The 72,089-nt window shown below is 39.6% G+C and overlaps 1 protein-coding gene across 1 annotated transcript; it reads right to left on the bottom strand.

The window, feature by feature from the left end:
- Positions 1–13,219: 13,219 nt before the first annotated feature.
- LOC149845542 (CLIP-associated protein-like) lies at positions 13,220–70,271 on the bottom strand. Its single transcript, XM_089995814.1, has 21 exons — positions 69,732–70,271; positions 68,046–68,201; positions 67,859–67,921; positions 66,965–67,033; positions 66,516–66,690; positions 65,882–66,043; positions 33,464–33,561; positions 21,950–22,024; positions 21,708–21,776; positions 21,543–21,628; positions 21,337–21,454; positions 20,985–21,083; positions 20,528–20,888; positions 18,505–20,315; positions 18,305–18,406; positions 17,241–17,345; positions 17,088–17,162; positions 16,936–17,004; positions 16,761–16,829; positions 14,310–14,411; positions 13,220–13,620 (listed from the first exon to the last, which is right to left on the bottom strand). Exons 1-21 carry the CDS (start codon positions 70,062–70,064, stop codon positions 13,459–13,461), a joined length of 4,359 nt encoding a protein of 1,452 aa, XP_089851940.1. The 5' UTR covers positions 70,065–70,271; the 3' UTR covers positions 13,220–13,458.
- Positions 70,272–72,089: the final 1,818 nt, after the last annotated feature.

Here is a 72,089-nt window from a genome sequence, read left to right as displayed (position 1 = left end):
AAGGGAAATTTTTAAATACCTACCAAACTTTTGTCTAATTCATATGCACCCACAAAGTTGGGGAGTTTACAATTTCTTACACATTCATAAACTGAGTTTGAGTTGACCTTGATTTAATACTAACTCATGTTGTGAAGTTAGCATGTTACCTTTGTAATAGTTGAGGTGTATGTCCTGAACTGAAATATAAATTCTGGTAACTGTTTGATAGTTATCATACCTCAATAGTCTAACCTTCCCCATAGATCTTACCTATTTCCAACGGATCTAGTACCACATGGATTCATATTATAACTGGATCTGGGACTGCACTATGATATTCAGCCAGATCTGGACCAATAACAGGGCTCATTCTTCAAAGTTGGATACACTCTTGGGACAAGCATGATCTGACTCGAACAGTTTTCAACTGATCTATTATAAAACTCTCATGCAAACTGTTGATCAGGAAACTGTTCCTAACTTGTGCTAACAACCATGAAATTGACTGGGACCCACCCGACTTGGTCTCTCCAAATCAGTCAATATTCTGCTTCTGTCATCTGAATTTTGCTGCTTCTCTGGTCTTCATCTGTAAACTTGGTCCTATGTCACACAGACTCGGCTAAGGAGGTGCCGCACCCAAGTCGACACGCCCCGACACGGGTGCGAACTCGGGTGCGGCTTCGGACTTGGCCCGAACTCGATCAACGCCGAGTCGGACTCAGTCAACGAGTCTAGGCCGAGTCTGTCCACATTTTGGACTCGGTCAACTTTGACCGAGTCCAAAAATGTCCCTAAAAAACCAAATTTTTATATTTTTTATTTAAAAAAATATATATATAAAAAGGCACAGTGTTGTGACAGTGCTGCAGTCACAGACTGTGACTGTGCTGCAGTCACAGACTGTGCACAGTCTGTGCAGTGTGCACAGTCTGTGACTGTGCACAGTTTGTGACTGTGCACAGACACACAGACTATGCTGTCAGCTGTGACATTTTAAAAATAAAACAAAATTATATATATATATATATATATATATATATATATATATATATATATATATTTGTCGAGTCCCCGTGTCCAAAAAATTTAAAATTGTGCCGCACCCGCACCCATGTGACATAGACTTGGTCTCTCCAAATCAATTGATATTCTGCTTCTGTCATCTGAATTCTGTTGCTTCTCTGGTCTTCATCTGTAAACTTGGTCTCTCCAAATCAGTGGATATTATGCTTCTGTCATATGAATTCTATTGCTTCTTTGTTCTCCATCTGTAAACTTGGTCCAATATGTCAAAATGTCCTATTTGCCTACTAAGCTTGCCTTGCATCTTAAGAGTTTAATCTAAACCATTTTTCTCACCTTGTTATAAGTTTACTCTTACACTAGAAGTGATGTAGAGCATCCTGAAGATATCAGCTTTGAAAACGAATTGGATCCAAATTCAAATCTCAAGATCCGATACAGGATGTGATCCATGGCAGATCCAATCGAGCAGGATTATCTAGGTCCAATTGGATCTCTGCATACCCAGATTTATTTTTAATATCGTGCTGCAATATCTGAGATATTTTGTATCTTTCTCAGAGGTTGTAATTTTATGTTTCGATTCCATTTTGTCCAGTTACGAAATCACAATAAATTTATTATTATTTTTTTTAGGTGCCGGATTCTACGGATTCGGATAGTTCTGGTGCTCTGTAGGATTCTTTTGTGACACTGGAGGGTGTATGAGAAATGCGGGTAGTTTTTGTTTTTTTTTAATTGCATTATTTCTAATGCATTTTTGTGCAGGATCCAATTGTATGCGTATTTTGGATCTGAATCAAGATCCATACCAAAGAAACACTTGTTGGCGCCATTGAGAGTGGACCATCTTAGCCTTCATTCAAATTCAGCCTTAACTATTTCAAGTCAATATGCATGTTGGACCTCTTAATGGTCCTTAACCAAAATTAGCTTAGTCAAAATTGTGGGTTGTGCTATGCTTGGGAAGGCCATTTTCCTCTTTAATGTGTCTCTTTCCCAAGCTCATTAATCAAGGGAGGTCAACTAAGGGAAGGCAGCTTTGGTAATGAAAATTTTGATTTTTTTTTGGTGGAGAAGAAGTGTTTGAAGGGTGAAAGCAGTCTCAGTATTTTGATCGTATCTCCCTCGATACCGATCCAAATTGCATGATCTTTAGCTTGTTAGAAAACTAAGATCTTGCCCTACAAGTTTGTTGTTTATCATTTTTAGTGACTCAGTTTGGTTAATCTGCTAAAATCTCTGACAAGTTTTCTGCTCACAACATCGAGCCCTTTTGCTGGTGGAAAGCTCGAGTTTGTGAGTTTTTTTTTAGAATATCTTTGGTGAAGATCGACCTTGGCATGTTGGCACTTGGGTTCGTGGTTGCTGTTTGTTCAAGCTTCAGTTCGTGGTGTTTCATTTGGTGTCGGCTGCTTCCCAACGACATCCATTACCATCTTCTTCTAAATATTATTCACCGGTTCATGTGTTTTCATTTGTGTTATTTTTATCTTATGTGTTTCGTCTCCTTTGTTACAAATTGCTTGAAAGTTGTAAGTAAACTATTTGTTGTTTGATTGAAATGAATGTTTGAAGCATTTTTATTAAGAAGCAATTCTAGTATTCATAAAATATCCAGTTCTATTGGTTATTATATAACTCAGATTTTCTATCAAAAACCCGATTCTCGAATCCTGAGTTGTCAAAAATATTTCCAAAGAAATGATTGTATTGGCCTCGATACAAATTCGTTTTCAACGTTCTTTAGCTTGCTGAAAAGCTAAGACAATTATTTACAACTTTGTAGTTGAGGTCATTTCATGAGTTGACCGTTTGAGTCCTTGGAAAGTGTTGTCAAAGTCATGGTCTGACAGGAATCTACTGTCACCAGTTTGGTTCAAAACACTCTTAGTGGTGTTCGGTGATTTTTTATTATCTAGAGATTCACTGCATGAAAATTTGTTTTGTTTGATTCTGTGGAAAGCTAGAACATAGATCTAAAACTTTCATGTTTAAAGTCTTAACTAAATTTTCGTTTAACTGTCTCAAAAATGTCAGTCTTTTATTATTGTCAAATAGTTGGAAATTTAGTTCATTTGATAATATCTTACACAATTTCTAGAATTCAAAAATTTGTAAAGCCTTGTAAAAAGCTTAAAAAAATCTGAATTTTAATTCGTTGGAAAGGTCTAAATCTGACCTTCGACTTTTCAGTTAGGAGTTTTCACAAACTTTATTGTTTTCAGGGTAAAAAAACTCCTTCGAATAGACTATCTGCAGAATCCAGAAGTCTGTCATAGCCTTGTTTGTCCGTTCGAGTCCCGAGTTCGTAGAACAAACACCGTTGATCCGAATTCAGTGTTTTTAGATTCGTTGAAAAGTTGTGCGAGTTCCACACAACTTTTATTTGGACCACATCTGTCGAAACATAGTGTACAGATCTCTATTTCTCAGAGTTTTGTTCAAACTCATTGTCGTATAAGCTTCTGCGCGTGATAAGATCCGTTTGGATCTTGGATCGGTGTATATCGCGTCCACATCGTATTATTGCACCATTTTGGTATTAGTGCGAGGGTTGCCGGATTTCTTAATCCGACACGATTCTTGGTGTTGTAGAAGGTAAAAAAAAAATTAGAATCCATGCACCATGTTTGGACAAACCGGATATAGGAGTCGAAGTGAGTATATCCCTCAAAAGCACATTCGTGACCTTAGGGATGGAACTCAAACCTTGCGGCATCAAATCAATGATCTTCATCATAAAATAGAAGGTTTTACCAAGGAGCAGGAGAAGTCATTCGAGCAAAGTCAACACGTTTCTCGAAGAATGCGTAGAACACTTCCTTATAACTCCAATTATGAATTTGAGTCAGAACAGGATAAGAAAATGAGTTTTTTGCAAAGTCAATTGCTCGCTGAACAAACTCGGATGGCAATGATAAAATCTAGACTTTGTGAACTGAAATTATTGGAAGAGCTTCGTCACAGATCGGATCTGCTTCGATCCTTGAGGGTGTATGGATGGTCCGACTCCGTTCGTGGGTCTGACCCATATCAGTACTCGTATGCGGGTAGAAAGATGGATCCGCCTAGGAGATTCAGTGGAGAGTCTAATGCTCCAAATCTGAAGGTCCATTATGTAATTTTTTTGCAGAGGGAATCGAGGCAGAGCCCTCGTACGTTCATCTCATCCTTTAGTCCTCAACTCAACCCCACCTCATTTAAATCTGATAATTCTAGGGTTAGGATTGAGGAAATCTCATGTGTGAGTTGAGACGACGAAGAAAATTATGTTTCTTTTGACTTAGGATCTCAACAATTTGAAGAAGTCATATTGGAAAATGAGGATTGGGATATCGAAGAAGAGTCCGAGTGCAAAGAAATTAATCACACTCTTGTTATTTTCACAAAAGAGCCTTTTCGTGAAATGATTGGTGAATCGATATTCGATGAGGAAATCGAGAAGGAAACCTCACATAAAATTGAGAATGTTCCTATGTGCAAAATTCTCGATGAACCAATTTTTGAGAAAATGTATGAGGAGATGTCCCACATTTCCTCATTTTGGGAAATCGAACCTATAGAAGACCAGTCTGGTGTCAATCTTGACGATCTGATCTTCGAGAAATTTTATGAGTGCATAGAAGAAATGATTTTCCCTCAAGATGCGACTGACATTATTGTCAACAATGATCTCTTAATCCTTATTAGTGAATTCATCTTTAACAAGAATGTCAAAATTGAAAAGCCCTATCATAGTATTGAAAATTCGATCGAGATGAGTGATAAGGAGCTTTTAGGAATTGAAAATTTAGAAGTTCAAAGTGAAATGTCTCTTGTTGAGTTGTTCAAAAATTCTAAGACGAATACATTGAAAATGGCAAACATGAAAACTTTAAATTTATTTTGTAACCATCAGGATTTTGTTGATTATCGTGCTTTTGTATCTTTGATAAATTTAGATAGTAATTTTGCTCTATTATTATATTATGTTGCTTATTTTCAAAATGAATTGTCTTATGATTGCAAAACTCTGTGTGCAAAGTTTGATACTATGATTAGCATGATACATATGCAATTTTTATCTGTGACTGATCTGAATTTTATTGCAATTGTTAGAGCCCTGATACATGGTCAAATTATTAAATATCAAGTCTTGGGAAATTTTGTGTTTCAATCTAATTCATCTGAATTAGATTACGCAAAGAATGTTAATTTGCATGTTTTTAGTCAAACCATAAATAATTGTAAGAATCCATGTGAATATTTGAGTAAAAACCCAAGTATGTTTGCCTTGCATGATAAAAATGTTAATATGTTAATATCTGATAGTAATTTATAATATTTGCCGAGCATGCATAATGGTTTAAGTATATATCTGATGTTGTCTACATTGCATAGTACATTTATTTTTCCTGTGGACAGACTCTGCGTTGATTTTATTTTAAATGTTTGCAGGAATTATGGAGTTTCACATGAGAAGAACAAGGCTTTAAGGACGAAGCCTTTCGACCCAGGGGGAATGATGCAGAGCATCTTGAAGATTCGAGCTTTGAAGATGAATTGGATCCAAATCCAATTCTCAAGATCCGATCCAGGATGCGATCCATGGCAGATCCAATCGAGCAGGATCATCTGGGTCCAATTGGATCTCGGCGTACCCAGATCCATTTTTAATATCATGCTGCAATATCTGAGATATTTTGTATCTTTCTCAGAGGTTGTAATTTTATGTTTCGATTCCATTTTGTCATGTTATGGAATCACATTAAATTTATTTTTATTTTTATTTTTATTTTTATTTTTTAGGTGACGGATTCTACGAATCCAGATAATTCTGGTGCCCTCTAGGATTCTTTTGTGGCACTAGAGGGTTTATGGGGAATACAGGTAGTTTTTATTTTTATTTTTATTTTAATTACATTATTTCTAATGCATTTTTGTGTAGGATTCAGTTTGATGCATGTTTTGGATCTGGATCTGGATCAAGATCCATACCCAAGGGACACTTGTTGGCGCCATTGGGAGTGGACCATCTTAGCCTTCATTCAAATCTAGCCTTGACTATTTTAAGTCAATATGACTGTTGGACCTCTTAATGATTTTTAGCCAAAATTAGCTTAGTCAAAATTATGGGTTGTGCTATGCTTGGGAAGACCATTTTACTCTTTAATATGGTTCTTTCCCAAGCTCATTAATCAAGGGAGGTTGACTGAGTGAAGGTGGCTTTGGTGATGGAAATTTCAAAAAAAAATTGGTGGAGAAGAAGTGTTTTAAGGGTGAAAGCAGTCTCAGTATTTTGACTGTGTCTCCCTCGATACCAGTCCAAATTGCATGATCTTTAGTTTGTTGGAAAGCTAAGATCTTGCCATACAAGTTTGTTGTTTATCATTTTAGGTGATTCAGCTCGATTAAACCGCTAAAATCTCTGGCAAGTTTCCTTCTGACAACATCGAGCCCTTTTGTTGGTGGAAAGCTCGAGTTTATGAGTTTTTTGTTAGAATCCCTTTGGTGAAGTCGACCTTGGCGTGTTGGCACTTGGATTCGTGGTTGCTATTTGTTCAAGCTGCAGTTTATGGTGTTTCATTTGGTGTCGATTGCTTCCTAGCAACATCCATTACCATCTTCTTCCGGATATTATTCACTGGTTCATGTGTTTTCATTTGTGTTATTTTTATCTTATGTGTTTCGTCTTCTTCGTTACAAATTGCTTAAAAGTTGCAAGTAAACTATTTGTTGTTTGATTGGAATGAATGTTTGAAGCATTTTTATTAAGTAACTCTAGTATTCATAAAATATCAAGTCCTATTGGTTATTATATAACTCAGATTTTCTTTCAAAAATCGGATTCCTGAATCCTGAGTTGTAAGAAATGTTTTCAAAGAAATGATCGTATCGGTCTTGATACAGATCTGTTAACAACGTTATTTAGCTTTCCAAAAATCTAAGACGATTATTTACAACTTTATAGTTGAGCTTATTTCGTGAATCGGCCATTTGAGTCCCCAAAAAGTGTTGCCAAAGTCTCGGTCTGACAGAAATCCACTGTCACTAGTTTGGTTCAGAACACTCCTAGTGGTGTTCGGTAATTTTCAATTATCTGGAGAATCCCTGCATGAAAATTTATTTTGTTTGATTCTATGGAAAGCTAGAATATAGATCTAAAACTTTCATGTTTAAAGTCCTAACTAAATCTTTGTTTAACTGTCTAAAAAATATTAGTCTTTTACTGTTGACAAATAGTTGGAAATTTAGTTCATTTGATAATATCTCACACAATTTCCAAAATTCAAAAATTCGTAGAGCATTATAGAAAGCTCAGAAAAATTTGAATTTTAGTTTGTTAGAAAGGTCGAGATCTGACCTTAGACTTCACACTTGGGAGTTTTTGCAAACTTCATTGTTTTCAGTGTCAAAACCTCCTTTGAATAGACTGTCTGCAGAATCCAGAAGTCTGTCATAGCATTGTTCGTTTGTCCTAGTCCGGAGTCCGTACAACAAACACGGTTGATTCAAATCCAGTGTTTTTAGATTCGTTGGAAAACTGTGTGAGTTGCGCACAACTTTTATTTGGATCGCATCTATCGAAACTGTAATGCCCCAGAAGTTTGATTTGAGAGAAAAAGATTTGAATAAAAATACCTTCGAAAATCAGAGTTTGCAGCAAAGAGTTTTAAAGATGCCAAAGGTTTTAAATAAAAGCACAAGTCGATTCTTCTGAGTACATTAGCAAAAAGACTCAGCACAAACACAAGCCCATTTTCTAAGCCAAAATAGTGAGCAAAAGATAGAAAAGAGTATATTCATAAAAAGGGTTTAGTTTATACAAGGCAGAAGGATATCCACCCAAAACAACAAAAAATACAAAACCAAATAGCCAGCGTGTCGACGAGAGAGGCGAGGCTTTGACCACGTAGCAATTGCACCGCCGCTAGTAAGAAGAGTTACCTGTCACCTACACCCATAAAAAATGGGGTCAGTCCTGAAAACTGGTAGGTACGCAAAAAGAATAAGATGAACTAATCTAAAGCATGCTCAAATATAAGCAAATAGAAATTGATACAACATACGCAGGTGAATAGCAAAGCTAACCAAGATATCATGAGCTCAATCAAGCTAACATTACAGTGATAACAATCTAACTGTAAGCAATCACAACTAGACTTATCATGCATACCTTCTAACTATTGCAAATAACAAACTGATAGCAAGGTAAAAGCATGTAGTCTGAAGAAAGAACAAACAACAGCTGTGAGTATGTCATAATGTGATCTGATTATTATCTGAACATTGTGGGTACGCACAATGTGTAAAACGTAGAAACAACCGAGATTTGTTCGAGGGTTCATTATGCTATGTATTTTATTATTCCTCGAAGGACCAACTGAGTCTGCTCCTAAGGGAACGACTAGTGGTCGAGAGAGTAAGTCCCCAAAGGCTAAAAAGGGCCCAAGGATGCATCCAACTTCTACAGAAGTGTCGGGCGACTACCACCTAGGATACTTATGGTAACGCCATTTCTCCGACCTCCGATGACTAGGGAAGCCGGATCTTTGCCCGTAATAGCCATGAATGACCTGTCCATCAGAGGTTTTGTACAATCCATCCTCTCTCTTAATGAACCAGCCCGAACAAGTACGATGAGGGGTTTTTCATCATCATTGCCTTGCTCTATATGCCCTGGTCTATTCGACCCACTCGAGCATCTTGCCTGTGAAGGCGCATGATTAACATTTAATGAGATATCTAAATTATGATATTTTTAGAACACGAAGCATGTTCACTTCGTGCTACACATCATAGCATCGCATAGCACTGCCAAGAGATTTGGCTAGGTTTATAGCCACAAGCCACCAAGAAGCACTCAAAACGAGCACAAATATTGACAACAATTTCTAGAGGGTACCTGCAAGGTAGAACAATAGCATAATCGTAATTTACATGGCGCAGGCAAAAAGTGAGTCAGTAAAAGCATAAGCAAGCAGGGCAACAAGAAGTAAGGTGATGAAACGTAAATAGCCAAGGCGCATAAAACGCGAGGCAACAGAAAGTGAAGTGCTGAAACGTAAATAGCCAAGGTGCATAAAGCGCGAGGCAACAGAAAGTAAAGTGCCGAAAGGTAAACAGGACAAGGATCGCGAAACCGCGTCCTTGAGTTAAAAAGACAGAAAGTAAAGCCTGGGCACATATAGCGCGGCGACAACAGAAAGTAAAGTGCCAGAAAGTAAATAGGACAAGGATCACAAAACCGCGTCCTTGAGTTAAAAAGACAGAAAGTAAAGCCTAGGAACATATAGCTCGGCGGCAGTAGAAAGTAAAGTGCTGGAAAGGTAAACAGGACAAGGATCGCGAAACCGCGTCCTTGAATCAATGAACGTACATATAGCTTATATGTATACGTATATATGTATATTGTTTAATTATCTTCTCTTTAGTTGAGTTTAGTTCATTCAAAGTTCTTTCGCGCAACTTTCCTCTACCTTGGGGAGTTGCGAGTTCCTGCACGCCTGCGGGCGTAAGTGCGAAGAGTCTCAGGCCACGAGGCACGTGTACACTTCGTCGTGCAACCTGCAAACACAAAGAGGTTAGCATAAGAAAAAAGTGAAACAAGGGCTTGGCTGCCAAGGAAAGACAGACAAACATAATCCCAGACAAACAACCCAGGTGGTAGGCGGCAACCAAAAGGCGATAAGGGGCGGAGCCCCCTGTCGGCAAACAGAGCAACAATAATGATAGGGGGGCAGAGCCCCCTGCCGGCTAACAGAAGCGACAGGAGGCGGAGCCCCCTGTCGGTACACAGAACGACGACAGGGCCCCCCGCCCCCTGTCGGCAAACAGAACAACCACAGGGGCGTGAAGCCCCCTGCTGGCAAGCCGAAAAGCAACAAGGGGCTCCACCCTCTCTCGGCAGACAGAACGACGACAGGGGGGCCCGCCCTCTGCCAGCAAACAAAATGACAGAAGGCAAAAAACCCTGCCGGCAAGCCGACGGTGACAGGGGGCCAAGCCCCCTGTCGGCAAACCAACGACGACAGGGGGCCAAGCCCCCTGCCGACAGACATGACAACGACAGGGGGCGAAGCGAACAACGACAGAGGACTTCGCCCCTTGCTGGCAAGCAAAAGCGACAGGGGGCGAAGCCCCCTGCCGGCAGACAAAACGACGACAAGGGGCCCCGCCCCCTGCCAACAAACAGAACGATAGGGGGGCAAGCCCCCTGTCGGCAAACCGACGGCGACAGGGGGGCCAAGCCCCCTGCTGATGAGTCGTCGGTGACAGAGGGCCAAGCCCCCTACCGACAAACCGACAGTCGACAGGGGGCCAAGCCCCCTGCCGGCGAACCGACGGCCGACAGGGGGGCCAAACCCTCTGCCGACGAGCCGACGACGACAGGGGCCAAACCCCCTGCCGACACCCCGTCGGTGACAGGGGGTCAAACCCCCTGTCGACGAGCCAACGACGACAGGGGGCTAAACCCCCTGCCGACACCCTGTCGGTGACAAGGGGGCAAGCCCCCTGTTGACGAGCCGATGACGACAGGGGGTTTCCTACACCCCGTCGGTGACAGAGGGCCAAACCCCCTGCTGCTGAGCTGACGGCGACAGGGGGCCAAACCCCCTACCGACACTCCGTCGGTGACAGAGGGCCAAACCATATGCCGACAACCCGAGCTCCGGGAGGAGAGGAGGGGGGGAAACCTACCTGCGGTAACCGACGACGAGTTGTCAGAGAAGGAGGTGAACACGGCGGGTCTCCGACGCTTGCACGGAGCAGGGGAGTCAACTGCCACCAAGATGGATGCCGGAAGGCCCTTCGCACGGCCGTCGGTCGGCGGGTGGAAGCGATGGCGACGGAGAGAGAGAGAGAGAGAGAGAGAGAGAGAAGAGAGAGAAGAGAGAGAATCGGGCGAGACACCCAAACCCTTTAAAAAGGGGGGTGTACCGACTTCTTGAAAATTTGAGAAGCCGGATCTGGGCTGGGCTCGGATCCGGTATCGTCGGTGGATCGAGACACGTGTCTGACACGTGCCTGGTGCGTGTCCGACACGTGTCAGACTCAGATTTTTTTTCTCGGACATTACAGAAACAGAGTGTACAGATCCCAAAATTTCATTTCTTAGAGTCATGTTCAGACTCATTATCGTATAAGCTTCTGCGCGTGACAAGATCCATTTGGATCTTGGATCGGTGTGTAACGAGTCCACATCATGTTATTGCATCAAGAAGTGCAAAGATTGCTCTGTAAAGCATATTTTTGCCCTTATAAATTCATTTGTGTTTTTGTGTATAGTTATAACTTGCATTAAAAAAGAAAACAATGAGGCTATTCATGTCCTTTGTTAAGGCAGAATGCACAACCATTAGACTTGCAACAGCTTGATGACTTGTACTTAGGAAATAATATATGCACACTACTTAAATGAAATTTAGCTTGACCAAACCCATCACCGATCCAATCTGTTTGATAATGATAATGACGAGTTTGAGAATTGAAAAATGAAATCAGATCAGGTATGGAATCTTTATTTTCAACCTTGATGACTACCCGCATCTGCTTATTGTTTATTTGAGTGGATCAGAGTCGACCCTAATCCAGCCATGATCAGGCCCGTTGACAGCCCTATCAATGGTATTCTTAAAAATGAGTCTGGATTTGGATTTAAGTCAAACTCCTCTACCATAAAAAGTTATGGATTTTTGTATGTTGAATCTTTTAGATCAAGACAGCTCACGTGTGTGGGTTAATATAAAGTTAAACTAGTTGTATTTAACATTAGATTGATTCAATCATATTTAAATGACTAAAATACACTTAAAATAATGACATTTTTTCAAAATACAATGTTATTTTTTGATGTAAAAAAGGTAACTTTGATAGCTTCATAAAGTTATTTATTTGGAAAAGGTGTATGACTTCTTGATTCTCTCTAAGTTCGAAAGACCTATAATGCCTAAAACAATAATCATGTATTTTTTAAAATATCATTATTTTAAAAGTATTTGAATTATTTTAATAAGATTGAGTCCATCTAATGTTAGACACATCTAGTTTAATATTATATATATATATATAGTTAATCTAAAGAGAGGGTTAAGAAGATGATAAATCATAGATTGGTGCATTAAATAAATGTAGAGAAAGTTCCTAAAAACAAGGTCCTGTTATTTGGGAAAGGTGTCCAGGTAGCATGCTCATTTTAATCAATAAATAAAAGAATTTACTGGATGTAACTATACTCGGTGTCATTTGATTAACCCCCGAGCAGAACTTTGGTTGAAAATTGCAAACTCCCAAACTTTTGGCCTAAATAATTTTGTATACTTAGTGACCAACATCGGTTTCATAATATCGTGAAAAATACATTGGTCACCATTTTAACAGCCCAAAGATCGCAATATTATTGTTTAAATAACAATGTCATGATTTTATCACAATATGTAGATGTGTATCAGCTATTTCCAGGAAAAAATGGTACATTTTATTTGTATGTACCTTTCCTTTTACATATTATTATTCAGAATTTTCCTTTATTTAATTTTCTTGATAAAAATCCAAGATAAACCGTAAATTCTAGTGAGGAACTGCGATTTCTTCCCCATTTAAACTTTTGCCACTATGCTCACATATTAAAGGAGTACACTTACTTTCTGAATTAAAAATAAAACAATAACTTTTATTTACAGAATCTCTTTACCTATCTCTTATGTGATGTGTCTTTCTCTACACATTTGTACCAAGCTGATAGCTTTTGTTTTTTTCCTAGGAAAGTTCGTTTGAATTTTTAACCAATGCTAATCCCTTCCGCAGGGTACATTGGGCTCCCCCGACCCTTTGTTTACATCATAATGATACCCAATATCACAAATCTTGATATAAACTAAAAAAATTTGTTTTTTCAGAAAACCTCTACTACATATCAAATTTTACAAGTTTTTTTTAATTCTAAAAATATCTCAAACACAACTAAATTTAAAAGTGGTAATTCATGATGATATCACAATAAACCCACTATCTAAAAAATAAACAATAATTTTATTGACTCAATGTCATCATAATTTTATCGGTCTGAATAAATACATCACAATATTTTCAATATGTTGCTGATATTTGTGACTATGATAGCACGTCCATGATTTGGCCATAACAGTAGGACTTTCGTTTATAATCGGATGGGAAAGGAAGAAAAAAGATCTCCAATCTTGCCCTTGATGGAATGAAAATGCTATAGCTAGAATCAACTTAAATTATTCACACTCAAGAAAACCATCTCGCTATAGGTACAATTTCACATCCACAATAATTCCTCGAAGGGCCACCCACCCAAATGAAAACCAAAACCACCACACAAAACCAACACCTGCTTTCGCGTGAAAATGAACAATGACTATACAAATACACAACCAACAACAGCCATCACTTCATACAGTCCCCGAGTACAATGATGAATCCGCTCAACCAACCTGTCACTCACCCCTGGTTAACGTCGATCACAGCTCCTGACCTCGCCTGTGAAATGCGATTGGCGTAAATCGTCACCAACCGGAGCTGGGTGCTACTAAGACCTCCAAGGTACGGCAAGAAGGCTTTCCCGAGCACGATGTAGATATCAACCAAACAAAAAACAACAGTCTGCAAATCCAACAGGAAGAAATGTGCAATGGATCAACCCCAAGTCCCAGGCTCCAGCCTTACACATGCAAGCAAATAACACTTCAGGGAACTGAGAAAGAAGAATCAACGACAGACTGACTGACTGTCTTTTGGTTGTTCAAGAGTCACTAGCCATAGGAAGAGATTTTCACAATATATATTTCACGCTGAAAGTGATAGCCCGTGATGTAGAAAACAAGGTGAATCTATCAAGGTGGCAGTAAGTTCAGTTAAAAGTACTTCATAAATATTTTAGTTATAGAACAAAAGCATTGCTCAGAATATCTCCCTAAAAGAAATTGCACAATTATGACTGATCGGATAAGTATTAGAAAGGCAGAGTCTCTCAAGACCTGGATAGAGTTCAAATCAAATCAGCTCCTCCATCAAGTTAGGTAAAGGCCACTGCCTAAGAAACATCATTTTCATTTTCTTGCTTTGTGATCACGTTATCAAAACCAAGGTAACTAGAGACACTGACTCAAATGATGGATTGAGAATAAATCAAAACTCAACAAATGCACATTGCATACATCTTTGAAATCAGTGTCTTTTTTTATTTGGAAATTTGCGTCCATGCTTTGCAAAACCTTCATTTAAATAATCATCATTCACATTGTGTAAGTAAATAGGAAACTCCACAGTGAACAAGCATCATAAAGGCTCACCTTACGAACATCTGCACTCTGATTCCCGAAAGCATAAAAAAGAGCAGGCAAGAATGAAGGTAACTGAGACATTAACTCCTCTTGTGAAAGCCGCCCAACAAGCTGAATGGCAAAGGATCAATTCACAGATGAGCATATCAAAGACCAATAATCATACCAAAATAATTCAGTCAGCAATAAAAGATCATAGAAGAGAACTGATCAAGCCCTATATAGACAATGTGCATGTACAACATAATTCACATGATAATAATATCATACAATGCTAATCAGTTTGAAGCAGAGTTACCGGAAGCTTCTTATATAGGTGGGAAGCACGCTTCCCATAAACTAGCTTCGGAAGCGCGATACTCCTCGCTTCCGAAACTTGATGGGAATCTCGATTCTCCCGTGTTTCTATTATGCTTCCCATACGCTTCATTCATGTTTCTTACATGCTTCTTATATGTCCTCTCACACTTCTTTTTCATGTTTTCTATGTGTCACGTCTCAAGCTTCTACTCACTTCCCATGTGCTTTCTCTAAATAGGTAAACATCATTTTTATATTTTGACAAAAGTTTAATTCTTACACTAAAAAATCATGAAACTTAAGAATAGTCATTTTTATTCGCTTCCCATTTGATTCCCGTTTCACTTCCTATTCGATTCTAATATTGTTTTCTGTTTGGTTCTCATTTTGTTTTCAAATTGATTCCTTGCTTCCCACTTCATATAAATTTCAAAATGCCTCGCTTCCGCTTCCCGTATCGTTTCCCGCTTCCTAGTCTGGCAACTTTGGTTTGAAGTAAATTTACATTGTCAAACAAGTAGAACAAGTGTCAAGAAACGAATGCTTTTCTCAAACAATGCATCTTCATCCATATAAAGAAAGTTTGTGCATCTGATCTAGCTAAGTCAATGATCACACTGAAAGGCTCCACTGTTTGAGCTCTCTAATGGCCACAAACCACCCTAAATGCATGGTCAGAAAAAAGTCAGCAAATATTAGTGTTGATCTGCCTCATTGTCGGGACAAGTAACTCAGCAGGCAGGCCTTGCCTGCACCAAATTCCTTTCTCCAAATTGTGATAAAGCGATGATACTAAAGCTCACCAAGAATGTACAAATGATGTTTTCTGAACCTTCAAGAGAGCATGAAACTATGCATGTTAGAAATGAGATGAATTCCATAAGTGATTATATGAGTTTCAGGATACAGAGACCCCACCCAAAACTAACTGTTTAAGACAAAAGGAAAGAATTATCACAATTGAAAAAGGAGGTGCAACAAGATCCAAACTCCAAACTAATGCAAGAGCAAAGAAAAAGGGGACGGAAAAGAGGGAAGGAAAAGGAGATGATAACAACATTTTAAAAGTCCAAGTTTTTTCTACATGAACCCATCGAGAAGAATTAACCCCTACACACTTTGGCAAGAAATACTACGGGCACTTTTGCTTGGCCCCAGATGTCAATTGGATTCTCACAATTGTGAGAGTCAGATTCACACTTGGTCATTTTCACATTTTCTTTGCAACATGCAAAAGTTGTGTAAATGACTCCACTTCGCACAGATTTGATTCAGTTACACATATCTGTGTGAATCCATTTCACGTGGGCAACCCTCTGAATTGGAATCACAGTCTCATTTTCAGATGTGTAAATGACTCATTTGCACACAAGAAAAGTGCAAGCAAATGTGTAAATAACCATTAAACCAACCCGAAAGCCACTCCTTCCCTCAAATAAATCTAGCTAGTATAAGGAATCTATAATTCAAGAACCTAGAGAGAATTCCAATTCTTCTGGTCATGCTAAACCATAAAGTCAGATAGAAAAGGGCAATGTGAGCATAATGAATAACGTTTTGCAAGATGATGACCCCTATGATGCAATTTGTCAACGATAAGTGCTCTGAAGTGGGATAATATTCCATGGGAAGGCGGCAGACAGCAGCCTTAGACAAAAGGCCTTTGCTAAAAGTCACATTTTATGACAAAAGATACCATGACATGCAGCCAGATTTAACTGAGAAGTATCCATCTTATTTGACATTTCGAGATGATATTTTACCTACCTTGTTTGTGATTAAGACAAAACCTTTTAAAATTTATTTCCTTCTCAATCAATAAATTTCTGCCCGGTAAACTAATTAACAATGACCTCCAGGAAAACAACCCCACAGGTCTGCCAAAAGATCTAAAAGTTTCCATTTCTGTATACTCAATATTTTCATTCAGTTCCAATACTTAGAAACTTGTGCTGGACCTCCCAATGATCAGAAGTATGCTATCCAAAAAACTGACGCCCATAACAAGAAGCGCTTCAAAGAGAAAAGGTCTACAATGGTCATTGACAGCCATAGAAGTTACACTCGGCAACAAGATGCAACATATATCAGATAAGAAGCAGGGGCTGCACAATAGCAAGAAACCAGGTGGAATATGAAGTAGAAGGCATAAGAAGATACCTTTGTCAAACAGTTAATGCAAGAGACAAGCATCTTCTCATCTTCACTAACCAACAATGGTACTATAACCTGCAAAATCATAAAAAGGGTAAATTAGTTATCCACAAGAATCACACCTATTGTTACAATAATTCTTTCTTAATCTCTGCAATTGAAACACTCAAGATGCACTTACAGAAAGACATCTGTACGGATCATACTGAGATAATACAATTGACAAACAGTGGTCAGCCTCATTTGAAACCTGAATGTAAAAGGAACATTGTATTACAAGCAAAAAATAAAAGGTTAAAAAAACAACATTTTTTTAAATAATATCAATAATACCTTGGGAACTGAATCCCTGGAGGCATTAAGAAATTTTTCAATGACAATTTCAACAGAATCCTCCATCAAATCTTTCTGAAAGCAATCACACAGAAGTTGGTAGACATCTTTGAAATGGCCAATTGAACATCAGTACAGATGCTAAACACCAACCTGGTAGTTAAGCATTTCAAGAATCAGAGAAAGTGCAAGCTCCCTGATGGAAGGATCAGAATCATCAATCACCTCAAGTACTGCTGTTAGAATTTGGTTAAAATACTGCAGAGACATCAGGGATGTCAGAAATATTGTAAAGAACTCCAGCCATGTCAAACTAACAGAATCATGAATCATTTGTCATCGCTCTCACATCATTATGAAAAGTACAACGAGGAAATTAATTTCAGAACAATAGGACACACCAAGACTGAACCTAAATATTCAGAGTATTTTGTCACTCTTTCCTGGTTAGTGACCAACAAGATCAACGTGAGCCATTCAGGTCAGACAAGAACCGACTTGGATTGTAACAGCATTGTGGAGAACCAAATAAATAGAAAATCTCTCGTTTTCAGGTTATTCAAGAGATTGGGCAATTTGAATGGCCTTTATTTTGAAAGCTGTCACAAACATGGAAAAGAAAAACACGGAAAGAGTGCAATTTTATTCACAAAATTTATTAAATTCAAAATAAAATACTGTAACATTTGACAACCTTAAGTCAGAAAATAGAACAAGAACTGAAATTCTTAAAAATCAGTGTTACAAATGGTACTGCCATATTTTCCAAAGTTCCACATTCATGGTACATATACAAGGGCATACAGTTGCTTTCTGGCTGATCAGATTTGATGTCCTTTTAAGAGTTTCTCACAGCATTTTTCCAGCCAGTGTCCACATTGAAACATGGTCACCACAGGCACCACGTTTGTTCATCCATACAATTTTAAGGATTTTTTTTCACTTCTTTCCAGACAGAAAGGACTGTTACTAGCCAGGAAAGAGCAGCAAACAGAACATTATCAGAGTCACTCTCACAGTACATAAGACTTACTCTCTTAACAATTACTTAAAATAGCTACATTGTAATGCTCTCCATAAGAGATAAAAACAATTGGCAACCCAAAAGAAAACTCATTGAATGATATTTTAACTGCCTATAGATTCCATTTCAAAAGCTATATCAAGTAATCATTTGAAAATGGCACATCACACAAAAGCTACTGTATCAGTCAAACCTTGGTCCATATGGAAGGATCCTTTTCCATGGAAGCATGAGCCAACTTCTGAAGTGCTTCCCTCTTTCTTTTAGTTGAATTTTCATCATTCTCATTACATATCTGCATACAATTCCATAATCGTTTCAGATATGAATTTTGATTCATCAAACACTTCAGAAAAATTATGCCATCAATAATAAACAACTTCAAGAAAATACCTGGTGAAGAAGTTGAGGAATGCTAGGACCAGAGTCCAACAAAGAGGTGTTCCTAAGTGCCATAGATTTATCCAGATTTACCTCTGTACCAGTACGTCCTTCGCTCTTAAGTCCTGTCCCTTGGCGTTCTGAGTTCAGGAGTCCATGAACTTCTAAACGAGTTACAACAGAACTTTCAAACACTGTTTCACGAGCTGCTCTATCAGGATTCAATGGGTCACTCCAGGAACCCTTGTTTTCTATAGTAGCGCCAGCTTTTGAAACTTTATTGGAGGTGTTAAGATGCAATTCAGACTTCGAACCAGGTTCATAATTCCAGTAGTTCTCTTGCAGCTCATCAGAAGATGCATGACCAATAGAAGATCCCATCAACATGGATTCATGCATGGAAGTCCATTTCCTCCCTCCATCACTATCAATAGAACCAGCAGAGTACCTTCCAAAGAAATGACTTTTCTTTGTTGTTCCCACATAACCTTCCTCAGAAGATGTACCAACAACATCTGACTGGTCATAGAAAGATTTTGGCCGCAAACGCTCTTTCTTACTTTGTAGAAAGTTCATAAGATCTACCTCTATCCGAGGAGTGTACTGCTTGAGTGCTCTCCTCATTGCATTTTGTTCCTCCACAGATAAGCCAACAATAAAATTTAAGACAGAAGCATAATCAAAATGGGTATAAACTGATATAATACCAGCGATAGCTGTCTCTTTAAGCTTCGAGTTCTTGTCATTAACCAGAGGTGCCAACTTAGCAAGCCACAATTTTAATAATCCACCACCACTAGAACCATCAGGATTTGTTGCATGTGCATTGAAGGAATTAATAGCAAATTCAATTACGGCAATTTTGGCTTTTGGTGACCTCTGCTCATCCAGTGAACGAAGAAAAGCAGGAAGCAATGAATCTATACCATATGTGTTACCAACTATTTCTAAGGTTGTTGAACAAGACTGCCTAACAAGCTCCTTTGGATCTATTAACCGTGAGAAAACATGAGGCAAGATCCTCTCAAGATAACTTTCAAAAGGTTTTCTGAAAGCTGGAATCATCTCGGTCAGTGTTGTAAAAGCTGCCTGAGCTACTTTATGATGTGGATCATCTAAGTGCTGAAAAAATAGCTTCATAATTTTCTCAAAATTCTGGGTAATTTCTTGCATTCCTTTAGGACCTTGTTGTACTAAACTGTGGATAAAATTAAAAGCAGAAACCCTTGCTGACCAATTGGAATTAGGACTCAGTCCCTCGGTTAAAGCTTCATTTAATGATGTAGGACCATCTGAGTAGCTAGACATTTCTCCAATTTGAAGATGACTTTCCTCAAAACTATTTCTACCACTTAAAGAGACCCTTCCAGGAGCATGCTTTCTCAAAAGTGGTCTCTGGAAATTCGGGATATAATTATTCTGGGGGTCTTTGTAAGCTGGATCTTTATAAGGTGTATCCAGGTACTGCCTATCAGATTGCACATACGGAAACCGCCTGGTTGATTTAATATCAGCAATATCTTCAATGCCCTCCTGTGGTTGTTCAGAGGACATAAGAACCCTTTTGGCCATGTGAGTGAGATACAGGGTTGACAATGGATCTGTAACCATATTATTTGTATACAACAATTTACTAGCATCTTTAGAAGCTGAAACCTGAGGCATCACAAGTTCTGGTAACATGGGTCCACCATTTCGAAGACTACCTTTAGTGATATTGGCAGCAGTTGAGCTGAACAGTGCAGAACTCTGTGCTGACATGTGATTAGATGCAGGAACAGCCAATGGAAACGGAGGTTCGCGAGCTGATGGAGGGTCCACTCCTGCACTAGGGACAAGAAAAAAGATGGTTTAGCCGTTCATATAGTCATTATGTATGATGACTTTCAGTAATTTTAGCCATATGATAGTTAAGATCCCTCTTTTTAAAGAGAGAGAGAGAGAGAGAGAGAGAGAGAGAGAGAGAGAGAGAGAGAGAGAGAGAGAGAGAGATGACTCTTGTATTCACTATTTTGTTTGGCGTTTCCTTGAATACCTAGATCAAGGCTAGCTGAACGCGTTGTTAAGGTATGATTCTCCGAGATATCCAAACCCTTCAACATACTTTCAATAGCCGTTACTTGCTGCTTGCTGGCCTGCAGAACACTTTCAAGACTCCTTTCTGTACCTCTTCCAACTGCCTTTGTTTGTGATAAAAGCTGACTTCCAGAGAAGAGAGACGTCCCTGAAGCCAAACCTGTGCTCCGGTCCATTGCAACAATAGATGAACTTCCAAAACCAGGTACACTTGATTGGGCAGTTGTTTGTGGTGGGCCACGTGGTTGTTGTGCACCCCGCTCATGAAGAGAGGGTGATGCATATCTTCTATGGATGCCTCCATCTTCTTCATTGATTAACTGTGCACGAGTTCAACCATCAGGCAACAGCTTTGCAATCCCAGAACTCACACGAGGAAACCACTTAAAACGTATTAAAACTAGTAACAAGCTCACTCTCTGAATCACAGGATCAAAACTCAAAAACAAGCGCCGGGAACGTCCAGGCCATGTCTTGGTGAACAAACGATAGCAAGTTCTTGCCGTGGATCGCACCTGTACAGTCACAACAAGACAGGAAAACATCAGATAAAGGGTCTTCCCCAGTCATTCAAACAGAACCCATATACCAAACCCACCGAAATTACACAAACTTAATTGCTGAAGTCATACTGAGGCATTATTTCTCAATAGAAATTCATCAAATTTGAATTATTTCTTTAGGATTTTGTTTGTATTTTACTGACTAGACAATTTAATTTACTAAATTTTCCAGTTAAAATTCACTGAGCATGAATCAAAGATGTACCTCACTCATGGCATCAGCTACACAGCATTTGATAAGGTCCTCATAAAGATCAGTTGATCTCTGTATTTCAGATGCATCAGCCCAGTATTCAAGAATCAACAGTGCATATTCACAACACCTAAAACACAAGTAAAAAAAAAGTCAGCTACAAAAATAAAATTGGAACCATAATGTACACTTGTAAAGAACAAGAGAAAGAATCACACCTAGCACGAAGAACTGCATTACGGTCATTCTTCGCACAATCTGCAATACGAGGAAGCACACGAGCAACTTTACAATTGCGCAACATCTGTAAAGCCACAATTTTTTTAAGAAGGCATTAAAAGACAAAATATGAATAACACCATGATAATGTGATTCCTTCCTACCGTTTTTATGCAATTATCCGCAGATTCTGCTATAACAAGCACTGTTATCACAACCAACTTGAAAAGAACCTGCAGGAGATCAGATATGAAGGGGTGGAAATCAAATAACAGCATAGCGAGAGGCAGCCCAATCAGTTGTTATCAAAAGCTGCTCAAGAAGCACATGCAAGAAGTGTTCAAGGAAAACAACAGCCCAAAATAAATTAATTACTAAAAAGTGAAAGAAGAATCCAGGGGTCTACCGGAATAATCATCTCTGCACATGCCTCAAAATCTCCCAAAAGCTCTTTTGACAAGAAGCTTAACAAATGGCATGCCTGAGGAAAAAATTATAGTTAGCCAGTGCAATACTTGCCACAAACAAGATCACTGCATAAAGCAGAAACTCTGCCTGAACAGGAAAGCTTTTTTAATAAACTACCTATATAGAGTAGTACTCTGAGGAAAAAGAAGAGAGAGAGAAAGAGAGGCATTCTACTACAGTCTATCCTCCAAGCATCTCACTTTGGATGAAACCACTAGAATGATGCACCCTAATAATACAAGACATGTTCATATGTTCATCTTAGCTGTTAAAGGTGTCAAAAAACTTGTTTCCAGTTTTTTGTCATAGGATTATGACATGGGTAATAAGAAGCCAGAACTCATTCGGAAGCATATATATTGAACACCACTCTTTAGTAGTAACTGCATAGACTTGGCATGCCAGTAAATGTCACAGACATGTATTACTGTTCACAAATGCTGCATCAGTATTAAACATTTCACTTCCAGAAAACATCTGCCACATACTCGGAAGACCTACAACCATCCAGCTGCAAGGGTGTACGTGCTATGATGATATCGTGGTGAGACGTAAAAGATCATGATGATGTTGCAAGGAATGCAATTTCTTTTTTTATGTTAGGTGCCAAAAATGTTCTTGCTGTATAAAAAATAAAAAATCTGATATTTATAGTATATAGTGCTTTTTGTTGTTGCATGTTGATGTAGGTCTAGTAGGATGGCCAAGCTAATGTTTTAGTGTACTTGTTAAGTAATAAGATGAGGCTACAGAGATGACAAAAAGCTTAGGGTCTTTGAAATTCTAAAAATTTCCACTTTGTAGTGAGTTGGTCGCCACAAATATTCGAAATTTCTGTCTGCTATGGGCTTACAATCAGATGGGTATAATATGGGTTGAAAAGCATGGTTTTAACTTTGTTACGTTGTAAGATGTTGGATAGGGGTTAGGATGAGCAAAAAAAGGTCCATAATTTCATCATTAAAACAGTTTCAAAAGAAAGCACATAATACAACAAAAAGCCTATGCTGAAATTAAATTCATATCCTGCATGAATATCTTGTAGAAAAGAGAAAAATCCATTTTATCAATATAGGCCAGTGACAAAGAGATAACCAGAGCAAAGAGCAATGACAAAAAAAACTGTAAACCTGTAACCAGGAGAAGTGAGACAAAGAAAACAAATGCGAAGATAAAGACGGGTAGAACTAAGGGTGTCATGCAGAAAAGAAACAAAAAACAAAGAGGTGAAGAACAGGAAAGAAGGATATCATACAACTTGTTACTAACAATAAGGGTGCATTTGAATCCCTCTGATCCGAGGGTCCGACTAGATTATAGATCCTCGGATCTCTAGTCTAGAGATCATCCCAGGACCTCTCTCCCATTATTTCAGGGATCTCAAATCCCTGAAATAAAGGAATTTCAGATCCAGCGTCAGATCTCTGGCATGCGGTCCATGCCACATCAGCCAGCTTAGATCCTCAGATCTGAGATCCGAGGCATTCAAACCAGAGTTACCAGTCAAGAAAGCGGGAGCGGGAAGCGAGGCACTTTCAAAAATTTAGGAAGTGGGGAAACGTGGGACCACTTAGAAGAAAATTATGACTGTCTCAGAAGCGACCTAGAAGCGAACCGAAAGCGAGGGGGAAGCGAAAAAATGAAAAAATGGGGGGGGAGCGTTCTTCCCATAAATGGGAAGTGTGTTTCCCATAAAAGGGAAGCGTGCTTCCCATAAATGGGAAACGTGCTTCCCATAAAAGGGAAGCGACGTTTCGCGCTTCCCCTTTTACCTAGGTGCTTCCGGTAACTCTGATTCAAACACACCCTAAGTGTCTAGTCTGTGGTTATGATTTAAAAACTAAAGAATTGCTGGACGTAAATTTGCACTCAAGTATTTTGACACTCATGACACACAAGGACTCCAAATATCTAGAAAGCAAAAAAATAAAATCAACAATGATAGAGAAAATAACAAATACAAAAAATGCCTAAAGCTATGTCACATAGGAGCGGGTGCGGATGCGGATGCGGATGCGGCAATGCAGCACTTTAAAAAACTTTGTGGGGGTGCAGGGAGGGTGTATATATATATTTTTTCACAATTTTAAGTTATCACAAAAGAAATAAAAATAATCATCATATCATCAATCCATCATGCATAAATTCATGCAATAAATCAAATTAATAATCCACAATTGCTATTCCACATCAATAAAAAATAATACTACACTGGTGCATATTGTTAAAATGTAAAACTGTACATATATATAATAATATTATATTATTATATATATAAATACATTTTTCATTTCTGTAAATTTTTTCTTTATTTTTTTTTTTGTCTTTATGTCATCTAGTTCAGTTTGAACTAGAATGATTGTTGCTAGTCAAGTCTTGTCTAGACTTGACTAGCAATAGAGATATTGGACCGTGTCCAACAGCTCTATTGAGTCCTCTTTCAGCTGTGTATATAAAGGGGTGCAGCCCCCCTTGTATTTCATTCCAATGCTTCTTAAGCAATTGGTTTTTCATATCAATAAAGAATACATTTTTATTTTTATTCCGTTTCCAGTTATACCCTTTTTAAGGGTTATGCTTTACTGTCATTCTTGACACTTGCCCTTGTGAATCTAAGCTCGTGTTTCGAAGATCCCCATTTCATTTCATGGTATCAGAGCCACGAAAGTACTAAATCTTGAGGAAAAGCTGCCTCGGTTTCTGTGCCCGTTTGCAAAAGTGTTTGCCACTTGAAGAGAAGTGTTTTATCACTTCATTGGAGAAGATTTCACATCTTGTTGTATTTTTTTTTCTTTCTTTTTCATTTTCCTTCTTATTTCTCTTATATCCCTATTCTTTCTCTCCTTGTAATCGATGGATGACAATGATAAAGTCACCATCATGCCTATGAAACTAAGCGATATGAACTATGTAACATGGGCTTCAATCATGAAGCACCATATATGGGGAAAAGGCCTATGGGGGATTGTGGATGGTTCCGATTCGGAACCTAAGCTATCTTTTACTAAAAAGAAGGGAGATAAAAAGGTCCTTCTATCGGAAGAAGAGAAAATCAAGGTTATTGCCTCATACGAGAAGAAATGGAAAGAATGGAGAATATCTCATGCGAAGATAATGTCATGACTTATCAATAGTGTTGACATTAAAAAATGCTCAAGTCTTGCCAAATTTGATCATGCCGATAAGGCATGAGAATACCTTAAGAATATGTATTCCCTTAAAGATATTGCACACATGTGCAACCTCCAAGAAAAAGTTTGAATGATGACACAAGGAGACAAAACTATTCGTGAATATTACAATGGGTTGTCCGAACTTTGAGAAGAACTTTCCCTTTTAGAACCAAAGTGGCATTGTACTGAGGACATCAAGCTTCGTCAGAAACAACTTGATGCTGAACATTTTTACCAATTTATCATTGGATTAAGGTCAGAATTTGAAACCACTAAATCGACCCTACTTCACCGGGGAAAAATTCTTTCTATTGTTGAAACTATTGAAGAGTTAACAATAGAAGAAAATCGTCTCCGGAAAGGTTCTTTAAAAATTGAAGATTATTCCGTTTTAGCCGTGTCTAGACCAGGGAATCATGTTCGCTCATATAGGCTTCCTCACTTTAACCGACAAAATAGTGATTATGATAAGAAGAAAGTTATTTGTCATCACTGTCATGAACCGGGACACTACAGGCCACAATGTCCCAAACTTAAGGAGCTGAGAGAAAAAATAGCTGCAATTGTTGGATCAAAGCCTAAAGATCAGGATGCACCAGTTTCCCTGGCCCAACTAATGGAGATTCTTCAGCCTCTCATCAAAGGTGCCTTTTCCTCATCTGAAGCTTCAACCGGCGCAGCAGCCTCATCTTTTTCTAATCTAGGTAAAATTTCTTGGCTCTTTGACTCTGGTGCATCTTTTCATATGACTCCAAATAATCAAAGTTTATCCAAATGTGTTAAAAATAAAACAAGTGTGTCAAAGGTCTTTACTGCTGATGGGACTTCTCTTGAAATAGAAGGAATAGAAATTTTTGAAAAAATTTATAAAACAAAGAAATTTTCTATTCCAAAAATTAGACATGTTCCCAAATTAAATTTAAATCTTTTATCTTTATCTCAAATTTCTGATTATGGGTGTAATATTTCTTTTTCTTCTCATGGTTGTTGGGTACATGATCGTCAGTCAGGCAAGCTGATTGGGGAAGGCCATAGAGAAGGAGGACTCTATTACATAGATTTTTTAGAAATGCCGAAGAAAGCTTTTTGTTATAATATTCAAAAAATAGAGTTGGAACTGTGGCATAAGAGACTTGGTCACCCACATATAGCCAAAATCCAACATTTTCCAAATCTAGGGAAATTTTGTAACTCTGAATCATTTGATTGTAAAGATTGTATTCTCTGCAAAATGAAAAGATTATCATTTCAGAACAGAACCTTTTTCTCTTCAAGATCACTTGAATTAATACACTCGGATGTTTGGGGTCCTGCACCAATAATTTCTAAAGAAGGATTTGTTTACTATGTTATTTTTGTCGATGATTTCTCCCGACATACATGGATGTACTTTCTCAAACATAAGTCTGAAGTATTTTCATACTTTCTCACTTTTCATAATATGGTTAAAAACAAGTTTCAAAATGATATTACAATTTTTCGCACAGATTCAGGGGGAGAGTTTTTATCCACAGATTTTCAAAATTATCTTAAATTGCATGGCATCACACATCAAAGATCTTGTCCTTATACACCTCAACAAAATGGACTGACAGAAGGAAAACATCACCATATTATAGAAACCACTAGGACTTTATTAATAGCAAATCAAGTCCCTAAAGACTTTTGGGCAGAAGCTGCCTTAACTGCCACCTATCTCATTAATAGGATGTCATCTTCTTCATTACAAAATATCACTCCCATTGAAAAACTTATGAACATTTCTCCAGACTACTCTAGACTAAGAATATTTGGGTGCAAATGTTTCATATTTACTGACAAAAATGATAAACTTTGCCCTCGTGCGATTCCCTATGCCTTTTTAGGATATGCTGAAAACCAGAAAGGTTATAGATGTTTTAACTTCAAAAATAATAAACTATAGGTGTTTAGAAATGTTTCCTTTCTTGAAAAGGAGAGCTTCTTTGATTTTAGAAAATTAAAAGACGTCACTGAGTACTCCTTTTTGCTAGATCTAACATCAACATCTGATGAATATGACCTTGACTGTAACTTTGATGATGATCAAAGAATTATTGATCTAAATGTTGAAAATGAAGTTCATAGAGATACTAGTATTCAATATTCCAGGCGACAAGAGTCTAATCCTCCATGTGCACTTGAAAAATATTCTAACATTCCAACTAGACAATCATCCCGAGTCTCGAGGCCTCCAGGAAAATTTGTATCATACGAGTCTTTCTCACCCACATATAGGGCAATTATTGCATTAATTCACTCATATGAAGAACCATCTACATATTTTCAAGCAAAAAATGATATCAAATGGATAGAAGCCATGAAAGCTGAATTAGATGCACTTGAAAAGGCTTCTACATAGAATATTCAAGATCTTCCTCTAGGGAAGAAAACTATAGGATGTTGATGGGTTTATAAAATTAAAACCAAGAGTCATGGTACTCTTGAAAACTATGTCACAGGGATTCGGCTAGGAGGGTGCCGCACCCGCGTCGACGCGACTCGACGCGGGTGCAGGTGCCGCACCGGGTGCGGTCAACTCGATCCTGGGTGCGTTGACCGCACCCAGGATCATTAATGTCCATTTTAAAAAAAAAAAAAAATTGCCCAAATGGGCTTCGATTTTTTTTTTTAAAAACTTTATGCTAGTCTGTCAGCTGCTGACAGACTAGCATAAAGTAAGTTTTTCACGCACAGCTGCTGACAGCAGCTGTCAGCACAGCTGCTGACAGCAGCAGCAGCTGTCTGTCAGCTGCTGACAGCAGTTGACAGCTGCAAAGTTTAAAAAAAAAACCCCGCCTATTCCCCAACCCCCTTTATATATATATATATTACTTATTACATTTTTGCCCATGCCGCACCCCCGCACCCGGGTTTTTTGGAAGTGCCGAATCCCCGCACCCGCACCCGCGCCCGCACCCGCACCCATGTGACATAGCTTGAAAGATATAAAGCTCGTTTAGTAGCCAAAGGTTATGCCCAAGAATATGAGATTGATTATGAAGAAACCTTTGCTCCAGTGGCTCGTATGACAACTGTCCGAACCTTAATTGCCTTAGCTTCTATCAAAAAATGGTCTATTTTTCAAATGAATGTCAAAAATGTTTTTTTAAATGGAAAGCTAGTTGAAGAAGTATACATGGAACCCCCTCCTGGTCTAAGTATTCCTAAGGGTAAAGTCCTTCGCTTAGAAAAAGCTTTTTATGGACTTAAACAAGCACCAAAAGCTTGGTATGATAGGTTTAGTCGTGTTATGATTGATATTGGTTTTCAATTCTGTTTAACTGACACTGCTTTGTTTATTAAAAATTCTGATGCAGGAATCATTGTGCTTCTTCTCTATGTGGATGATATGATCATCACCGAAAGCGATAAGCAGAGAGTTGAAACAATCAAAACACTTCTTAAATCACATTTTGAAATGACTGATTTGGGCTTGTTGAGATATTTTTTAGGCATTGAAGTTGCTTATTCTCCTAGAGGATATTTATTATCTTAGATTAAATTTGCTTTTGATATTGTTTTCAGGTCTAGTATTACTGATGATAAGAAGTTGACACTCCAAAAGTTGTTAATGTTAAAATGAAGATTGATGATAGAGAACTTCTTGCATACCATACTCCTTACAGACAGTTTGTCGGGGCACTTTCCTGTCTATCAATTACCAGACCAGATATAGCACATGTTGTTCACACAGCAAGTCAATTTCAACATGCTCCTACTTCTGTTCATATGGGAGCAGTCATGCGTATTATCAGATACATCAAGTCCTCTCTTTCACGAGGACTTTTCTTATCTTCCTCCTCTTCTCTTGATTTAATTGCATATATTGATGCTGATTGGGGAGGTGATCCCAATAACAGACACTCAACCACTGACTTTTGTGTCTTTTTAGGAGAATCATTGATCTCGCAAAGGTGTAAAAAGTAGCAGAAGGTATCTCTCTCATCCACCGAAGCTGAATACAGAGCCATGGCAACCACGACCATGAAAGTAATTTGGCTCCGACGACTGCTTGCTGACATGGGAGCTGAAGCAACAAAGGCTTCACAAATGTGTTGTGACAACAAAAGTGCGATCTACATTGCCAATAACAGAACATTCCACGAACGCACCAAACACATCGAAATGGATTGTCACTACGTCAAAGAGGAATATCTACACGGGATAATTGATCTGCCATATGTCACTTCAGAATATCAGTTAGCAGACTTCTTTACAAAGCCTCTCGCTGCTCCCCGATTTCACTTTCTCTTAGACAAACTTTCGCTCATTGTACCGTAAGTTTGAGGGGGAGTGTTAAAATGTAAAACTATACATATATATAATAATATTATATTATTATATATATAAATACATTTTTCACTTCTTTCTTTTCTGTAAATTTTTTCCTTTATTTTTATTTTTTGTCTTTATGTCATCTAGTTCAGTTTGAACTAGAATGACTGTTGCTAGTCAAGTCCTATCCAGACTTGACTCTTAATAGAGTTGTTGGACATTGAGTCCTCTTCCAGCTGTGTATATAAAGGGGTGCAGCCCCTCTTGTATTTCATTCCAATGCTTGTTAAGCAATTGGTTTTTCATATCAATAAAGAATACATTTTTATTTTTATTTTGTTTCCAATTATACCCTTTTTAAGGGTTATGCTTTACTGTCATTCTTGACACTTGCCCTTGTGAATCTAAGCTCGTGTTTCGAAGAACCCCATTTCATTTCACACACACATATATATATATATAGTGAAATGGGTCTGTGTTAAACCCATTTTGTGCTAAACCGGAGCTAAAGTGCGGTGACCGTCCATCGTGCACGTTGATGGATGGTCAGCACAAAAAAAAAATTGCATCGAAAACCCTTTACTGGTACACTAAAAGCTCTAGTAAAGGTCTTGCTAAAGGTCTGGGACTTTTACTGGTGCTTCTAGTGCGCCACTAAAGACCTTTTTTAAAAATGCGCTCGGCTTTTAGTGTGCCACTAAAGGTCTTTTTACCCAAAAAATCATGTTTTTGATGCGATTTTTGTGTTTTTTGTGCACTGACCATTCATCAACGCGTGTGATGGACGGTCTTCACGCTTTTGCTCTGATTTAGCACCAATGTGGTTTAGCATGGACCCATTACTATATATATATATATATAACTGGACTTGGTTATGGACCTCAGTGTGGTTACTTCACTTGACACAAAGGAAGTCGTGTCCAAGTGTTGCACCCGCATGGGTGCGGGTGCAGGTGCAACGTGCGATGCCCTGTTAAAAGAGTCTGTGTACATAGGCCTAAAGTGATTGAGCAACCAAAGGCCACCAGCAAGGGGGAGACCAATAATTGATGATCTTCAAGACAAAGGGATATACCTTACATGCAGTGTTATAAAAAATGTGCCTTGAGGCACAAAAGGCGTGCCTCGCCTTGAGGCGCGGCCCTCTGTGCCTCAAGGCGCAAGCCTGAGGCGCAATTTTTTTTTTGTTTTTTTTTTTTAGAACAAGACTTCTGAGAAGTAATCAAAAATATTTTTGTAGGTTAATCTCATATATTTTCCAGTTATTTCAGTTATGTAATCAGTTTTTTAGTATATTACTATATTTTAACTTTTGTTGGTTAATCTCGTATATTTTTCAGTCGTTTCGGTCATGTAATTAGTTTCTTAATGTATTTTAAGTTTTGTTGGTTAATCTCATATATTTTGCAGTTATGTAATCAGTTTTTAGTTACTTTTACATGTTAATCTCATATTTTTTAGAATAATCTCATATATTTTAACTTTTGTAGGTTAATCTCATATATTTTCCAGTTATTTCAGTTATATTACAGTTTCTTAGTATATTTTAACTTTTGTTGGTTAATCTCATATATTTTCCAGTTATGTAATCAGTTTTTTAGTTACTTTTATATGTTAATCTCATATTTTTTAGAATAATCTCATATATTTTAACTTTTGTTGGTTAATCTCATATATTTTTCAGTTAAGTAAACGGTTTCTTAGTATATTTTTTCTTTTATTGGTTAATCTCATATATTTTCCAGTTATGTAATCATTTTTTTAGTTACTTTTATATGTTAATCTCATATTTTTTAGAATAATCTCATATATTTTAACTTTTATAGGTTAATCTCATATATTTTCCAGCAGTGTTGTGAAAAGCATTGAGGCGTAGCGAGGCGCTCCACCAAAATCTGAGGCGAGGCGTAAAGCGTAAGCCTCAAAGTTTTTTTTTAAAAAACTTAGAAAAACTATAAAAAAAATCTAAAATTATAAATAAAAAATTCTTTATTGATGAAGCAACAACCAACAAGAAATAAAAAATCTCAAATAAATACTGAAAAAATATGAGATTAACATGTAAAAATAGCATTAATGCAACAACTTGATCTATGTATCTAAGAAATAAAACATGAGCATTCATTAAATAAAAAATTAACATTAACAACGAAATACATATTAGCATTAACAACCAAATGTTTATATATATATAGGGTTGTGACTGCATGTAATTGCATGACTTGATTTTGCCACTAAAAGGGTTTAACGTCACATTCTAGAAGAGATTATTGCTCCTACAAAATTGAATACATTGAACAAGTTGACACGGTGATATTAATTTTCTGTGAAACGAAGCAACTAATCTCAATGACTTCATTAAGGTGGTTGCTTTGAGTGTCTATTAGACTGCAAATTGGTGAGCCTGCTACTAAGGGTGTCAATGGATTGGGTATGACCCGATCCTGACCCATATTGGATCTTATAGGGCCAGGGTTTGGTTGCAAAGAGGAGATTCTGATTAATTATTCAGGTTGGACCCATGAGCTCCGATTATTATATGGGTTGGGTATGGTTTATAAAATGTTATACCAAACCAGGTCTTACAGGAGTTTCGGTTAAGATTCTCAAATTTTCAATGTAAAATAATTAAAATATTATTTTGCCAGGTATGTGATGAGTTGTGGAGCCTGATTGAGAGTTTTTGCCCTTGCAGAAAGGGGGGTTCGGGGGCTCCCTCCCGACGCGGGTCCCGTTGCACGTTCAACGGGTGGGGGTCTCTGGGGACAGCGTCCCCCAAAAGATTTTTTTTTCTTGGGCTTATGTTTGAGACCTAGTTTCTTATGGATCGATTTTGAAATAAGTTGGGAAAGGCATGAAAACATTCAACATATATTTTAGCTTCTGTTGAATAAGGCTCCAGTTAATTCAAGCAATAATCTACTAGAGAGAAGATGAATAGGCACACTTGAAATAATAACAAGCCAACAGGATATAGACTTGTATATCTGCTTCTCTTCAAAATTTGAAAGAAGGGACTGTGTCAACACAAAGGAAGACTGCAAATCAAAGCCAAAAGGCTTCTCAATTATTACTTTGTTTCAACCTCTTCTAGTTTGAGCATTCTCAGCCAATGATGACGCACCATCCAGAAGTGCCTTTTGTGGAACAGATAGGTAAAATATCTGATTGGCTTCAGAGTGACCCTAGAAAGCAAAGAATAAACAAAATTCCAAAATTCGAGGCGTGTGCCTCAAGAAGTACATGCGCCTCAAGGCATAAAGCCCCTCGCCTTGAGGCGCGTTTTTAATAACATTGTTTCCAGTTATTTCAGTTATGTAATAAGTTTCTTAGTATATTTTAACTTTTTTTTTAATCTCATATATTTTCCAATTATATAATCAGTTTTTAGTTACTTTTATATGTTAATCTCATATTTTTTAGTACTTATTTGAGCTTTTCTATTTCTTATTGGTTGTTATTTCATAAATAGAGCATTTCTTTATTTATTTGTATTTTTAGATATTTTTTATAATTTTTTTAAAGTTTTTAAAAAAAATTTGAGGCTTACGCTTTACGCCTCGCCTCGGTTTTTGGTGGAGCGCCTCGCTACGCCTAAACGCTTTTCACAACACTGCTTACATGTGTCAAAGAATCAAGCACTTCATGACTGACGTACTCTAAAATTCTAGTACCACCTATTACAGACACAAATAACACAAAGGAAAGCTGGAGAATATTTTTAGCAACTCAATAGGTTACTCTGCACATGACTTTTTAGCCAGTAAAACCTATGTCACAGCCAAAAGGATACTGGGCACACTGTTTTTGAGTAATTGCTCATTAAGAGTAATAAATAGGGGAACAAGATATGTTACTAAATTGAAGCATCCTTTGGACTTACATAGTAAACTAGAATTTATACACTAAGTTACAACAACCATTTGAATACAGTCATATAACTGTTCCTCAAAAAGATATATCAAGAAAGGCATTAACTAAACCTGTTTCACAATGCTAGAACGCCGATCAGATAGCTGAACACTCAGAGGACCAACAAGCTGCTTCAACAGAGTTGGGAATGTGGCATAGTCTGTGGCGCCTGGCAGGAGAGTGAGGTGAGAAAAATGAGAACTAGGTCTAGTTTTGACAAACTTGCAGGTATGTATGCTAGTAGAAGAGATCAGATGTCATTCCAAACAGCTAATTTATCACAAAGTGCAACAAAATAATCTAAAGATAGATGCATTTGAGAGTCTGAAACCTTCAAGTTCAGGCAGAAGGTTGAAGTCTCCAATTTGAGGGAAGCAAACATCTCATCATTAAGCCAAAAAACTGTTATGAATGTGTACATCAAACCCCTTTATGAACATCATTTAAATCAAGGATAGATTAACAAAAGGTTGGTGCATCTCAAATTTGGTCTAAATCATGATATATGAGCATTGATTAGTGTTAAATTATGTAATCAAACTTGTATTTTCGTATATATATTTTATATATATAAGGTAATACATATACATATATATAATATATGTATATGTATTTACCAATTATATATATAAAATATATATATTCCTATTAAGGGTAGTTTAGGAATTTTACACATTCTTTTTCGATAATATGTTTTTTGTATTTTCCTTTTTTTCTTTTTCTTTATTTCTTTTTCTTTTTTTAATACTTTGTACTTCCTTGGGAGGGGCCCAACACACTAGTCGTTGGAGCCCCTCCAACTGTCACAAATGTGACCGTTGGAGGGCTCCAACGACTATGTGGAGCCCCCCCTCCAAGGTCTTCTCAAGCCCTATAAATATGGGCAGCTCCTCTTGTATTTTCTAAGGGATTGGGGATTGTAGCCCAACCTCTTTAGTTGTTTATGAATCTTATGAGTGCATTTGCACATTTGTGATTCGGTGTGTTGTGCTTGTTGTGCACAAGTGTTCTTGGGTGTGTATGTTCACACATTTATTCTCAAAGTTATTGTGTTATCGACTAAAGTATCTTGTTGAAGATACTTTTACATGGTATCAGAGCCTCGTTGAAGAAGAAGAATTGCGATTCGCCTTCTCTTGCATTCCTCGAAAAGCGTGCCTTCAAGTTTTTTGAAAATAAAGAAGATCACCTTCTTCGAGCAATATTTTAGGAGTCTCTCTTGTCAAGGAAGACGTGAAAAGTATTTGAGGTACGTATTATTCCTTGTCTTCTCTTCTCTCTAATGGGCGAAAAAGACTCCCATTTCTCTCTTGGGTTTAAACTTAATGGCTCAAACTATCATGTTTGGGCCGGTAATATGGAAGCCCATATTAAAGGAAAGGGGCTTTGGGGTTACATTCATGGATCCATACCGGAACCGGAACCAAAAATTACCGTTATGGAAGGAGGGGATATTAAGATCCTTGAAGGGGATGAAAGACAAAAGGCCCTTGAAGAGTATTCTAAAAAACATGATGATTGGGAAATGAAGAATTTCAAGATCTTATCTTGGATTTTTTCTTCCGTTGAGACCAAGATAAACACCAATATCATCAAATTTAAAAAGGCTTCCGAAGCTTGGGTATATCTTGAGAAAATGTACACCTCAAGAGATCTATCCCACAAGTACTTTCTCCAAAAGCGGGCGTTGACACTCCAACAAAATGACATGACCATTCGGGAATACTTTGCCGAATTATCCTCTATTTGGGACGAGCTCGCAATTCTTGAACCGAAATGGAGTGGAGAGGCAATCGAATTAAGGCACAAACAACTTGAGGAAGACCGGTTCTTCAATTTTTTAAATGGCCTTAGACCCGAATTTGAACAAGTTCGGTCCTCTCTTCTCTCCGCTTTCACATCCCCCTCACTTGAAGATGTTATCACCAAGCTAAGTGGTGAAGAAACCCGTATGGGGATTTGCAAAAAGTAATCCTAGCATTCTTGTTACTTCCTCTACTCAAGAAGATGGTGAAATGGCTAATGCGGTGTCAAGACCGAGAAATAACATGAAGACCTATAGACCTCCTCATTTCAAGAATCAAGGTCAAGGAGGAAATGATCGGTATGGCAAAAGAGACTATAGCAAAGTAAATTGCTACTATTGTAAAGAACCCGGACATATCAAACCTGTGTCCTAAATGGAAGAAATTGATTGCAACGGCTATGGCATCCCAAGTTGAAGAACGACCCTCTTCATCAAATGAGTCTCTTTCTCTTCAACAAATCGTAGAAGCACTACAACCTCTTCTCAAGGGAGGTACTTCCGGAGCCGCTATGTCATCCTCTTCCCCCGGTAAGACATCTTGGCTTTTAGATTCTGGGGCATCCTTTCACATGACCCCTAGCTATTGCTCTCTTTCAAATTTTTCTAAAAATTCTTTTCCATCTTTGTATCAACCGCGGACGGAACATCTCTTGAGATTAAAGGAATAGGTAATTTTGAAAAACAAGACTTCTTTGTTCCAAAAATCCGTTTTATCCCAAACCTTAACTTAAATCTTCTTTCCGTTTCCCAACTCTCGGACCATGGTTGCGATATAAAATTTTCTTCTAATAAATGTTGGATACAGAATCGCCAGTCCGGGAGATTGATTGGGGAAGGCCCTAGAAGAGGAGACCTCTACTACGTAGATTTTCTTCAAGTTCCCAAGAGTCAATTTTGCAACGTCGTCCAAAACAAAGATATTCATGTATGGCATAAGAGATTGGGTCATCCCAATATTGTTAAAATCTCCTATTTGCCTTTTGTTAAACATCTTTGTAAAAGTGACTTTTTGTGTAATGAATGCATTCTTGGGAAAATGAAATGTTTGCCTTTTCCCCAAAGATCCATGTTTACGACAAAACCATTTGAAATTGTCCATTCCGATGTATGGGGACCGGCTTCGGTAATGTCAAAAGGAGGATTTTCATATTATGTGATCTTTGTGGATGACTACACTAGGTTTTGTTGGATTTATTTTCTTAAACATAAACATGAAGTTTTCTGAACTTTTAAAAATTTTCACATGATGATTTCGAATCAATTCAATGGATGTTTGAAAATCTTTAGGTCTGACTCTGGAGGAGAATACCTTTCAAATGAATTTAAAAGTTATCTTGAAAACTTTGGTATTCTTCACCAAAAATCTTGTACGAAAACCCCTCAACAAAATGGGTTAGCCGAACGAAAGCACAGGCACATCATTGAAACAACTAGGACTTTACTCATTTCTCAAAACATTCCAAAAAATCTCTGGGCTGAGGCAGCTCTTACTTCTGTCTATCTCATAAACAGACTCCCATCGAAAAATTTAAACAAAGTTTCTCCCTTTGAAAAACTGTACGATAAGGAACCTGATTATAGCAGGTTGAGGGTCTTTGGGTGTAAATATTTTGTTCTTACTGATAAGAATGACAAACTTTCTCCTAAAGCCATTCCTTGTGCCTTTCTTGGCTATTCTGAAACCCAAAAGGAGTTTCGTTGTTATGATATCAAAAGTGATAAATTATATGTCTCCAGAAATGTAAGTTTTTTGGAAAATATCAGTGGATTCGAACGTTGTGACCCTCATAATGAAAATATGGATTACTCCTTTTTATTTGATTTACTGAATAAAGACGATGATACTAGTGATAATGAGTCAGATCAAAGTAACTCAAATGAATTTGAAACCGAGGGAAACATCTCCTTACCTCCTTCGTCACATCAACATGAAGAATTACCTAGAAACCCTATCACCTATACTCATAGAGATCAAAACAACTTTAGGAGTGCTCTTGACAGATATAATGATGCCAGTCCCAGTGCCTCTCAGAATGAAGTGATCCCACGTAGAACCGAAAGAAGTAGAAGGCCTCCTTCTAGATTCATTTCCTATGACTCCTTTTCACCAAGATATAGAGTCTGTCTTAGTGCCATTCACTCCTATATAGAACCTAGAAATTTTGAAGAAGCACGAAAGTGCCCTGAATGGATTAATGCCATGGACAATGAACTTGAGGCTCTTAGAAGAGCCAAAACTTGGGAATTTCAAAATCTTCCTGAAGGCAAGAAAACAATAGGGTGCAGATGGGTTTTCAAAGTAAAAACTAAAAGTGATGGATCCCTTGAAAGGTATAAAGCTCGTTTGGTTGCAAAAGGATATAGTCAAGAATATGGTATTGACTATGAAGAAACTTTTCCTCATGTAGCTCGTATGGTCACTGTTCGATGTCTTATAACCGTTGCCTCTATCAACAAATGGAACATCTATCAAATGGATGTGAAAAATGCTTTTTTAAATGGTGACTTAAGCGAAGAAGTTTAATGGATGCTCCTCCTGAAATGGAGACTCCTAAGGGAAAGGTGCTTCGTCTTCAGAAAGCACTCTATGGCCTAAAACAAGCCCCCAAGGCTTGGTATGATAGATTTAACTCTTTTATGATTGAGAATGGTTTTTCCTCTTGTTTTACTGACACTGCTCTATTTGTTAGAAAATCCAATGCAGGGATTGTAATTTTACTTCTGTATGTTGATGACATGCTCATCACTGGGAGTGACTCTAACGGGGTTAAGAGTATAAAATCTATCTTAAAAGATAAATTTGAAATGTCTGACTTGGGTTTTCTAACTTATTTTTTGGGAATTGAAGTAGCATACTCTCTTAGAGGATATTTCTTATCTCAAACTAAGCTTGCTTCTGAGATCATTGACAGGTCAGGTATTACAGATGAGAAGCTTTGTGAAACTCCTGCGGTAGTAGGAGCAAAGATGAAAATTGATGATGGGGTTCCCCTTTACAGCTTGTAGGATCTCTGATGTATCTGAGTATTACCACACCAGATATATCCCATGCAGTCCATACTGCAAGTCAGTTTCAGCATGCGCCTACATCCGTTCACATGAGTGCCATCTTACGATTCGTAAGATACATAAAGGGTACTTTAAATAAGGGAGTTTTTCTGTCCTCTTCTTCTGACTTAAAATTGATTCCTTATACTGACTCAGATTGGGGAGGTGACCCAAATAACCGTCACTCCACCACTGGTTTTTGTGTGTTCTTAGGAGACTCACTAATTTCGTGGAGATGCAAGAAGCAACAAAAGGTGTCGCTTTCCTCAACTGAAGCTAAATATCGTGCCATGGCAACTACTACCATGGAGATTGTTTGGATTCACCAACTGCTAGAAGACATGGGGATCACAATTGAAGGACCCACCAAGTTGTGCTGCGACAACAAGAGTGCAATCTACATTGCAAAGAATCACATCTTTCATGAGCGGACTAAACACATTGAAATGGACTGTCACTATGTTCGTGAAGCATATCTCCGAGGAGTTATTGATCTCCCTTATGTCACGTCTGAATATCAGTTGGCAGATTTCTTTACTAAAGCCTTGTGCGCTCCGCGGTTCAACTTCCTTCTTGGCAAACTATCGGTCATCTTGCCCTAAGTTTGAGGGGGGGGGTTAAATTATGTAATCAAACTTGTATTTTCGTATATATATTTTATATATATAAGGTAATACATATACATATATATAATATATGTATATGTATTTACCAATTATATATATAAAATATATATAGTCCTATTAAGGGTAGTTTAGGAATTTTACACATATTCTTTTTCGAGAATATGTTTTTTGTATTTTCCTTTTTTTCTTTTTCTTTATTTCTTTTTCTTTTTTTATTACTTTGTACTTCCTTGGGAGGGGCCCAACACACTAGTCGTTGGAGGGCTCCAACGACTATGTGGAGCCCCCCCTCCAAGGTCTTCTCAAGCCCTATAAATATGGGCAGCTCCTCTTGTATTTTCTAAGGGATTTGGGATTGTAGCCCAACCTCTTTAGTTGTTTATGAATCTTATGAGTGCATTTGCACATTTGTGATTCGGTGTGTTGTGCTTGTTGTGCACAAGTGTTCTTGGGTGTGTATGTTCACACATTTATTCTCAAAGTTATTGTGTTATCGACTAAAGTATCTTGTTGAAGATACTTTTACAGATTAGTACCATAAACCTTCACTGTAAATCCTATAACTTTCTATTGTTGCTAGAGAAAAAGCAGTTTTTGCTTATTTTATTTGGTTTTCCAACTATCTTGGCCAATTTTCCCCATATAAAGGAGGTGCTATTTGCATATCCAAAACAAGAAACTAATGCTTCCATTTCTAAGGTTTCCAATGTCCTAAAAACTAAGGACAGTCCACCCAAAATCAGTTACAAAAACCAAGGTTGTATCGTATTGTTATCCGTATCGTATCGTAAAATATCATAAATTTTTAATAAAAGTTTTTCCAAAAATATCAAAAAACTCAGAAATAGCAAAAAAATCTAAAAAAATCATTTCACATGAAACAATGATAAATTGCACAAAATACAACAAACATCAACTATCTCACAAGAACAATGCAAAATATTAAATATCTTGCAATTAAGAACATGCCACAAGACTCATAATTTCATATTACATAAACAAAAATATTATGGCAATAGTTACACTTCATTTTCGATCGGTTTTCACTCATTACTTGAGTGCCCCGTTGTCATGCCGGATCATTTGATGGAGGAATGTGGAGCCTGATTTTTACCTTGATATAAATCCAAGGTTGTAAGTATTGTATCGTTACCGGCATCGATCGGGCCCAAAGTAACACCATATAGTATCATATCATAAATTTTTAATAAAAAAATCCAAAATTTTCAAAAAAAATCTAGAAAAATAAAAAAATAGCATAAATTATAAAAAAATCATCACATAAAACAATGATGAATTGTATAAAATACAACCCTAAAATCACATATGAAGGCAACTACATAATTTAAATTAATAACAAACCATGCAACTGATAACTGACAATGTAAATAAAAGACAACTACATAATTTAAATTTTAAACAAAATTAAAGCCTTATATTTAACTTACTAACTAACAATATTAAATTCGCATCCAAGTCATACTAAAATGTCATAAGCCATAACTAAACTACTAAGAGTTCATGATAACTAAAAATGTTACATTTAACCAATGTTTACATATCAATCTTCATCTCTAAAGTTCTAAACTATAAAGATCCTAAAACTAAACTATCTTCTAGAGCCTATTTGCCAAACATCAGGACATTATGTAACGCCCCAAAATTTCGACTTGTGATTTCGAAAACCTTATCGAAAAACCTTTCAAAGATTTAAAGTTTGAACTTTTAAAAACGACAGCGGAAGACATTTAGAAAGGAACACAAGTCAATAATCTTGGGTACGTTAGCTGAAAAACCATCATTCACATGTACAACAACTTAAAGGAATTTAAGAAATAAGGCAATAGATTAAAAATCTGCAGTTTATTACAAAATGAGCATTTTATTCCAAAGTTCAATAAATCTAAGAAAAACTCCAAAAAGTCTCAGAGCCAAGCCGCCAGCAGAAAGAAGACAAATCTTGATCCATGTTGCACCACGCCATCGGCTGCCAGTAAAGTCTTACTCCTCACCTGCCCATGAAATGGGTCAGTTTTATAACAAACCAGTAGGTGCACGAAACAGATAAGTAGAATAAAACAAAACAGGGCATTTATGAGATAAGCAGTTATGATATTTAAGCAATTAAAACAATTGTAGTCTATTCTAACAAATGTAATAAGTGCAAAGAGATGTTAGTTGAAGCAGTGTAAGTCTTAGCCATCTACAACTATTCATGAATATATTCTTTAAGTTCTGATATTAACTGGCCTATGGGTACGCACAGACGCGAAACGTAGAAACAGCCGAGACCGATCCGGGGGTTTATTATGTCAGGTGTTTTCATTAACCCGGATGGCTGACTGAGTCCGCTCCTAAGGGGACGGTCAGTGACCAAGAGAGTAAATCCCCAAAGGCATTCGTGGCCCATGGATGCATCCAACTTCTGCAGAAGTGCCTGGGAGTTACCACCTAGGATAATTTATGGTAATCCCATTTCCCCTAACTCCGATGACTGGGGAAAACCGAGTCTTTTGCTCGTGGAGTGGTTGTTAACAACCTGGCAATCGGAGTGTTTGTACCATCCATCCTCTCCCTTGATGAACCGTGAAGATCGGATGGGTACGACGGGGGTTTCTTAACCGCCGCCCCATCCTACATGCTCTAGTCCATTAGACCCACTCGAGCATCTTGCCTGTGAAGGCGAAATGGTCACCATTTATGTGATCTCAGCAATGTGCTAATTGCACTCATCGAGGTTGCTACAACCTCATCAACCCACCATCGTAACCCACATGGGACGTACTTGTCCAAAAGTACGATCATACCTTCCTAGAGGTACAACTACGATAATGTTTTATGATTTCTTTGGTTCCTACATGACATGTTTTGCTTTTCTAAGCAATTGGCCTGTGGAGGCCGATATTATCACATCAAAATCAATAAAGTGTAAATTTCACACTTCAATACACTCCATGTTCTTACATAAAATTCATACCGTACCTGCCTTAAGGTTCGATTACAATAGCAATTGCAGTGCATTCTGAGTCTATTCACAAAGTCTACCTTAAGTATGCAGTTTCAAAGGAATAAGCATGCAAAATAGACAATTATCAGTTAAGCAATCTTACACGTAAACATGCATGCCAATTAAACTACTTGATGAGTCTACCCAAAGAATTTACATTATGCAATTTCAAAAGAATCAGAAAGAGGGAACTTTGACCAGTCAATATTTCTTCAGATACGCAAGTATGCAAAATAACTATTCTATCTCAGAAGTCTTATTTTATTTTGTTCATACATACTATTCGTGCGACTTTCCCCTACCACGGGATGTCGTGCAGCTGCGTGCGTCTACGCGTGTAGATGATACGAGGCTCGGGCCGCGGAGCCAGAGCGGGGGTCCGATGCGAGGTCTGCAACAGTGCTATGTTAATTATAATGCGGAGAAGTAGAAAAACAAGCCTGCCTATAGGAGAAAAAGAGAGGCAGCAGGGGTGTGCCCCTGCTGGCCGAAAACCGAAACACGACAAGGGGCGAGCCCTTGCCTGCAGACAGCCGCGGGGAGACAGGGCTGAGCCCTCTGTCAAAAACAAATAGCGTGGCGGCAGGGGAACAACCCCTGCCGACAGCCACCAAGTGGCAGGGGCTGAGCCCCTGCCGACAGCAAGAAGTGGCAGGGGCTCAGCCCCTGCCAACAGCACACAGTGGCAGGGGCTGAGCCCCTGCCGACAGCAATGGATGGCAGGGGGCCAGCCCCTGCCGGAAGCATATGGATGGCAGGGGGCCAGCCCCTGCCGGAAGCACCAGACGGCAGGGGCCAGCCCCTGCCGAAAGCACCAGACGGCAGGGGCCAACCCCTGCCGACAACAAGAAGTGGCAGGGGCTGAGCCCCTGCCGACAGCGAGAGGTGGCAGGGGCTGAGCCCCTGCCGACAGCACTGGACGGCAGGGGGGCCAGCCCCTGCCGAAAGGACAGGTCGGCAGGGGCCAACCCCTGCCGACAGCACGAAGTGGCAGGGGCTGAGCCCCTGCCGACAACACAGGTCGGCAAGGGGCCAACCCCTTCCGACAGCACTAGACGGCAGGGGGGCCCAGCCCCTGCCGACAGCACGAAGTGGCAGGGGCTGAGCCCCTGCCGACAACACAGGTCGGCAAGGGGCCAACCCTGCCGACAACACTAGACGGCAGGGGGGCCCATCCCCTGCCGAAAGCACAGGTCGGCAGGGGCCAACCCCTGCCGACAGCACAAAGTGGCAGGGGCTAAGCCCCTGCCGACAACACAGGTCGACAAGGGGCCAACCCCTGCCGACAGCACTGGACGACAGGGGGGCCAGCCCCTGCCGAAAGCACAGGTCGGCAGGGGGCCAACCCGTGCCGATAGCACGAAGTGGCAGGGGCTGAGCCCCTGCCAACAGCACAGGTCGGCAAGGGGCCAACCCCTGCCGACAGCACTGGACGGCAGGGGGGCCAGCCCCTGCCGAAAGCCACAAGGTGGCAGCAAAAAAAAAGGGGTGCCGCAGGTGCCACCGGTCCCCTGCCGGCACTCCGGCGAATCGCAAAGGGAGAAGGGGACGACAGGGGCCGCGTAGGCCACCTGTCGGGGCCCCGTTGACACAGGGAGGCGGTGGGAGGCCGCGGCAGTGGCTGTGAGCCGCATGCCGGCCTCCCGGCGAGGTGACAGCGAGGGGGTGAGGAAGAGAAGAGGGAGGAGAAAAAGGAAGAACAGCGTACCTGGGGGTGGTGGCCGGCGTCGGCGGCGGGCGCAGCAGGGAAGGAGACCGGCGCGGGGGAGGAAGCTCGAGAGGGGAGGCGTGCCTCCCCTCGCCCTCCAGCAATGCTCATAAAGAGCTCGGGGGGGGAGGGGGGGGTGATGAAAGGGGAAACCTCGGTGGGTTTCCCCAATCAACCCGAAAACGAAGGGGGAGAAGAGGGGAGGGGGCGGCGCTCGGGATCCTGCGTCGGGTTACTTAAAACCCTAAAGAAAAATGGGTCCGGGTCGGGTCCGTACCCGACCCGGGTCCAAAACAAATTTTTCTTTTTTTTTAAATGGGGTTTTTACATCCTACTCCTCTTAAAAGAATTTCGTCCGCGAAATATTTATTAACTTGAAGAATCAAAATACAGGTCAGGATATTTTTCCCCAATATCATTCTCAGGTTCCCAAGTACATTCGTCAATTCCATGATGTTGCCACCGAACCTTTACAAAGGAAATGGTTTTTGATCTTAGCACTTGGTCACGACGGTCGACGATCTCCACTGGTCTTTCTTCGAATGTCAAGTCCCCTCTAATGTCCACATCATCATAATGAATGATGTGCGATGGATCGTGAACATACTTCCTCAACATGGATACGTGAAAAACATTATGGATCTGAGCATACTGTGGAGGTAACGCCCCGCGATAAGCTGCTTCTCCAATCCGCTCCAGGATTTCGAACGGTCCGACGTGTCTAGGACTTAGCTTTCCCTTCTTCCCGAACCGAAATACGCTCTTCGTCGGAGATACCTTAACAAAAACCATCTCACCAATATCGAAGGTAAGCTCTCGTCGGCATCTATCTGCATAGCTTTTCTGCCGACTCTGAGCGGTACGGAGTCGTTCTCGAATCATCTGCACTTGTTGAGTATAGTGTTGCAAAACTATAGGTGCCTCCAAACTTCGTTCGCCAACCTCGTCCCAGTAAACAGGTGATCGACATGGCCTCTCATACAAAGCTTCGTATGGGGCCATCCCGATGCTCGCATGATAGCTGTTGTTATACGCGAACTCCGCCAAATTGATGTGGGAATCCCACTCTCCCTTCCAGTCCATCATTCAGGCTCGAAGCATGTCTTCTAAGGTCTGAATCGTACGTTCCGACTGCCCGTCAGTCTGAGGGTGAAACGCAGTGCTGAACTTCAACTTTGTGCCCAACGCCAACTGAAGTTGTCCCCAAAACCTTGAAGTGAATCTAGGATCACGATCTGAGATAATCGAGACTGGAACACCGTGCAATCTCACAATCTCTCTAACATAGAGATCAACGAGACTATCTAACGATTGGTTGAGACAGATAGGTAGGAAGTGAGCCGACTTGGTGAGTCTATCGACGATCACCCAAATCGCGTCATGCTTCCTCCGCGTCCTCGGAAGACCGACTATAAAGTCCATGGTAACATCTTCCCACTTCCAAAGAGGGATTTCTATCTGCTGCATGACCCCACCGGGTCTCTGGTGCTCGATCTTGATTTGTTGACACGTTAAACACTTCGAGACATACTCAGCCACGTCTCGCTTCATACCGTTCCACCAATAACTGCGTTGTAGGTCCTTGAACATCTTCGTGCTACCCGGGTGAATTGTGTACCTAGACTTGTGGGCTTCCGCAAGAATTTCATCTCGAAGAACCGGGTGATCAGGAACCCAAAGGCGCTCCCTCAACCATATACTTTCATCCTCCTTCAGACGAAAAGGGGTATCTGCCAGTATCGCCTGAGCCTTCAACTTCTCGTAGCGTGCATCCGTTTTCTGTCCATTGATGATCCTCGCGAGTAGCTCAGGTTGAGCAACAAGGTGGGATAAACCGATTGAAGCTTGAGTGATTGCGAAAGGTTCCCAAGAGACTAGGTCTTCGACCAACCTCCAACCAGCGAATAAGGCATTAATCGAAACATCTGGTGCTTTGCGGCTGAGGGCGTCCGCCACTACGTTCGCCTTTCCTGGGTGGTAGGAGAGGGTGAAGTCGTAATCCTTGAGGAATTCAAGCCAACGCCGTTGTCTCATGTTCAATTCTTTATGCGAGAAAAGATACTTAAGGCTCTTATGATCGGTGAATGCTTCAAACTGCTCCCCATACAAGTAATGTCTCCATATCTTCAGTGCGAACACCACTGCAGCTAACTCTAAATCGTGAGTTGGGTAGTTCTTCTCGTGAATTTTAAGTTGTCGAGAAGCGTACGCGATCACTTTCCCATTCTGCATCAGCACATCCCCTAGGCCTGACCCAGAGGCATCGGTATAAATCACGAATCCGCCTTTACCAGAAGGTAAGGTCAAAATAGGAGCACTGGTAAGTCGCTCCTTCAATAATAGAAAACTCGCCTCGCACTTCTCGTCCCATAAGAATTTAGCCTCTTTCTTCAGTATCTTTGTCAGGGGTAACGCAATTTTAGAAAAATCCTGAATGAATCTTCTGTAGTAACCCGCTAGTCCAAGGAAACTTATGATATCACGTGCGTTCTTTGGTTGCTGCCAACCAAGTACAGCCTCCACCTTTGCAGGGTCCACGGACACTCCTTCCTTAGAAATAACGTGTCCCAAAAACATGACTTCCTCGATCCAGAATTCACATTTAGAGAACTTGGCATACAATCGTTCCTTTCGCAAGGTTTCCAACACAATTTTTAGGTGCTCCCGATGTTGCTCTCGACTTTCTGAGTACACCAAGATGTCGTCGATGAACACGATCACGAAGGTGTCCAAAAATGGCTTGAACACCCTATTCATCAAGTCCATGAAAGCTGCGGGGGCATTGGTCAGTCCGAACGGCATGACTGTGAACTCGTAATGTCCGTATCTCGTCCGAAAGGCTGTCTTAAGAATATCCTCATTCCTAATTCTGAGCTGATGGTATCCGGACCTAAGATCGATTTTCGAGAAAACCTTGGCCTTCTGCAACTGATCGAACAAGTCTTCGATACGCGGCAATGGGTACTTGTTTTTTATTGTGGCCTGGTTGAGCATTCGATAGTCGATGCACAACCGCAAAGTCCCGTCCTTCTTCTTCACGAAGAGCACAGGAGCTCCCCAAGGAGAAACGCTGGGGCGAATGAATCCCTGATCCAACAACTCCTGCAACTGCTTCTTCAGCTCCTCAAGCTCAGCTGGCGCCATTCTGTAGGGTGCTTTGGAGATTGGTGTCGTACCTGGTAGCAATTCAATATTGAATTCTACCTCACGAGACGGTGGAAGTCCCGACAGCTCTTTAGGAAAAACGTCGGGGTAATCGCGAACAACATCTAGCTCACTGATGGGAATGGGCATTGGATCTGACTGGATAACACTAACCAAAAAGGCAGTGCATCCCTTCCGCAAGAAGTTCTGTGCCTTAAGCGCCGAGATCATCCGGCTTGCTCGAACAGGTCTGGGGATTCTGAATTCTACTCTCGAAGAGCCTGGAGGTGATAAAACGATCTTGCCATCACGGCAAAAGATCTGGGCATGATACTTGTGCAACCAATCCATGCCTAGAATGACGTCAAATTCAGTCATCTCCAGCAGGATAGCACAAGCAGGCAAGTGCCGCTCTGCCACCACTACATCCAATTCAGGTATGTAAGTGGTGCAAACCGTGTTCTTCCCAACGAAGTTATACACGTCTAATGCATTATCAAGCGTTTTTACCGTTATATGCAATTGTTTTACGAATTTTTCTGACACAAACGAGTGTGTAGCACCACAATCAAAGAGTGCAAAATCTGCTTGATCAGCAACAAGAATGGTACCTTGAACGAGATCTCCTTTGGTCAATTGATCAACCGTGGTTGCATAAACTCGACCCGGCTCTCTGCCACTGCTTGGTTGTGCTCGCTGTTGCTGCTGATGAGGTGGTCGAGGAGGCTGAGATACGTTGCCGGTTCGCTTGAGGTCATCTGTTGCTTTCTTCCGGCAGTCGCGTATGAAATGGCCCATCTTGCCACAATACAGGCATCCGCCAGTGTCCCGCGGACAAGATTGTCCCACATGAGGCCTCTTGCACCTGGGGCAGTTATCTCCCGACGGTTGCCTGGACGGTGGGTTGCCCTGCTGTCGTTGGCGCTTCGCTGGAGGAAACTGTTTCTTCCCTCCTTCAGTCTTCACTGGAAAAGGTGGTCGTTGCCCTGTGCCGCCAGAAAAGGTCTTCTTCTGCTCACCACCTGACGCGGTTGACTTCTTGGCTTGCACACTTTTTGAACGCTCCCAATCCTCGTTCAGTAGGGTGGCTGCTGCTACTGCCGCAGAAAAAGTCGCGGGCATACTGGTGAGAACCCTATGCCTGAGTCCTTCCTTTAGTCCGCGAATAAACTTTCCGGCCCGCTCATGATCATCCTCGAATAGGTGAGGACAATAGCACTCCAACCGTTGAAATTTGGCGATATATTCGTTCAAACTTAAGCTTCCTTGGCACAGCTCCAGAAATTTCACCTTCTTCTTTTCCCTCGCATGAGGAGGGAAATAGTTTCCGAGAAAAACCCTTCGGAAGGCCTCCCACGGAATCACCTCAGCACCCGGAAACTGCACCTCCCGCGTAGTGTCCCACCATTCGCGAGCGTCGTCCTTCAAACGAAAGGACCCGAACATTGTCTTCTTATCATCAGGAACGGACAACACTTGGAACACCCGTTCCACCTCTTTAACCCAACTCTCCGCCAAGTCAGGATCAACCTTGCCAGAGAAAGTAGAAGGGTCCAGCTTCAGAAATTTTTCATAGGTGGCGGTTGGTGCATTCCCAACAAGGGAACCTGGATCCTGATGGGGGCGACCCTGGTTACGAATCGCCTCAGCTAAGGAGTTGAGGGTATCCATCATGAATCTCCTTTGTTCACGCAACTCATCGGCCATGTTGTGGCTTGAGTTTCCCGCCATCCTTAAAAAGCAACCAAGATTAAAGTCAAAAATATTGAAGACGTACAAGTAGGCATAAGTATAGGAGCAAAAGGAAAAACATAGATTTTTATTACGAAGGTCAAATATTTAGAATCCAGCTGTGCTGGTACATAAGCAAAAGTTCTATTCCATAATTATAAATGAGTTCACAGACTCCAACAAAACTGGGTAAGTGCTACCTCCCCTTAGGGACGACTAGAATACTTCCTAAGATATTCCCTTCTATTGCCCGTGCGCCTGAATCTGCGCTTAGGGGTGAAGGGAAGTGGCTCCTCGTAGGAGGGCTCCTGCCCGTAAAGGGGCGTCGCCGGAGTATATTCCGGTGAGCCAAGGCTATAATCTGAAGAATCCGTCGCAGGTGTGTACGTGGGTGATACACCGCCAACTGGGTCTGCTGGAGGGGGCGGTTGTTCGCCTGCAGTTGAAAATGCGATCTTGCCGTCATGTTCGGCCTTGTGGAGGCAAGCATCCATGGTGTGCCCAATTTCTCCGCAGAAACCGCACTCCTCTGCTAACTCAAGAGGAACAAAATCTCCCGATGACTCCTGTGGTGTCTGATGGTGCACCCGAACGTGTGAAGGCGTGAAACCACCTTCTCGAGCAAGCACTTCAGCCCACGCTGCTGCCAAGGGTATCTGGTAGGCGATCGGTAGTGAGAAGCCTTGCTCATCCGTAAAAATGGGTAGAGGAGGGCGGTTAGTCCAGTAACCAGCCCCGAACATCTCATGTTTGCCCCTCTCCCTTACGGTACGACCACGTACACTACGCGTGCTCCTACCGCGACTACCATTAGAACCAGTAAACGGATCCATATATCCAACGGTACTACGAATAAAACAAGAATATAATTTAGTCTAAACATGTTATGAAAAATCAAAGACTTACTTACAGCGCGATGGGATGCTCAATAGTCAAGATTCACTTCTTTCTGATCTGGCTCTAATACCAAGTTGTAACGCCCCAAAATTTCGACTTGTGATTTCGAAAACCTTATCGAAAAACCTTTCAAAGATTTAAAGTTTGAACTTTTAAAAACGACAGCGGAAGACATTTAGAAAGGAACACAAGTCAATAATCTTGGGTACGTTAGCTGAAAAACCATCATTCACATGTACAACAACTTAAAGGAATTTAAGAAATAAGGCAATAGATTAAAAATCTGCAGTTTATTACAAAATGAGCATTTTATTCCAAAGTTCAATAAATCTAAGAAAAACTCCAAAAAGTCTCAGAGCCAAGCCGCCAGCAGAAAGAAGACAAATCTTGATCCATGTTGCACCACGCCATCGGCTGCCAGTAAAGTCTTACTCCTCACCTGCCCATGAAATGGGTCAGTTTTATAACAAACCAGTAGGTGCACGAAACAGATAAGTAGAATAAAACAAAACAGGGCATTTATGAGATAAGCAGTTATGATATTTAAGCAATTAAAACAATTGTAGTCTATTCTAACAAATGTAATAAGTGCAAAGAGATGTTAGTTGAAGCAGTGTAAGTCTTAGCCATCTACAACTATTCATGAATATATTCTTTAAGTTCTGATATTAACTGGCCTATGGGTACGCACAGACGCGAAACGTAGAAACAGCCGAGACCGATCCGGGGGTTTATTATGTCAGGTGTTTTCATTAACCCGGATGGCTGACTGAGTCCGCTCCTAAGGGGACGGTCAGTGACCAAGAGAGTAAATCCCCAAAGGCATTCGTGGCCCATGGATGCATCCAACTTCTGCAGAAGTGCCTGGGAGTTACCACCTAGGATAATTTATGGTAATCCCATTTCCCCTAACTCCGATGACTGGGGAAAACCGAGTCTTTTGCTCGTGGAGTGGTTGTTAACAACCTGGCAATCGGAGTGTTTGTACCATCCATCCTCTCCCTTGATGAACCGTGAAGATCGGATGGGTACGACGGGGGTTTCTTAACCGCCGCCCCATCCTACATGCTCTAGTCCATTAGACCCACTCGAGCATCTTGCCTGTGAAGGCGAAATGGTCACCATTTATGTGATCTCAGCAATGTGCTAATTGCACTCATCGAGGTTGCTACAACCTCATCAACCCACCATCGTAACCCACATGGGACGTACTTGTCCAAAAGTACGATCATACCTTCCTAGAGGTACAACTACGATAATGTTTTATGATTTCTTTGGTTCCTACATGACATGTTTTGCTTTTCTAAGCAATTGGCCTGTGGAGGCCGATATTATCACATCAAAATCAATAAAGTGTAAATTTCACACTTCAATACACTCCATGTTCTTACATAAAATTCATACCGTACCTGCCTTAAGGTTCGATTACAATAGCAATTGCAGTGCATTCTGAGTCTATTCACAAAGTCTACCTTAAGTATGCAGTTTCAAAGGAATAAGCATGCAAAATAGACAATTATCAGTTAAGTAATCTTACACGTAAACATGCATGCCAATTAAACTACTTGATGAGTCTACCCAAAGAATTTACATTATGCAATTTCAAAAGAATCAGAAAGAGGGAACTTTGACCAGTCAATATTTCTTCAGATACGCAAGTATGCAAAATAACTATTCTATCTCAGAAGTCTTATTTTATTTTGTTCATACATACTATTCGTGCGACTTTCCCCTACCACGGGATGTCGTGCAGCTGCGTGCGTCTACGCGTGTAGATGATACGAGGCTCGGGCCGCGGAGCCAGAGCGGGGGTCCGATGCGAGGTCTGCAACAGTGCTATGTTAATTATAATGCGGAGAAGTAGAAAAACAAGCCTGCCTATAGGAGAAAAAGAGAGGCAGCAGGGGTGTGCCCCTGCTGGCCGAAAACCGAAACACGACAAGGGGCGAGCCCTTGCCTGCAGACAGCCGCGGGGAGACAGGGCTGAGCCCTCTGTCAAAAACAAATAGCGTGGCGGCAGGGGAACAACCCCTGCCGACAGCCACCAAGTGGCAGGGGCTGAGCCCCTGCCGACAGCAAGAAGTGGCAGGGGCTCAGCCCCTGCCAACAGCACACAGTGGCAGGGGCTGAGCCCCTGCCGACAACAATGGATGGCAGGGGGCCAGCCCCTGCCGGAAGCATATGGATGGCAGGGGGCCAGCCCCTGCCGGAAGCACCAGACGGCAAGGGCCAGCCCCTGCCGAAAGCACCAGACGGCAGGGGCCAGCCCCTGCCGAAAGCACCAGACGGCAGGGGCCAACCCCTGCCGACAACAAGAAGTGGCAGGGGCTGAGCCCCTGCCGACAGCGAGAGGTGGCAGGGGCTGAGCCCCTGCCGACAGCACTGGACGGCAGGGGGGCCAGTCCCTGCCGAAAGCACAGGTCGGCAGGGGCCAACCCCTGCCGACAGCACGAGGTGGCAGGGGCTGAGCCCCTGCCGACAACACAGGTCGGCAAGGGAACAACCCCTGCCGACAACCACCAAGTGGCAGGGGCTCAGCCCCTGCCGACAGCAAGAAGTGGCAGGGGCTCAGCCCCTGCCAACAGCACACAGTGGCAGGGGCTGAGCCCCTGCCGACAGCAATGGATGGCAGGGGGCCAGCCCCTGCCGGAAGCATATGGATGGCAGGGGGCCAGCCCCTGTCGGAAGCACATGGATGGCAGGGGGCCAGCCCCTGCCGAAAGCACCAGACGGCAGGGGCCAGCCCCTGCCGAAAGCACCAGACGGCAGGGGCCAGCCCCTGCCGAAAGCACCAGACGGCAGGGGCCAACCCCTACCGACAACAAGAAGTGGCAGGGGCTGAGCCCCTGCCAACAGCACTGGACGGCAGGGGGGCCAGTCCCTGCCGAAAGCACAGGTCGGCAGGGGCCAACCCCTGCCGACAGCACGAAGTGACAGGGGCCAACCCCTGCCGACAGCACTAGACGGTAGGGGGGCCCAGCCCCTGCCGAAAGCACAGGTCGGCAGGGGCCAACCCCTGCCGACAACACGAAGTGGCAGGGGCTGAGCCCCTGCCGACAACACAGGTCGGCAAGGGGCCAACCCCTGCCGACAACACTAGACGGAAGGGGGGCCCAGCCCCTGCCGAAAGCACAGGTCGGCAGGGGCCAACCCCTGCCGACAGCACGAAGTGGCAGGGGCTAAGCCCCTGCCGACAACACAGGTCGGCAAGGGGCCAACCCCTGCCGACAGCACTGGACGGCAGGGGGGGCCAGCCCCTGCCGAAAGCATAGGTCGGCAGGGGGGCAACCCCTGCCGATAGCACGAAGTGGCAGGGGCTGAGCCCCTGCCAACAGCACAGGTCGGCAAGGGGCCAACCCCTGCCGACAGCACTGGACGGCAGGGGGGCCAGCCCCTGCCGAAAGCCACAAGGTGGCAGCAAAAAAAAAAAGGGGTGCCGCAGGTGCCACCGGTCCCCTGCAGGCGAATCGCAGAGGGAGAAGGGGACGACAGGGGCCGCGTAGGCCACCTGTCGGGGCCCCGTTGACACAGGGAGGCGGTGGGAGGCCGCGGCAGTGGCTGTGAGCCGCCTGCCGGCCTCCCGGCGAGGTGACAGGGAGGGGGTGAGGAAGAGAAGAGGGAGGAGAAAAAGGAAGAACAGCGTACCTGGGGGTGGTGGCCGGCGTCGGCGGCAGGCGCAGCAGGGAAGGAGACCGGCGCGGGGGAGGAAGCTCGAGAGGGGAGGCGTGCCTCCCCTCGCCCTCCAGCAATGCTCATAAAGAGCTCGGGGGGGGGGGGGGGAGGGGGGTGATGAAAGGGGAAACCTCGGTGGGTTTCCCCAATCAACCCGAAAACGAAGGGGGAGAAGAGGGGAGGGGGCGGCGCTCGGGATCCTGCGTCGGGTTACTTAAAACCCTAAAGAAAAATGGGTCCGGGTCGGGTCCGGACCCGACCCGGCCCGGCCCGGGTCCAAAACAATTTTTTTTTAAATGGGGTTTTTACACATTATTTCCTCAGTTTTGCATCCAACTGTCGCTCGATGATCTCTTTATGTTGGGCCATTTTTTTGGCAAGTGGGTCATCATCATTTTATTTAGAATCTAAAACAATGGTTGAAAATCCTTCATCTTTGCATTTTTGCAAAATTCTTCTTTGAATTTCTTCTAGTTCAACAATAACATCAGCATGAAAAGTTGCAGAAATAGATAGAGAATCCCATGGACGTACATTTTGATCTTGACCTATAATATGTTTGCTTAAATTTATGCAGTCAACTTATAATAATAGCATCACAAAATAGACATTTCAAATTCAATAGTAACCCTAGTTGTGGTAGATCATCGATGCTTTTGCAATATTGCCATGCATGATCATCTCTAATATGACATGAATGTGAAGACGACATCGAAGGATCTAAAATAAAACATAACCAATTAAAAAACTCAATAACAAGCTAAGAATAAGAAGCACCATACACACCTTCCCCAAAAAACACTTAATAATAAGCCAAGAATAGGGATTTTGTACCTTAACCCACTCCCTTGAGTGAAAAAATGGTAGAAATGCACTCTTGATAAATCGCAAAACCCCTCTCACTTGCGCATGAATCGGCCTCCAAATCGATCTCACAGAACCTAAGATTTGTGGGTTCCCCTCTAATGGACTCTAGACATATGAAGAACTCGGCCTTCAAGAGGCCTTATAAACCCAAAATGAAAAAAGACAACTTTCATCCTTTTTTAAGTGCACCGATATTGTATCGTACGATACACACTGCATCATATGATACATGAGTGTATCATACCAATACACCCGATACGGGTACGATACACACTCGTATCCCGATACGAGCGTATAGCAAAACACAAAAGTAATGATATATATCATATTGTATCGTACGATACGGTACAATGCTTATAACCATCTATAAATCTTTAATTTTTTGGAGAGTAGCGTAATAATTTTACTCATAATAAAAAAATTTCACCTTAACCCATTTTATTAAGTGAAAAATAGTGAAAATACATTTTCTTTTACCTTAAGCCACTTCTTTGGGTGAAAAAATAGTGGAAATGCACTTCTAATGGCCTATAGACAAATAGAGAAGTATGCCCTCAAAAGGTATTTAAAACCCAAAATAAAAAAAGTAAATTTCGGCATTTTTAAGGTGTGTCAAAGGTGTATCATACTATACGGCAAGATACAAGGGTGTATTGTACGATACACCCGATACTGGTACGATACACACTCGTATCACGATACGTGATATGTGATACAAGTGTGTATCATATTGCAAAACCCAAAAGTAACGATACGTATTGTACCATATACAACACTGACAAAAACAATGAGTGCTAGAAAACAAAAAGAAATGTGAACTAGAAAATAGTAAAAAAACCTTTTTTAACAACTTCAAGGGAGCTACAACCTTAGATTTACAAGTTCAAGAGACAAGAAAAGGGATTTTTTTATTTATCCCACATACAAGTGAAGGAATACTTTTGAGTGTTCCATATTTGCAAACAAGACACTCAAATCTCTGCCTCCCATATATCCCCATCAACCCACACCCTCAACGGCCAAAAAAGAATATTGGTGATGAGTATTCATACTCATCATACCAACATAGTACAACACTCTTAAGAAAGTAAGAGTTGTTAAAATATACTTATGAATATATATGTATTCAGTTTTATAAGAGCTAATGCTCATTAGGGGCATTTTTGTCTTTTCATATATAAAATAAATAATTGCTTTAGAAAACAATTTTTTTTTTACTTTTTGTAATTAACAATGCCATTGGGGGCGCTATGGTGATCAGACCGTAGAGATGTTGGGGGTTTCCAACGGTCACAAATGTGACTCTTGGGGGCTCCCAACGTCTCTATGTGAGAGCCCCCAATGGCCCTCACTCTCCCCTTTTTGTTGTGTATAAATAGGGGTGTTTACCCCTTATTCCTTTAAGCTTTTACTAAAACCTTTTATCAATAAAGAGATTATATTTTTCATCCTTTTGTGTTTGCCCTTTGTTGGCTATTGTATTCTCCCTTAGTGGACTTTTGCACATTGTGATTTTGTAAGCCCTTAGTAGCATTGGTTCTATACTTTCCGCTATTCCGTTACATGGTATCAGAGCTATAGTGCTCTTGGTCTTGTGGGAAGTATCATAAAGTGTTCACGGTGACTCAAGTGGAGATATTCTTTCACATTCTTTGTTCTCTCATTCCCTCTCTCTCTTCTATCACTCAAGATGGAGCATGAACAAACTTGCAAGAAAAGATATGAACCATCAAACTGTTATACATATATATATATAGACATATATATTGTAATACCCACTACGGGTAAATTGGTCTTTTTACTTGTAAATACACATATCCATTAGGGATGTCTTTTGTCTTTTTATTATTTTTCTTGTATTACTTTTTACTTTCTTTTTCCTTTTTAAATGGGACCCACCGTAGAGTCGTTGGATCCTCTGCAACGGTCACATTTCCGTTGGAGGGGCTCCCAACGACTCTATGGGAGCCCCTTTGCTTCCTTTTTGTGTATAAATAAGGGGCCTTGCCCCACTTCAATGCAAGCTTGTTTAAGCTTTCTCAATAAGAGATTATTTATTTTTCTAGAGCTCGCTCTCTCATATTGTTGCGTTTGTCACTTGCCACTTTGTGGCCTATTGTATTTTTGTCCATTAGTGGCCTCTTGCTTGCATGTTTGTGCATCTCTTAGTCACTTAGTGACATTGCCCCTTTTCATTAGTGTTTCCTCACATGGTATCAGAGCTTGGTTGCAGAAGCATCATTAGGATACTCTTTCTTATGTTTGAGTAATATTAAGTATCATACCTTGGTTGTTCTTCAACTCCCTCCATGATGGCCGACAAAGATACAAAGATCGATCTTTCATTCAAATTGAATGGTACCAACTATAGAATGAGGGTGGCCGCCATGGAAAACAACCTTAAAGGTAAGAAACTTTGAGGATATGTACGTGGAACTATTCCGAAACCACAATTGAGACTTACCAAAAAAGAAAGAAATGAAAAAACCTTAAACGAAGAAAAAAAAGGCCAAAGTTATTCAAGAATACCAATCTTAAGTTGAAGATTTGGAAAGTAAGCATGCCCAAATATTGGCATGGTTTATGAATAAAGTGAAACTCAAAATTTGCACCAATCTAACCAAATTCAAGAAAACGAAGCATGGTTCTTCATGAAATACACTTAAAAAGACGTTGCTAGGCATTTCTTTTTGCAAGAAAAAATAAGATGAACTAAGCAAGGAGATATGAGCATTAGAGACTATTATAGAACTATATCTCCGTTATGGGATAAACTTGCTCTTCTCGAACCACAATAGGAAGAAAGCATTATTGACATGAGGCAAGAGAAAATGGAGAGAGAGAGAGAGAGATTTTTAATTTATTCACGGGCTTCGTCCCGAATTTGAACAACTAAGAGGAACCCTTCTTCATAGGGTTTTTACCCTTCTTAGTAAAATCCTCGTCGACTTATGCCAAGAAGAAACTCGTTTGGCTCTTAAAAAGGACATTAATGAGGTCCATGCGGTATCTAAACCGAGAAATAACATGAAGACATATAAATCTCCTCATTTTTTGAAAAATAACAATGGTGGAGGGAAAAAAATTATTTGTCACCATTGTGATGAACAGGGTCATCTTTGACCGAATTGTCCTAAACTTAAAAGAAAGGTGGTTGTGATTGGAGATTATCTAAGCAATTCAAGTGAAGATTCAAAGAGAGACAGAGACATAAAAGACTCTATTGCTCAACTTACGGAAACTCTTCAACAATTCATGAGAATCAACTCTTCCACACCTTCCACCATCGATGTCGCAATCTCATCAACTCCTGGTATATCCTCTTGGATCCTTGATTCGGGTGCCTCCTTTCACATGACACTGAATGCATCTCTTTTATCCAAACCAAATCTTAATTATTTTAAATCATTCGTTTTCATGGCCAATGGAACATCATTAGATGTTGAAAAGAATGAGAAATCTTGAAAAAGTTTTTTGTCAAGACAAAGAATTTCATGTTCCAAAAATTAGAATCATTCCAAAACTTAATTGAATTTTTTTCCCGTTTCTCAAATAACCGATTTTGGATGTAGTGTCTCTTTTTCACCACCAATTGCTATGTGCAGGCTAATGAAGAGGAGACCTATATTACATAGATTTTTTGTCTTTGACATCCAAATCATTTTGTAATCTCGTTCAATCTAAAGATCTTGAAACTTGGCACAAAAGGCTTGGTCACCTTAGTATTTTCAAGTTGTATCTTTTTCTTTTTTTGGATTTTTTTTTAATGAAAAGGAATTTACTTGCAATGATTGTATTTTTAAAAAAATGCATTCTCTTCCTTATCCACATAGCATTTTTTTTTCCAAAAGACCATTTGAACTAGTGCATTCGGATGTATGGGGATCAGCACCCGTTATGTCTAAAAGAGGATATTCATATTATATTGTCTTTATTGATGATTTTACTAGATACACATGTGTTTACTTTATCAAAAACAAATCTGATGTTTTCTCTATCTTTAAAGAATTTCATGTTCTTATTCAAAATCAATTTCAAAACAACATAGCCATTTTTAGATATGATTCCGGAGGAGAATACATGTCGAAAGAATTTCAAAATTTTCTTAAACTAAATGACAATATTCATTAAAGATCTTGTCATAAAACTCCTCAACAAAATGGTCTTGCTGAAAGAAAACATAGGCATCTCATTGAAACAACAAAGACTCTGCTTGTCTCTAAAAATGTTCCAAAAAACTTTTCGGTTGAAGTCGCTTACCGCAACTTATCTCATAAATCGAATGCCTTCCCCATCCTTAAAAAATGTTTCTCCCTTTGAAAATTTGTTCAAAATATCTCCAAATTTTAAAAGATTGAGAATTTTTTGTTATAAATGCTTTGTTCTTGTTTAAGGACAAGATAAACTTTCACCAAAAGCTCTTAAATGTGCTTTTATATGATAAAAATCAAAAGGGTTATAGATGTTATGATATTCAAAATAACAAACTTTATGTTTCAAAAAATGTGACCTTTCTTGAAGAACAAAATGCTTTTGAAATTAAAAAATCTAAGGAAGAAATTGACTATTCTTTCCCTTTGACTTAGTGCCTAGAAATAAGTCTAAAAGTGATTCAATTTGTGAAAATATTTGTGATGACAATTCTTATCAAAATAATGCTTGTTGCATCAAAATGATGATTCTCACAATGAGAATCCCAATAATATACATGTGTATACTCGGCGTGAGGGCAATGAACATAAAAATGCTTTCGATATATACTCTCAAGACATCTCTTTAGAAGATCAAGTTGAAGAATCCCTACCTAGGTGATCTTCTACGAATATTAGACCTCCTCAAAATTTTGTGTCATATGATTACTTTTCTCCAAATTATAGAACTTGTCTAATGATGATCCATTCCTATCATGAGCCTTCCAATTTTAAAGAAGCTAAGCAACATCAACATTGGATTGATGCTACGAGACTTGAACTAGAAGCACTCAACAAAGCTAACACTTGGACTGTTGTAAGTCTACCTTTAGGAAAAAAGGTTATTGGATGTAGATGAGTTTATAAAGTCAAAACCAAGAGTGATGGGATATTAGAAAGATACAAAGCTATGTTAGTTGCTAAAGGATACACACAAGAATATGGAATATATTATAAAGAAACCTTTGCCCCAGTTGCTAGGATGACCATTGTAAGAACCTTAATAGCTTTAGCATCTATTAAACAATGACCTATCTATCAATTGGATGTTAAAAATGCATTTTTAAATGAAAATATTTATGAAAAAGTCTATGGATCCTCCATCGGGTCTTGAGATTGAAAAAAAATAAACTCATTAAAGCTCTTTGTAGTCTCAAACAAACTCCAAAAGCTTGGTATGATCTTTTTAATAAAGTTGTTCTTGATAATGGTTTTACCTCTTGTTATTCTGATACTGCTCTATTTGTTAAGTCTGCAGGTGATCATATAACTATCTTATTATTATATGTTGTTGACATGATTATCACTGAGAATGATAAAAAGGGCATTGAGCTTGTTAAAAATATTCTTAAGGTATTTTTTAGGAATCGAAGTTGTATATTCTCCTCGAGGATATGTTTTGTCTCAGATGAAGCTTGCATCAAACATTATTGCTAAGTCTGGATTAACTGACAGAAAGAAAGTGAAGACTCTAGAAGTAATCAATGCTAAGATGAGAGCCAATGATAGAACTCCTTTAGAAGATCCCACTCCTTATCGTCAACTGATTGGATCACTAACATATTTGTCTATTACCAAGCCAGATATTGCTCATGTTGTTCACAGTGCAAGCCAATTTCAAAATGCTCCTACTATTATTCACATGGCTACCGTCATGAGAATTATCAAATATTTAAAGGAGACTATAACCAAAAGACTATTCTTATCTTCTTCTTCATCTCCCAATTTAATTGCTTATATTGACTCTGATTGGGGTAGTAAGGTTGAGTATAGGGCGATCACCACTACTACCACTGAACTTGTCTAGTTGAGAAGTCTGCTCAAAGATATGAGAGTCATTATCTCTACTCCTTCGAAGTTGTGTTGCGACAATAAGAGTGTTATTTACATTGCTAGCAACCACACCTTCCAAGAACGAACAAAGCATATAGAGATGGACTGTCACTATGTTCGAGATGAATTTTTACGAAGCACCATTCAACTACCTTATGTTACTTCAGAGTATCAGCTAGCGGACTTCACCAAAGCCTTACCATCGCCTCATTTCTACTTTCTCCTAAGCAAACTCTTGGTGATCTCACCGTGTATTTGAGGGGAGGTGTTAAATTATATGGATGTTTATATATATATATATATAGTAATACCCACTAGGGGTAAATTGGTCTTTTCACTTGTAAATACGCATATCCATTAGGGATATGTCTTTTGTCTCTTTATTATTTTTCTTGTATTATTTTTTACTTTTTTTCGTTTTCCTTTTAAAATGGGGCCCACCATAGAGTCATTGGATAATCTTGTTTAAGCTTTCTTAATAAGAGATTATTTATTTTTCTAGAGCTCTCTCTCGTATTGTTGTGTTTGTCACTTGCCACTTTGTGGCCTATTGTATTTTTGCCCGTTAGTGGCCTCTTGCTTGTATGCTTGTGCATTTCTTAGTCACTTAGTGACATTGCCCCTTTTCATTAGTGTTTCCTCACATAAACAAGGTGAAATGAGTGTTTGTGATTATTTTAGTTCTCTAGGTCCACCACGGGATGAATTGACTCTTCATGAACCCAGATGGGTTGCTAGGGAAGATGTGAAGCTAAGAAGAGAACAAATGGAAAAAAAATATTTTTTGTCCGAGTTTGATCAACTTAGATCTTCTATTCTTTATAGAACTAAACCTCTTCCCTTGAAAGATGTAGTTGTTGAGGTTTGCCAAAACGAAACTCGTCTTGTTATGGTTAAAGGAGGAGATAAAGTGTTAGTCGTCTCTAAACTCAGTAATCATGTGAAATCTTATAAGCCTCCACACTATGAGAGGCAAAATAACTATAATGGTGGATATATGAAAGTTATTTGCCACTATTGTCATGAACCGCGACATATAAGGCCTAATTGTCCCAAAATCAATGAGACCTCAAAAAACAAGGTAGCTTCCATTAAGGAAACCACACCAAAGATAGAAGAAACTATTAGAAAATGAAAAGACACTTTTTCACTTACTCAACTATTGGAGGCACTCCAACAACTACAAAAATCTCCATCAACTTCGAGGGTCGTGATAGCATCATCATCTCCCTTATATGTGTTCTTGGATCCTTGACTCGGAAGCTTCTTTTAATACGACTCCACATGAAAATTGTCTATCCGATTTATGTACTAATTCTAAAAATTTCTATGTTTCCACCGTCGAGAGAACATCCATGTAAATTAAAAGTATTGAAACTTTAGATTCTTCTCAAAATTGTGTTTCAAAAATTAGAGTTAGTTCCAAAATTAAATTAATTAAATTAATTAAATTAATTAAATTAATTATTTTTTTTCAGTTTCTCAAATAGCCGATCATAGATGTGAAATCTCCTTCTCATCTAAGGGTTGCTTCGTGCAAGATCTTCGATCCGAGAAGCGGATTGGGCAAGGCCATAGGAGAGGAGATCACTACTTCATAGACTCTTTAAATCTCCCCTCGAAATCATTTTGTAATTATGTTCAACAAAAAGACATTGAAACTTTGTACTAAAAGACTTGAACTTCTTAGCTATTCAAAGATGTATCTTTTCCCTTTTGGGAAAAACTTTTTTAATGAGAAAGATTTAATTTGTAAGGATTGTATTTTTTAAAAAATGAAAGCTATTTCATTTCCAAATATAACATTTATCTCTAAAAGACCTTTTGAATTAACACATTCGAATGTTTGGGAGCCTTCTCCAGTCGTATCAAAAGGAGGATACTCATATTATGTTACATTTATTGATGATTTCACTATGTATGGATTCACTTCATTAATCTCAAATCCGAAGTATTTTCTTACTTTAAAAAAATTCATATGATTATTAAAAATCAATTTCAAAGCAATGTTTTCATCTTTAGATTAGACTCGGGTGGTGAATACCTATCAAATGAATTTCAAAATTATTTAAAATAAAACAAAATTTATCATAAAAAATGTTGTCCAAGAACTCCTCAACAAAATGGACTAGCCAAAAGAAAACATAGACATATTATGGAAACTGCAAGGGATTAAATTATCTCTAAAAATGTTCCAAAGAGTTTTTTGAGTTGAGGTCGTTCTAACATCAACTTACTTGATAAATAGAATGTCTTCTTCGTCCCTTCAAAATGTTTTTCCATATAAAAAACTATTTGAAAGAACTCTAAATTATAAACATTTAAGAATTTTTTGTTGCAAATGTTTTTGTCATTTTGCATAAGAGATAAATTATGTCCAAACGCCATTGAATGTGCCTTCATGGGTTATGGAGAAAATAAAAAAAAAGGCTTTAGATGTTTTGACTTCAAGAATAACAAACTTTATGTTTCTAAGAATGTGACTTTTTTAGAAAATGAAAATGTACTTCAGATAACTAAAGAAAAAAAAATTATAACTTCTTATTTGATTTCCTGCCACAAAAAGAATCAACCTATTTGATCTTTCTTCGAATGATAATTCCTTGAGTGATAATGGTGATAATGATGGGCATTCTAGTGTTGAAAATGTTGAAATAAATAGTGATAATATTATTTATAAACCAATACAAGTATATACCAGGCGTGAGCAAAGAAACCCACAAAGTGCCTTAGAAAGAAAATTTACACATGATTCCTCTATAATAGAAATCTCACTTAGAAGATCCAATCGTGTTTCTATTTCTCCTAGTAGGTTTGTATCATATGATACTTTGATACCAAATTATAGAGGTTGTTTGATAGCCTTATATTCTTACTTTGAACAGTCACACTATAATGAAGCTAAAAATCTTTCCCATTGGGTTGAAGCAATGAATGTAGAATTAGATGTGCTAAAAAAGGCAAAAACTTGAGAAATAACCTCATTACCCTTAAGAAAGAAAGTTATAGGATATAGATGGATGTTTAAGGTTAAAACCAAGAGTGATGGGACCCCAGAAAAATATAAAGCTAGGTTAGTCGACAAAGGATATCCCAGGAATATCGAATTGATTATGAGAAAACATTTGCACCTATAGCTAGGATGACCATTATTAAGACCCTTATAGCAGTTGCATCCATTAAAAAATGGCCCATATACCAACTTTATATCAAAAATGTTTTTTTAATGGAGAATTAAACAAGGAGGTTTATATGGATCCTCTGCAAGGATTTAGTATTGAAAATGAAAAAATTCTCAAACTTAAACATTGTATGGTCTTAAACAGGCTCCAAAAGTCTGGTATGATAGATTTAGCAATGTTATGTCTCTTTTGGGTTTTCACTCCTGCTATACTGACAGTGCTCCTTTTGTTAAAAGTACATGTTCTAAAGTGGTCATACCTCTACTTTATGTAAATTATATGATAATCACTGGAAGTGACAAGCAGAGAGTTATTTTTGAGATATTTCTTAGGCATTAAAGTTGCTTATTCTCTCATAGGATACATTTTGTTTCAAATGAAGCATGTTGCTGATATATGTGCGCATATCATATGACAAAAAAGTAGAAACACCTGAAGTGATAAATGCTAAGTTAAGACTTGAAGATAGAACTCTTCTTTAAGATCCTACACCTTATCGTCAATTGATCGGGTCACTCACCTACTTGTCAATCACCAGGCCTGATATAGCTCATGCAATTAATGTTGTCTATCAATTTCAGCATACTCCAACAACTGTGCCCATGAATGTTGTGTTAAGAATTATCAGATATATTAAAAACACCATAACAAAGAGAGTTTTTTTATTTTATATTCTTCCCTAGATTTGCTTGCTTATACTGATGTTGATTGGGGAGGAAATCTCAATGATAGAATTTCAACCACGATTTTTTGTGTCTTTTCAAGAGATTCTCTAATTTCGTGGAGGTGCAAGAAGCAGCAAAAAGTATCATTATCTTCAACTGAAGCAGAATATCGTGCAATGGCTATAACCACAATGAAGCTTGTGTGGCTCAAAAGTCTTCTCAGAGATATGGGTGTCATCATTTCAAAACCTTCGAAGATGTGTTGTGATAATAAGAGTGCAATTTACATTGCAAGTAACCACACTTTCCATGAGCGAACAAAACACATAGAGATGAATTGTCATTATGTACGTGATGATTACTTGAAAGGAACTATTATGTTGCCATATGTTACATCCGAATATCAACTCACTGATTTCTTCACCAAAGCTTTTTCTGCACCTCAATTTATTTTTCTCCTTAGCAAACTTTTGGTCACTTCACTATAAGTTTGAGGAGGGGTGTTAAAATATACTTTATATATATATATGCTTTTTCTGCACCTCAATTTATTTTTCTCCTTAGCAAACTTTTGGTCACTTCACTATAAGTTTGAGGAGGGGTGTTAAAATATACTTTATATATATATATATATATATATATATATATATATATATTCAATTTTGTAATAGCTAATGCTTATTAGGGGCATTTTTGTTTTTTTACATATATAATAAATAACTATTTTAGAAAACAATTAATTTATTTTTATTTATTTTATTTTTTTTTACTTTTTATAATTAACAATGCCATTGGGGCTCTATGGTCATCAGACCATAGAGAGGTTGGGGGCTCCCAACATCTCTATGTGGGAGCCCCCAATGGCCCTTACTCTCACCTTTTTTGTTGTGTATAAATAGGGGTGTTTCCCCTTTATTCCTTTAAGCTTTTACTAAATCCTTTGATCAATAAAGAGATTATATTTTTTTATCATTTTGCGTTTGTCCTTTGTTGGCTATTGTATTGTCTCTTAGTAGACTTGTGCTTATGCACATTGTGATCGTGATCTTGTAAGCCCTTAGTGGCATTGGTTCTATATTTTCCGCTATTCCATTACAAGAGCATGGGATTTGAAAGAGTTATTATGTTTTGTTTTCCTCCTTGTGGGAGGGGGTAGAAGAAATCAAAAGGAGAGATCATTTAGATTTTTTTCCAGGAGTTGTTATAGCAATCATGCTATGAGATGTGAGGTGATACCTTCTGATCTGTCACATAGGTGCGGGTGCGGCGATGCGGCACTTTAAAAAAACTTGGGTGCGGGGAGGGTATATATATATAATTTTTAACAATTTTAAGTTAGCACTACGTGTATGTGTGTGCATTTATGTATTTATATATAATATTAGATAAAAATGGACTTGATTAGGGCTAACTGAATCTACTTTTGTTTAGAAATGGACCTCAATGTGGTTAACTTCACCTAACACAAAGTTCTGTCCAAGTGTCACACCGCCTGGGTGCGGGTGCGAGGCGGGTGTGGACCCTGTTAGAAGAGTCCGTGTTACATAGCTTCTGATGTAGCCAAAGAGATGAGAAAGCATTTTAAGGTCAAAAGAATCGTAAAGGCCTAGCTAATGGATAAAAGGAAAAACTCTAATGGCAATGCAATTGTAAAAGAGATAGTGAAGGTATGGAAAGTATAAACACAAATTCAGTTTGTTGAACCTTTCACCAGTTCTCATTTTTTGTTCAAAAAAATAAATATATAATTTCTCACTCTTCTATTTTTTATCTCCTTAACAATTCTAAAAGCCTAAACTAACTAAACAAGAAAACATCCCCTCACCCTCCCCGCCCTCCCTCTTCTCCCCCTAAGAAAAATAGAACAGAGAAAAGCACAAGCCATGAAACAAAAAATCATGACCCTTATCCAGTCTCTTTTCTGTATTTGAGAAAAACAAAATCAAGACTTAAAATTTACATTTGTTATACCTCTAAATTTTCACAATTGTTCCTGTTGTTGCAGCAATAAACAACAGGTAACAATGATAACAACAGTAGGAGATGGAAAACAAAAAAAAAATGCATGAGCATTCATGCAAATGTGGCTCTGAGCAAAAACAAGATGCAAACCTCCAAAAACAAGGCCCTCAAGTCTTTGCATTGCAGCGATCCTAACTGACCAATCTTGTTCTGGCACAAGTGTAGCACCAATCTTCTCAAATTCTCTAATCAACTCTTTCTCAGAGAAAACTTTAACTGGTTCAACAGGCTTCTCTGTAATATCATTTTCGCCTGTATAAATACAAAAAGTCACCAATTTAGCTTCAGCTTGCGTACATGTCAAATTGTAATTGCCCCCACACGATGTCAAACAGATTAAACATGAATAATGCAACCACAAAAATTAGAATATGAAATTTCCATTCAAATGGAAACTGCGAAACACACTTTCATTACTCTTTCTTTTCATTTTCAAGCCAAGAAGAAGTGCATTTCAGTATATTTATTGTAAAAAGACGAGATAAAGGTTCACTATTTCGCAAGCACTCTACTGCGACAAGTAGTCTACCATAAATATTTATAGTAAGTCTTCATAACACTACCAATAGATAGGACATGTGCTATGATAAAGCACAACCAGAAAGCTTTGCCATAGGTGATGATGAATGGTGGAAAATATAGAAGCAACATTACATTTCAAAAAGTTCAAATGCTATCAATCATGGAACAGAACAACATCATGAACAAACATAACATGACTAACCACCAAAAAGAGAATTTTCACGTGCTGAACTCTTCACTTTTGGACTGCCTTTCTTCTGGTTGAATGAAGGGACAGTTGTAGGTTTCATTTCAAGTGCACCGAAATGGGTGGTAAGTCCATCTGAAGGACGAACCTTGGGTTCAACCTTCTCAAGTCTAGCATTGATCTCCTTAACCTGTAGCATAAATTGCAATATCTTGTAAGCAAAAGAAACAAAACAAGTTCCCAATAACATATAACTTCCAAATTTATTTGATAGAAATATCCAGTAGTAACTCATCACCAAGACCTAGGTGGGGTTCAAACTTCACACCCCAAACTCCTCAGCAATTAAGAGCCTAAAGACAGCACATCTCTACTAATCCAGCTAACACACTTGACATCTGAATACAGATATAAGTTCATGGATCGCAATAAATTTAAAGGAAGCTTAGCCGCTAGAGTGTTACCATAGATGGGGTAAGATGATGCCGCTGCAATTCATCATGAAACTGAGCTCCAACTTGAGTATACATCTCCTGGGGTTTAAGAAAAAAAGAAAGAGAGAAAAGAGAGATCAACTTCAGACAGAAAACAGTGATTCTTCCCTGAGTAATTTGGTTAAACCAACATAATTAAAAAGGTGAACTCTAAAATATTTCCGTGAAAATACGCCCCATTCAATTTCATGAGTGCCCATGAAATGTGAAGACTCCATACTCTAGGCTGCCAACCTTAAATTTTAACTAGGAGAGTAAGTCATCTTTGGATATAAGCAACTGCACTTTGTCCATGCACACTGGTGGCTTTGTGGCTTTGTGACGCTTTAGCTTAGCATCTTTTACATTTTTCTTGTTAGTTTTCTCATCATTTTTTTCATTTTGTTTTAAGCAATACACACTTTTTCATTTTCTTTGACCTATTTTAGTACAGAAAGAACATGAGTAGTTATTGAAAATTTGAAATCAACACAATGAGAAGAAAAGATTTTCAAATACAAATCCAGGCCGTAACTACTAAACATTCAATACCTCAGACTAGCAACAGACAAGTTTGCCAGAGGCATCTCCTCATTCAAAGGCATAATCTTCTTTTTTTTTATTCATCAGTTCCAATATAGTCTTTCTTTCCCCAAGTTCATAAGCCATTTCCAGGGATGTATAGAAATTCTAGTTTTGAAATATGTAAAGATATTGCGACAGGCAATTAAAGACTAGAGATATGCAGATACGTTTGATGACATACAGGAAAGACATATAGCATTAGCTCAAGTCTAGGGAAAACATGACAAGCTGATATTCCAGATTGACAAACAATTACAGAGCAACTGACCATGACAGCTCAGATCAAAATAGATCACTGACCTCGATGCACAATGTAGCAGCTTCTCTTACACTATTATTTGAGTCATTTAGAAGTTGCAACACCTGTTATAGACCAATAGAAAATTATTCAAGTAAAAATATCCCTTCCTGTCTTTCTCCTCACCTTTTCTTTTATTGACCCAGTGAAAAAAGAAAAAGATTATCAAACACCTCAACATTAATATACCGGAGGAAGTAGGACACGCTGAAGGGTGAGCTCAGTAGAGGCAAACAGTCCAATTGCTGAAGAAACCGTACGTGCAAACTCTTCACGTACTCGCCAGCTCTTGTGTGTCCAAGAGTAACTGCCAGCTCTTTCAACAATTATCGTTGGCGAAGAAACCTAATAATGTATCCAACTCTTGACTTAACTTTTGAAAAAGAGATGCAGGGTGCAGAAAGATGATCCACAATCATGAAATTCTAAACCATCATCTCTATGAAGATGTAGCTATATGATACATACCAATCTTCAAACTGATGTGATCATGTGACAGCTAATGTTTAATAATACACAACTCTAAGCATGTTCATAGAAGACCCATGAGCACTTTACAATTAACATCACAAATCTACCAACCAAATTCTCTGTGCACATGTAATGCTATAAACAATTCTTTAATGATTTGACCAAATAATGATAGTATTATACCATGCTTTAAGCATATGGGATAATTTAAAGTCAATGGAGCCAAGTTGGCATGGTAATTTAATTACTTGGACAGAAACATCAATCCAGACAAGTCATTCTTCTGCTGTCATAATAGCAATGGTTGTAACTGTAAGACAAAAAATCACAAACCAAGGGCCATGATCTCAACTCGCCTGATTCTAGTTTTCAAGGATACAGTTGCGGAATTCAGCAACTCGACTGGGCCCAAACAACAACCTCCGTGTCCCTACAAAACCTAAGCCACTTGGGTATAGACACTATAATGAAATAACAAGAAGACGCAATGAACGTCCAATAAGAAGAAAACCTCATGGAACGGAAACAGTAAAACATCACTTACACAGACCATGAGATAGCAATATAGAACCAAACTGTCAAGACCCACAATCCTCACTCCTTCAAAAAGTAAGCCGGTGATCTTCACCGTTGGGTTGAGGTTGGGGTGAAAAGGGAATCCTCAGGATTCCACATAAACGATAAGATGAACAGAACATTCCCATGAATGAGCATTGCCACCTACACAGGTGGTAACAGGGGCCCCGCTAGAGAGAAGGTCAATTTTGCTGAACCCTCGGGTACAAGGACCCACCTGAGACCAGAGATCTCATGAGAATTCCATGCAACAAAGTCAGACTAACAGGAGTTTATCGGCACCGAACTCAACTTCAAAACCACTTCCTAGGAAAAGGACGCCTAGTGATCGAATAGCCTAACAGCTCCATTTTCTCAGTATTTACGTCAAAGAATTCCTCGCTCTCAAACCTTAATTGCACGACAGAAACGAACAGGATGAAGGAAAACTAGAGAAGAAACCACAATACATTGTCACACACACTCACAGATGCACGCACACACGCACAGCGCAGTCATTCTCTACGAGTGCAGCAATTTCTCTTCCTACCAAGATTCGAGAAAATAAAACAAAAAGTAAAAAACATACATGAAAATCCGCTCTGCATTGCCAAATCCTAGATGAATCCACAAACTGGTGATTGAATGAATGACGGCAATGCATATTAGGAACTAAACTACTTCCATTTCCGTACAGTCAGGATTTCCATCATCAAAACAAAAAGCAACGACAAGTATAAGAAGAAGAACAAGTCGGCGACAATCCAATCCTCAAGAAACCCTAACCGCTAGGCGCGTCGAAGAGAAGCACTTGCAGAGAGAAAGAGAGAGAGGTGAGTGTGGCGCTACCTCCATGAGCGTGAGGAGGAGGCGGCGAGCGGCCTCGCGGACGGGCTGCTTGGCGTCGCCGAGGCGCTCGACGACGGCCGGGACCAGGGCGTTGAGGTGGAGCTTGAGGTGGTCTCCGGCGAGGACGGCGGCGGAGGCGAGGGACTGGAGGGCGCCCTGGCTTACCCTGAAGTTGCTGTCCCTGAGCAGATCGAGGCAGCAGTCGACGAGGGAGGTGACCTCGCCGGAGGAGATGCCCCTCCGGCAGTTCTCGAGGTAACCGTGGAGCCGCTCAACCCCGGCCATCCGCTCCTTCGTGTCCTTCGACTGCGCCATCTCCATCGCCTCCTCCATCTCCACAGTCCCTCCCCCCACTCTCCGCCCCGGGGCTACAGTTTCCTCCTCCTCGTCTCCGATCCCCCTCCCCCTGCCGCCAACGCCCGGCCGGAAAAAATAACTAATAATTAAAAAAATAAAAAAAGGAGGGCGGATTGCAGAGTTAGGGGAAGGGAGGTGAAGCAGATCTGAAGTAGACGAGGATTAAAAATAAAAAATGTTTCTAAGGCGAGGGCGTTTGATCGATGGTTCTCTCTCTCTCTCAGGTAAAACGAGGGGACGTACAGCGGGAGGGAGGAGTAAATTCTGAGGGGTTTGTAATTTGTATTTGTAAAAGTACCCTCCTTTTCTGCCTAAATTACGAAATACTCATACCTGAGTGATATAGTTCGCAATGTTGCTGTCAACTGCTCCGGTTTGTGTCGGTATCCGATCCGACCCAAACCCGAAATTTCGGATATAGTCATAAAGGTACCTACCCGAATAATATTCGGGTTGACTGAAACCCGACCCGAATAATATGCAGGCCGGTTTTGGATCATGATTTTTGCATGATAAACAACGCGACCCATCTTTTTTGCTAGATATCTCACCAGACTTGAGTGCTTTATATGTATTTTTTAGTAAAAGTAAACATTTGAGATTATACGGTCCCAGGTTTAAGATTTCGTTTTTGTGACTAGACAAGACCCGAATACAAACTGAATCCGGTGATTTGTTATTTGGGCGGGTCTGGGTACAACCTGATGAGTTTGACCCTACCTGTTGACAGCCCTAGTGCTTTGTAATGTTGGAGAAGAAAATGAGCCGTGTAAAATTTGTTGTATCTTGAGATCAAGTATACATAACCAAGCTCAACTGAGTATTTTATGTATTTTTTAATGTGTATATTTATTTATTTATTTTATATTTTATTTGTATTTTTATATTTTAAACACTCTTTAAATTATATGAGTATTGTTTGGGATTCATTTTCATGACCTGACATAATCCGGGTTGTGCATCCAAACCTGACCTGTCGTTATTTGGATGAGCTCCGGTAAATTCTGATCCCACATAAACCCTACCCCCTGACAGTAAAGCTGTAAAAAGATCGAATATGGTTGGATATCCGATCCGAGTTTGACATATTTTTTTCGGATATGAATCATTCAAGTAAAATCTGAATGTGGATTCAGATCTGTTCAATCCGATCACTTTCGATTTCATGGCAGATTCGGATCAGCATTGTAAGTTGGATCTGGAGTTGATCCGAATCAAAATCTGACCTGAATGCATTTTCACATGCAAAACGCTTGTTTTATTCTGTTTCTTTCTGGATCCAGTATTATCACGTGGATTTCAGGACTCGGTTTCAATTAAGAAGTCTAGTTTTCTTCACATATATAAAAAGCACGGATAACAAATATAAATATAAAATTTTCTGCAAAAGTTGATTTTATCATGTTAATGTCACAACAAAACCGTGATGTTTTCAAGATAATCCATTTGCTTTTATTGCACTAGAGCTTGAAAATGTCATGATAAAAATAATGATATTTTCAAAATAACGCGATATTCGTGGCGTATAACCGGGTGAAGTACATCCCATGTGAAAGCAATGAGGCGTTGAGTGTTGTATAAGGTATTCATGGTTTACGATTGTCAACTTGATGTATTGTACATATGGTATTCATGGGTTATGATTGTCAACTTGATTGATCATTCATTGGTAGCTCAGTGCTAGTGTACCACATTGCTGAAAACTCGGCCCATACTTATCGTATCAGCAGAAATTCGAAATCGATATGCATCACCGCTGAATCGGCTATTTATTAATAAAATGTAAAAAAACATATTTAAAATTTATTGTTTTTATATTATGTTAATGGCTTTAACATGTGTCACGTTTTTTGATTGACACATAATATTTTTTTAATTATTTATCGACCAATTCACTTGACATATACTGTGGTACAGCATCATTTTTTTTTTGTTTTGAGAAACCACCCCCAAAAAATCAGACGTAATTGTGATGGCCCATACTTACTATCGTTGTCCTCG

Source organism: Nuphar pumila, chromosome 2 (genome assembly GCF_984573655.1).
Source record: "Nuphar pumila chromosome 2, dmNupPumi1.hap1.1, whole genome shotgun sequence".
In the NCBI taxonomy this organism is placed as follows: domain Eukaryota; kingdom Viridiplantae; phylum Streptophyta; class Magnoliopsida; order Nymphaeales; family Nymphaeaceae; genus Nuphar; species Nuphar pumila.
This window is presented reverse-complemented; position numbering and strand designations above follow the sequence as displayed.

Excerpts from the sequence above, each read along its gene's own strand:
- LOC149845542 (XM_089995814.1), bottom strand. The coding sequence starts at position 70,064 with ATGGAGGAGGCGATGGAGATGGCGCAGTCGAAGGACACGAAGGAGCGG. Across the intron at positions 33,562-65,881 it reads TGAGGGCCTTGTTTTTGGAG|GCGCCACAGACTATGCCACA; the intron begins GTTTGCATCTTG and ends CTCTCCTGCCAG. Across the intron at positions 21,629-21,707 it reads CGGATAATTGCATAAAAACG|ATGTTGCGCAATTGTAAAGT; the intron begins GTAGGAAGGAAT and ends GTGGCTTTACAG.